The sequence below is a fragment of the Coptis chinensis genome, chromosome 1 (genome assembly GCF_015680905.1).
Source record: "Coptis chinensis isolate HL-2020 chromosome 1, ASM1568090v1, whole genome shotgun sequence".
Lineage (NCBI taxonomy): Eukaryota > Viridiplantae > Streptophyta > Magnoliopsida > Ranunculales > Ranunculaceae > Coptis > Coptis chinensis.
The window spans coordinates 3,788,735-3,860,823 of record NC_141456.1 but is presented as its reverse complement, the minus strand read 5'-3'; the positions used below and the strand labels follow the sequence as shown (position 1 = coordinate 3,860,823).

General features: G+C 36.0%; 2 protein-coding genes, 2 long non-coding RNA genes and 2 pseudogenes across 6 annotated transcripts; 3 read left to right on the top strand and 3 right to left on the bottom strand.

Moving 5' to 3' along the window:
* The first annotated feature begins 5,803 nt into the window (after positions 1-5,803).
* LOC147521423 (putative receptor-like protein kinase At3g47110 pseudogene) lies at positions 5,804-9,439 on the top strand (annotated as a pseudogene). The gene is made up of 2 exons (XR_015198695.1): positions 5,804-8,615; positions 8,805-9,439. The product of XR_015198695.1 is annotated as a putative receptor-like protein kinase At3g47110 pseudogene (transcript).
* Positions 9,440-13,370: 3,931 nt separating this feature from the next.
* Positions 13,371-15,970, bottom strand: LOC147521422 (uncharacterized). 2 transcript variants are annotated; one of them, XR_015193973.1, is made up of 5 exons: positions 15,853-15,970; positions 15,698-15,749; positions 15,435-15,508; positions 14,207-14,259; positions 13,371-13,738 (listed from the first exon to the last, which is right to left on the bottom strand). It is a non-coding gene; the product is annotated as an uncharacterized LOC147521422 (long non-coding RNA). The 2 variants fall into 2 exon arrangements; XR_015193966.1 differs by lacking the exon at positions 14,207-14,259.
* A 6,160-nt stretch (positions 15,971-22,130) lies between these two features.
* Positions 22,131-26,683, top strand: LOC147521421 (serine/threonine-protein kinase 12-like). Its single transcript, XM_086565992.1, has 11 exons — positions 22,131-22,501; positions 23,331-23,423; positions 23,550-23,633; positions 23,718-23,809; positions 23,927-24,047; positions 24,380-24,459; positions 24,766-24,828; positions 25,166-25,260; positions 25,402-25,484; positions 25,754-25,863; positions 26,285-26,683. The coding sequence occupies exons 1-11, from the start codon at positions 22,256-22,258 to the stop codon at positions 26,400-26,402; spliced, it is 1,185 nt and encodes a 394-aa protein (XP_086422118.1). The 5' UTR covers positions 22,131-22,255; the 3' UTR covers positions 26,403-26,683.
* Positions 26,684-31,405: 4,722 nt separating this feature from the next.
* On the top strand, positions 31,406-33,277 carry LOC147521420 (E3 ubiquitin ligase PARAQUAT TOLERANCE 3-like). Its single transcript, XM_086565908.1, has one exon. The coding sequence runs from the start codon at positions 31,900-31,902 to the stop codon at positions 33,115-33,117; it is 1,218 nt and encodes a 405-aa protein (XP_086422034.1). The 5' UTR covers positions 31,406-31,899; the 3' UTR covers positions 33,118-33,277.
* A 768-nt stretch (positions 33,278-34,045) lies between these two features.
* On the bottom strand, positions 34,046-35,348 carry LOC147521419 (uncharacterized). The gene is made up of 3 exons (XR_015193965.1): positions 34,682-35,348; positions 34,243-34,564; positions 34,046-34,139 (listed from the first exon to the last, which is right to left on the bottom strand). It is a non-coding gene; the product is annotated as an uncharacterized LOC147521419 (long non-coding RNA).
* Positions 35,349-57,070: 21,722 nt separating this feature from the next.
* On the bottom strand, positions 57,071-58,404 carry LOC147521418 (small ribosomal subunit protein eS12 pseudogene; annotated as a pseudogene).
* Between the last annotated feature and the right edge of the window lie 13,685 nt (positions 58,405-72,089).

Below are 72,089 nucleotides of genomic sequence, written 5' to 3'. Positions count from 1 at the left end.
ATCGGAGGTGGACTTCATCGAGTCAACATCACCTACTATGTCTGCATCAGTGTAGCCTTCAAGTAAGGGCTTACTTCCACCAAAACACAAGCATGATTTGGAAGTACCCTTGAGATATCTCAATATCCACTTAACACATTCCCAATGCTCCTTATCCAAATTTGACAGAAATCGGCTTACAACACCAACAGCAAAAGTAATATCCGGTCTTGTACACACCATTGCATACATCAAGCTACCCACTATGGATGCATAAAGAATCTTTTTCATCTGACTCTGTTCATGCTCACCCTTTGGACACATCTTTTTGGTCATGTGGAACTGGCCACCAAGCAGACAACTGAGTGGCTTAACCTGATCCATGTTGAATCTCTTCAACACCTTCTCAATGTAGCTTTCTTGAGAAAGCCACAACTTCCCACTCTTTCTATCATGAGTGATCCACATCCTAAATATCTACTTTGCTTGATCCAAATCTTTCATCTCAAAGGACTTACTCAAGTCTTTCTTCAACTTGGATATCTTGTTGATGTTCGGGCCAACTATCAACATATCATCCACACACAACAAGAGCACTATGAAATCCTCGTCTAAAAATTTCTGAACAAATATACAATGATCGAAAGCAGACTTCTTGTATCCTTGTTTTGCCATAAAGGAATCAAACTTTATGTACCACTGTCTCAGTGCCTGCTTCAATCTATACAAGTTCTTTATCAGCTTGCATACTAGGTGCTCCTTGTCTTTGACCTCAAACCCTTTTAGCTGGTCCATGTAGACATCTTCTTCAAGGTCTCCATGAAGAAAAGTTGTCTTAACATCTAGCTGCTCAACCTCTAGGTTCGTACTTGCGGTCAGACCCAATACCACCCTGATAAAAGTCATCTTAACTACATGAGAGAAAATTTTATTAAAGTCAATCTCTTTCCTTTGACCAAATCCCTTCACAACAAGGCGAGCTTTGTGCCTTGGGTGTGGATTATTCTCCTCATGCTTGACTTTGTAGATCCACTTATTCTTGAAATTTTTTCTTCCTTTCGGTTTCTCAACTAACTCATAAGTGTGATTCTTATGCAAAGAATCCATCTCATCATGTATTGCCTTCAACCATTTCTCTTTGTCTGTACCTTCAAGAGCCTCTTAATAGTACATAGGTTCTCCACCATCAGATAGTAAAACATACGTATGAGGTGGATACCTGGTTGAAGCTTGTCTCTCTCTGTCAGACCTCCTTACCCCATCTTCTTGTGGCTCAGGAGGATGCACTTCTGCTTGCTCAGGTGGTGGTTCATGCACTTCATTTGCATCTTCTATATCAATAGGTTCTATCCCATCATGAGCAATATGATCATCATCATGAGCTTCAAACCCATGGTTCTCTGTATTCTCAATGCCTTCTGCACGTTCCATAGTAGGAACTTCTGGCTCTGAATCAACAAGATCATTAGTGAAAGCTTCTAGCTTCTCACCATCCTCAAAGTCTGCTATAGTTTGGTCTTCTAGGAACACAACATCTTGACTTCGGATTACCTTCTTGTTAATCGGATCATAGAGTTTGTAGCCAAACTTCTCATCCCCATAACCAGGAAAAATGCCTTTGCTTGGCTTTTGTCATCAAGTTTGAATCTCTCATCCTTAGGAATATGAACAAATGCCCTACACCCAAATATCCTCAATTATCCATAATCAATATCTCGCCTCGACCATACTCTCTCGGATAATCACTATTCAGGAGGCTTTGATGGTGATAGGTTGATCACATGCACGGTGATACGATTGCTTCTACCCAAGAACTTCTAGGTAACTTAGAGTGAGACATCATGCATCTCATCCTCTCTACAATGGTCTGGTTCATTCTCTTGGCTATACTATTTTGTTGCGGTGTCTTGGGAACGGTCTGCTCATGACAAATCCCATGACTCTTTCAACACTCTTCAAACGGCCCTATGTACTCACCCCCATTATCTGAGTGAATACACTTCAAAGGCTTCCCTGTCTCTCTTTCCACCATGCTATGGAAGATCTTGAACACGCCAAGTACTTCATCCTTGGTATTTATACTATATGCCCATATCTTTCTTGATGCATCATCAATGAGAGTCAAGAAATACAAAGCTCCCCCGTGGGACTTTACTTTCATAGGACCACATAAGTTAGTGTGAACTAGCTCAAGGATATTGTCCTTTCTGCGAGACAAGAATCTTTGGAAAGACACCCTGTGTTACTTTCCTACCAAATAATGAGTACATCTATTTAAATGTGTACCTTGATGTCTGGCAAGGCCTTTTGCTTGGCAAGAACTTCCATGCTTTTTTCGCCCATATGACACAGTCTCTTGTGTCATAGTTCGGAGGAAGCTTCTTCTTCTACCGCATTTACTTTTGCTTTATACAAACTAGACTGTGTCTTGTAAATAGAGAAAGTTTTCTTCCCTTTGGCTGCTATAATGGAACCTCTGCTCAATTTTCATACCCCGTTACCAAACGAGTTTAGAAAGCCATCATCATCTAACTTCCCAGCGGAAATTAGGCTTAGTCGAATATCATGGACATGTCTTACATCCTTGAGTGTCAAGGTGTAGCCGACATTGGTTTCTACATGAATATCACCAATGCCTACAAAATTTGAGACTCCAGTGTTACCCATTTTTACCTTACCAAATTCACCACAGCTGTAGGTAGTGAAGAATCCCCTGTGCGGTATGACGTGATAGGATGCTCTTGTATCTATCACCCACTCTGTATCCTGGCATAAGGTACTAAGACAGCACACACCACAATCTGACACAATTCCCACTAGATCATCATTTACTAGTGCGGTAGTGTCTCTGCCTGTGTTTCTGTTCCTCTTTGCCATGTCTTCATGTACACAGTTATTTTTCTCATCCCTCTTGTTCTCAGACTCATACCTGAAGTGACCCTTGGTGGCACAATAGTAACATTGCCTCTTTGCCTTAAGAGTTCTAGCTTCACCCCTAGATTTGTTTCTGTCATCACCTCTATAATGAGATGGTTTTATGCTTTTACCTCTCCCCCGCTTCTCTGTGACAAGTATCTCTGAGTGAGAAGAGCTGCTTCTTGAACCCCTTCTTGTCTCCTCATTCAACAATGCCCCGGTAGCCATCTCCATGGAAATAACTCTATCCTTAGCGGCTCCATTGAGAGAAACTGCTAAAGTCTCCTAACTGTCGGGTAGAGAGTTTAATAGTAACAAAGCCTCAACTTCGTCACTCATATCAAGCTTCATCAAGTGCAACTGATTGATGGTATTCTGTACTTCATTAAAATGCTCAGACATTGAATAACCTTCTTTGTACTTCGTGTTGACAAATTTCTTAATGAGCAGTACTTTGTTTCCGGCCGACTTCCTCTCATAGAGGTCTTCGAGTTTCTTCCACAAGCCAAAAGCAGTAGTCTCTTGGGATACATGGTGAAAGACACTGTCGTCAATCCACTGTCTAATGTACCCTATTGGCACTACGTCAAGCTTGCTCCACTCGACCAAAGAAATTGCTTCCGGTTTTCTCCTCCATTTTCAATGGGTTGTGCCAAGTCATTGCAATAGAGCAAGTCTTCCATCTTGGCCTTCCAAATAGTGTAGTTTGCTCTATTAAGACTAGTCATATGAGTGTCCACTGAATGGTCCATCTCTACAAGCTATTTCAACTCAAACCTCCTCTCAGGAATTTTATCAAACACCTTCTAGGCTAGGTTTGGATAACAACCTCGATTAATCTAACCTGCTTATGATACCACTTGTTGGGGAATAACGATTCAATCGATCCCCATTTACACACAGATAACTTGTTCTAGGACCAACAACAATCTCGGACAACAATCTAAATATTCACTACAACCAACCTAGCATGCCCAACTCTCTAAACAACTATCAACAACAACAAATAATAATGTAAAGAGAAGAACAAGCATACCATAACACAAAGATGTACCGTGGTTCGCCAATTATGTCTACTTCCCACAAGAGTCGATCATTTTATAAAGTGGAAAGGAAGATTACAATCACTCTTTTTAGTCTCTCACCTTACTAGATCACTCCTCTCTCCCTTACAAACTTTTCGGATGCAAGGGTTTTTCTCAATCTTGATTGCTCTCAAAATTGGTTTTTTACGTGTTAGGTTTTCCAAAACCTTACTTCTGGTTTTTATAGTAACCCACAATTTCCCAGTTACTCCAGCAAAACAGAAAACTACGAAAATAGACATGGGCGCGGGCACGCTCTCGGCAAGGCCAATGTCGAGCGCACGCGCCTTGGGATAGACCAATCTGAGTGCACTCAAACCTTTTCACGCAAATAGAACTTCTTTCTCTCCTCTTCTTCCTCATCCTCATGTGAGGGATAACTCCAACACTATATAGGCGAGCATGACAATCTCTACTAGAACCCTTACTACTGTTCCTATTTAGACAATTTCTTTCGTTAAACCACACTGATAACTAAAATGCCGAGTATGGGATCTTGGAATGGCTGGCGGGGTGTCAAAATGCAAGGAACCAAGCCGCCAAGGAGGTGCATGTATGTAGGTACGGAAGAAAGCAACTGATGACCTGTTTCTAGATGGACTACGGAGAAATGGCTTCGTTTCAATTTTTCTAGAAGATCCTGAAAGCATATTATACGAGATGTAATCCGCTCATAGATTCTAGCTGGTGGACTTGAGTGCCAATTCACATTTTTTATGTGCCATAATATTAGATTAATGTGGTCAATTGTTTGTGGCAAGTCAGATTTGGCGATTCGTAATGGACTAACGGGAGACTTGAAACACCATAATCAGCTTAATTATTGTAAACAGGTGCCTCAAGCGTTTTCTGTCTAAATGGTTAGAGACACCACCCGATTGTGGTCGTCCAAAAAAAAGAAAAGAAAATTTTGGTTGGTAGGTTTATCGTAGTAGGTGATGATATGAGCTTATGCTGAAGTCTAACAAACAATTAACCGAGGAACAAGTAATAAAACACACGTTCTCCAAAAATAAACTTGGGATTTTAAGGAAGCAACATAATAAATTGACGTTTTCGATGATGCATCACATGGAACCGACCATTGCACTTCTTATTAACCTTGAAAAATCTCTCTTAATCAAACGTCGATCTACAGTACAACACCCTACGTGTATATAGCTTTCACAAGCTTACCAATTCCTAAAGCAGCAGACGCCAGCACCTATTAGAAACTACTAATATGTATGTACGAGGTGCATGGAGTGATTTTTGCTCCCAGCGTCCGAGAGCTCCAAGCCCTATTACAAAACACACGTGTCAATGTACGCGTTTACCCTCGGGAGTAATTGAAAAAGAAAAACAGTAACAGAAACTCTCCGTCTCCCTCTTTGTCTCACAGACATAGGTTTAATAGTGAGCGGTTTTTCTTCATCTTGCTCGTTTCATTTGGAATATTATAAATTTACATAGTTTTGCCTTTGTTTAAATCTATTCAATGAATATTTCATACAAATTAAAGTCGAGAAACAAAAGGTGAACTGGACACGATTAACAGTCTTACTTGCGTCATGGAGCAAAAAATCACTCCCTTTTATGTCAATTCAAAAGTTTTGTGTCAAAAGTCTTACTTTTAATAGACTTTTAATAGATTTCTGTTTTTCAAATAGGAGCTTTAATAAGAGCTTTAATATTAAAATATAGACGGTCCTGAGTCACTAACCACTTGTATTATCTTGGTTTCTTATTGGAAAAAAAAGTCTCCCGAGTCACTTTCTTGCACAGAAATGAACATGGTCTTCATCCCTATTATTTCAATTCAAAGGTCTTTGCGTCAAGATTTAACTCACTATAAAGGAATGATGAGTGGTTGCCTTCTGCCATCACAACACATTCTAAAGTTTGTCCATGGTTCGTTCATGGAGGTTTTTTCACATTATCCAACATTTCCTGGTCAGGCTTCCTTCAAACGCTCACGTTGGTTCTGTTATGTATTGGTGACACTTCTAATCAACTTACTGAAATCAGGCTCAGTCACTCTTTCTTCAAGAAACGAATCTGATCGTCTTGCATTACTTGCATTCAAGTCTCAGCTAGTCGATCCAATGGGAGCGCTAAGTTCATGGAACGACTCACTCCACCACTGTGAATGGCAGGGAATCACATGCGGCCGTCGACACCGTGATAGAGTCACCATCTTGGACCTAGAAGCACAAAAACTTGACGGTATTCTCTCTCCCTTTATAGGAAACCTCACCTTCCTTAGAAGACTAAACCTTACTGAAAACCACTTCCATGGTAAAATACCACAGGAAGTTGGTCGTTTATTTCGGCTACAAATCCTTTTTCTCAATAACAACTCTTTCAATGGTGTAATTCCAACCAATCTCACTCGTTGTTTCAACTTGAGAGTGATCAATCTCATTGACAACGAGCTTACCGGGAACATTCTTGCTGAGCTTTCTCATCTAAGAAAGCTTCAGATAATAGGAATGGGGGATAATTATATAACTGGAAACATCCCACCATCCCTTGGGAACCTATCATCTCTTACTCAACTTAGCCTTACAAGTAGTAATTTACAGGGAAGCATTCCAGAAAACCTATGCCAAATTTCGCACTTACAATACTTCATTGTTTTTGAAAACCAACTCACAGGTGAGGTTCCTTCTTGCCTTTACAACAACTCAAATTTGAAATATTTCTCAGTTACCGAAAATAATCTAGAGGGACACCTTCCTCCAAACATTGGCCTCACCCTTCCAAACATCCAGTTCCTTGCGCTGGCAGCAAACAAGTTTCGAGGCATTATCCCAGTTTCGTTATCCAATGCTACAAAACTTGAAGTTTTTGCTTTGACTACGAACCATTTCACTGGTTCAGTGCCAACAGATTTAGGAAGGTTGTCTGGTCTTCAAAGCGTAACACTCGGCGAAAATCAACTAGGAACTAGAGATGGGGATGATTTGATATTCATAACTTCCCTAACCAATTGTAGCAAATTAAAGGTTCTGGATTTTCCGCGTAATCTTTTGGTAGGTCAAATCCCATATTCTATATCTAATCTGTCCACAACAATCAACTGGTTAAATTTTGGAAGAAATAACATCTATGGAAGCATTCCAATAGGAATTGAGAATTTAGTAAACCTCCAAACATTGAGTCTTTCGGAAAATAAACTCACTGGCAACATCCCTGCAACTGTAGGAAACCTCAACAGACTAATCTACCTATATATGGAACAAAATATGTTATCCGGACAAGTTCCAATAGCACTCGGAAATCTGACTCAACTTACACGACTTGATTTATCAGTTAACAATCTCACTGGAAGCATTCCACCTACTCTTGAAATTGCCAAAACTTGCAACATCTAGCTCTTTCTCAAAATAACCTCTTCGGTACGATACCCAAAGAAGTCATTGGCCTTTCTTCCCTTGCGATTGTTCTTAACTTGAGTGAGAATGCACTCACTGGTTCATTGCCACCACAAGTAGGTAATTTAACAAATCTTCAAGAGTTGTCAGTTGCTGGAAACAAATTGTCAGGTCACATTCCGGAATCGCTTGGTCATTGTTTGAACCTTAAATCCCTTTACTTGAGCAATAACAACTTTGAAGGAGATATACCCAAGTCGTGGAGTGCTTTAAGAGGTCTAGAAAAATTTGATCTTTCTTGGAACAACTTGTCAGGTGAGATTCCAGAATACTTAGAGAAGTTTCCTCTTTCAAACTTGAATTTGTCCTTCAACCAGCTTGAGGGACGAGTTCCAACTAAAGGGATCTTTGCGAGCGCTAATGCAACTGCGATTTCACTTGGTGGAAACAAGAACTTGTGCGGCGGAATAGTAGAATTGAGCTCCCTCCATGCAGCCAAAAGGCATCAAAAGAAAAAAGAAAACTTCGTTTCCTGTTGAAGTGATTGTCCCTATCATTGTTGGGAGCATATGTCTTCTTCTATTATCATGTTCTTTTTTTCTTGTACGTTGGCGAAGAACAAAGGCGAAAAAGGAATCATCTTCAAAAGCAACATCGTTTGAGAAGCTATATAAAAGGATATCTTATGGAGAGCTCCTTAAAGCCACGAATGGATTCTCTGTGGACAATCTGATTGGTGTTGGGAGTTATGGCTCTGTGTTTAAAGGCGTTATCCAATATATGAACAAAACTGTTGCTATAAAGGTCCTAAATCTTCAACGAGAAGGAGCTTCAAAGAGTTTCCTAACCGAATCCAAAGCTTTGAGAAATCTCCGCCATCGAAATCTTCTCAAAATCATAACAGCTTGCTCAAGTGTGGACTTTCAAGGGAATGATTTCAGAGCTCTAGTTTTTGAGTACATGCCTAACGGGAGTTTAGAGGAATGGATACATCCAAAGATTGATGAGCACCAGCTTCAGCCAAGATATTTAAGTTTCAAACAGAGACTTAATATAGTGATTGATGTTGCATCTGCACTTGATTATCTTCACCACTATTCTAAACCAGTGATTGTCCATTGTGATATAAAGCCAAGCAATGTTCTTCTCGATGATGATATGACTGCTCATGTAGCTGATTTTGGAATAGCAAAGATGTTTTCTATTGCTGGTGATGATTCTTCTGAAAGGCAAATCAGCTCATTTGCAGTCAAAGGATCAATTGGTTATGTTGCTCCAGGTAATTGTGAATTCATTATTCATGGATCAGGACCAACATTAATATAATTAAGTAATTTACTATTTGGTGAAAGTGTATGGTTTCCTATTCTTGCGTATACAAATATCACTTCTAACTTCTTATGTAGCAAACAAGCACTTGTTCATTATATCCTTGTATATTTTAATAAATTGATGGTTGAAAATGCAGAGTACGGAGTAGGTAGTGAGGTCTCGTTGCAAGGAGATGTGTACAGTTACGGCATCTTACTGTTAGAGATGTTTACTGGGAAGAAACCAACAGATGACATGTTTCTCAATGGACTTAGCCTGCACAATTACGTTGACAAGAATTTACCGAATCAGGTTATGGAAATTGTAGACCCACTACTGCTTGTACAAGAAAAGGATGCAGTACTCAACATTGCTGGCGAGAGCAATAGACAAGATAGATTACACAAATGTTTAAGCTTAGCATTAGTTCTTGGAGTTGCATGTGCCACTCATTCACCTGTAGAACGCTTGAAGATGAACGAAGTCCTCGTTCAGTTAAATCGAATTAGGGAGCACCATGAAGGTGTTAGGAGTCTTTGATGGACAGCAGTGCCAAGTTGGCAACTCTCTGTTGGAAGCAAAAAACGGGACTGTTTTTTTGGTTGCCAGTCTTTTCGGAGTCAAATGGACCTAATCAATGCAGTCTTTATGATCTTCTGTTTCTGCCTCTGCCTCAATGATGAACAGCTAGAACGATTTTGTAGGTTTTGCTTTTCCATGATGCATTTCAACTAATACCAAATACCAAGTATTAATAGTTGATTTAATAATTAGATAACACCTTTTATGTCATTACCAGTTTACCGTATTCTGCAATCTGCATAGCGGCCTAGACTGAATATTCTGAGCAACCACTGTAGGCATTCTGCATAGCGGCCTTGACTGAATATTCTGAGCAGCATTCTGCATAGCGGCCTAGACTGAATATTCTGAGCAATGCTACCAAGCTACCAAACCCACTTTCTTATTAGGTCTCCTTTCTTTTTTGGTAATTGCAAACTTGTTAGATAAGTTCGTATCATAAAAATTAAACTATCATTCTACAGCGCCAACTCTCATACTTGGTTAATACTGAGTATACTGAGTATTGATTGGGTATTGTATCGCCAAGTTGAATGTTGGCATGTTGCACACAAGTCATTGGCTCTATGGCTCAATGATAATGCACCCACGCCTCTCTCGTTCTTCTTCATTTTTTCTTCTCGTGCTTGATGTAACTGGTAATTACAAATTAGACTTTGCTTACTCATTCTCCTGTATTGGCCTTTGCTTCCCTGAATAAAAATAGACATTAGATACAACGGTGATCAACCAACTTAATTAACGCCAGTCAAGTATCACTTTACACAAATGCCCAATCCATAATTACATAAACAGACAAAAGAATATCTGCTGAAATGCATTTTCTTCATGGATTTTACAGCACATTGAACGTTGAGGGACTGCCCACGGATCACTATGATTTGAATGAGAATTTGAGATACATGCAGGTGTGTAGAGTACCAATCAATAGTATTCAGTTAGGTGACCCTTGAGGAAGTCTGGCCTGATACAGAACTTTTACTGCCGATACCATCAAACCAGATTGTCCACCAATTCGCCCATGTGCACCTTGTTGCTGCTGTAATGGCCAGTCTGGGAGTGAAATGGACCCAATCTAGACAGTCTAGATTGCAGTCTTCACGGTTGTCTGTTTCGGCCTTAGTAATAATATGTAGATCGTAGGTTTCCTCAATGCATTTGTACTAGTACCTTAACCAAGTATTCCAAATCGCCTTTTGCAATTAATAATTAGATGATACATACATACTATCGCTGATGACTTTGGTGCCATTACATTACTGTTGGTTTTGTTGCCTCTGTTGTTGGAAACTGGACATCTGTGATGCATTTTGCATAGCGGCCCCACTAGACTGAATATTCTGAGCATTCGTTGCCAAACTACCAAAACCACCTTGTCCCACGAGTGCTTGTTGTTGCTGCTGAACTGCATCATACTACTAGGATTTGTTGCTCCCATGCTAAACACTGGTGGAATAAAGAAACACAATGAGTAAGTCTTAAACAACAAACAGTCTGACTGATACCACTCTATATTAGACACTGGCATCATGGTCTTGGTGATTATTAGACACAAGTGAGGGGACCACAAGATATGTAAAATTGATTATTATTTTTGCCTCTTCTTCTGTGTTATCCGACTAGTTCTTACATTTGGGCTTCGTTAGGATCAGTCCTTTGACATGCCTATCTGTGGGTTTCAACACCCTGCTCAGTAATCAAGTAAGCTATGGAAAACTCACTTCTGGGTAACTATAAAGTTTCATAAACATGCAGTTCCATTGAAAAACAATTTTGATCAATTAGCAAGGTGGCATTGATTGGAGAATGTAGGTCCATGAACTGGTAGCCAAACACACTTTCAACGTCTACTTGCATCATTGTAATTTCTCTTTCTTTTTGAAAGCTAACATAGAACTCAGAATCTTGTAATTAAAGAATTATACAACGGAGAGAGGGAATTGTACATACTCTGATCACTTAAAACTTGGGAAGTGTGATTCCGCAGGGGATGGCCACAGGATAATCCGAACTATTTACCGGAAAAAGTTACCAAGGAAGTCAATCAAATGATTACCAGGGAAAAAAAAAAAAAAAAAAAGGCACATCATGGTAATGTTGCAGTATATACATACATATATAACATCTGTTTCATTTTAAGGATAAGTCACATGCTACACTCCAATTAAAACCAAACTGTCTAAAAAAAAACTTAACAAACAAAAAACATATTTGAGAGAAGTATGTGGGACAAGCATCATGACTTCATAAACCAATGGAGTTTTCCTTTAGCTTTTTGCACTTTCAGTACTCTACAACTGTTCTAAAAATCAGTCTAGGCGGACGCCTAGGCGGTCTCTAGGCGCTAGGCAGTGCCTAACCGACTCGCCTAGGCCCAAGTCGTTTAAAAAATTGGTGGACCAACTAGGCGGGTCTAGGGGTCTCCAGTTATTTTTTTTTTTTTTTTTAATGATTAAATATCGAAAATTAAAAGCCCGTGTAGGCTTAAGATTTGAATGAGTTTAAAAGACTAAAGTTTAATGTAAATTATATGCCGCTATAACAAAGAGTATGTTTTTATATAAAGTCGATATTCTTCAATTATTAGAACACGGTGATAGGAGTAATGCGTTATAATTGCAACAATCAAAGTTTTTATCCCGTTCAACTAACGGGATCGATTTTCATATGCGTATTAATATGGAGTTATGTATGAGTAGATAAATATCCATAGCATTTACTTAATTATTAATATAAAGAACGACAAATAGGTTGATCTAAAATTTGGCAATGAGCATATGACATCAAATTAAACAAATAAGATGCAACCTGGTAATTGATGTGTACCTTTTGTTGCAATAGATTGTTCTTAATACTCAAAACATATGTGGTGAATAATAAGCAATCATTTTAAACATTTGAAAATTGATAGTACGATAGCATGTTGTAGTTTGGGAGCGTTGTTGCACTGGAAATAATATAGCGACAATCACATTGTGACGGCATATCACATGAATTCCAATTGTGAACTCCATGAATTTTTTTGAGATGTTTTGTTTCTTCTTAGTAAGTCTAGTTCTGTGAAAATCATAATTTATAACTTGGCATTTCAAATATATCTCACTTATTATAATTTGTATTATGAAGTTAGATACTCCAAGGATTATAGGAAAAATACTACATTAGTTTTTTGCATTCAAGTAATTATGCAGTAAAACAATATTTTTACGCACCAAAAAATAAGGCAATTGGATATCTGACATAGCCATTGAATAAGCTCTTATTATGAATAATGAACTTGATCGGCTTGTAAACTTCTGCAAATTGAGTTCTCAACTTTATAACCTTCTTCGCAAGATCTGATTTAAGAACAATAACTGAGTACTTCTTTTGAATTCTCGGGGTCATTTCCTAATTTTGGTTCCCTGAGCCACCGTGTAATTGAGGACGTCGACTTCATTTACATTTGAATTCCGAATGTGGTATACCAGAGTTGGATATTAAGGACTATTACTTCATTCTTTCTAATGCACGTAACACTTTTTCAACTTGAGTGCTAATGTCAAAACACAAAATAGACGTGAAGGCATGAAGAAATCAACTACATACTTTTTCAACTTTAGTAAAGGAAAGAAACTACATATTTGAACGACACATTTGAGTTACAATGTACCTTATTAAGAAAAAAAAAATTTAACATGCTCGTGATAGTTGCTACATTGTGCAACATTTTGAGTTCTATTTTATATTACGATGTAGGCAAACACTACACCAAAAAAACCATTTACTAACGGTTATATCCGTTAGCTCGAGGGCGTCACTCTCACTTAGGCCAAATTTAGTAACGGATATAACCGTTACTGATAATAATATTAGTAACGGTTATATCCGTTACTAAAATTCTTTGTAACAGATAGCCAACAGTTAATGGCCCAATTAAATTTGGCATTTCTAACGGATATATCCGTTAGTAATGGATGTGCTATTTACTAACTATTGTTTGTAACGGAAATATCCGTTAGTAATCTATAGCCAATAAACAAAAAAAAATACAAATTAAATTTACTGGGTCAAATTGTTTCTCCCTACGCATCTAATTCTAGCACATACGATTATTCTCTTATAGAGATATCACATTCAACAAACTTGATCAACAAATGAATAACCATAAACAAAACCACCAATCAATTAAACATCATCAATTAAGTATTATTATGAGAACATAGCCACCAATCCAAATCCCAATTTACAAATCAAACTTACAAAGAATTGAATTCACCAAGACACGTGGGCTTCTTGCAAATCCCCTCCCCCCTTTTGAGACAATAGAAAGAGAGTCCTTACTCCACTCTTTGTTGGGGATGCCGTCACATGACGTACAATTTCTGGAGCAAATGCATGCGGACTGCGTGTTTCAATTTGTTGTCGGGTTCCAAGAGCCATATCTTCTTAGGTCCTAGTTGTACCATCTTTTATAAGATGTCCTCATCCAAAATAATTAGTGCCCAATCTTCATGAACTTGACAAACCCTATAAAAAAGAAAAAAAGTAGTAAAAGTAGGAACATATCTATCTAACAAAATAGGGAAGTGTGGGGCCCAAAAGACTCCATCCAAAGGTAGATAATCATTCTCACCAAAATATGACTTGGCATATCCAAGTGTTTGGAGGGTTTGTGCAATTTTGTTAAGTGTAATCAATACCATGGGATCTATCTAAAAATCAGCCAAAAGTCAACAATTGCGGCTGGGCTTATAAACTGTTGGGCCTTTATATTTGACATGGTACTGCACAATTGGCTGGCCCAATTGATGCTATTGGACTTATGAATATTGGGCAATTGGGCTGGCCTTCGGCGCGCCATGTTGTTTCGGCGCGCGTACGCCTTGCGCCGAAGGCACGACGAGTTGTCGGGGTAGTGCCCCAGGCGCGTCGAGGTCTCACGGGCCATAGGCACGGGCATACCCTAGTATATAAATAAAGTTAAACGGGACTAACCAATTCAAAAGGAAACATGAACCAAAAAGTGTTGCCCTGTTTGCAGCAGGAATCTGTAATTAATAAGAACATTTTTATTTTACACAGACAATTTGTTTTTTGCTTGGTAAGTTTTATCTATTGTATATAAGAAAAAAAAAATACAAAAAGATGTTTTACGTATCTGACAATTGAACAAACGTGAAGAATAAAACAATAAACTCAATAATCCATTTGAATTACACTTGCTTCACAATATCACTTGGACCACAAACTATCTCGCATTTTATGTCCCGTTTTCTTATCATTTTCTGCAAGGTTCATAGTTGACTACTAATCGAATTAATAGTAATCCCAGTTTCAATACCATGTAGTAACACTAGCATCCAATCACCATAATACTCTAAAAAGTATTAAAAGCTTGTCCCGCAACAAGACCCCACTCTCATAGTCTACCCATCCTTGATAAAATACTACCTCAAGTCAAACTAATAAAACTATCCAAAACAAAGCATATATATTAGTCCTTTGGAATCCCTCCTCCCTCATCTAATTAGTATCTCCTGGACGTCTTCCTTTTCCTGCCTTCATTTTCCATTTAGCTATTTCAAACTAATAGAATGAAGTGATGGGAGTAATGAAAGAACGAGAGTGGCAGTATGGTAAAATCTAAGGTAAGTTTTAAGTTTAGTCCAGGTGATAAGGTGTCTATTTTTCTTTCTGTTCTTACTGTTGGCTACCCCATTGAGTGACCAGCTCTCCCCTTTGTCTTTGTTCTTCTTGAAAAGGTATATTGAGAGGAATTTTAAATTGGTGGGGTGTGGTAACTCGGGGCACCAGCTCTTGGTTTATGCAAGTAGGAGGTGTATGTACCTCTTACTCTCCCAAGGACACTTGGCACCTTAAAAACACATGCTGATCTAAACCAAAGTTCACACTCTATTAAAGCTTGAGGTTGCCCAAGCTTCTTATATAGCTCATTACATATATAACCACTAATAAATATGACTATCTATTCTAACGTACTAATGATCAGATAATTATATGGTTCTCAATAAAAAAACTAACAAATTGAATATCAATAACTAATGACCAACCCTACTTACTAGTTACTTCTCAAGACCAAACAGTCACAAAGATGAATAATATGAGCAACCAGTAGAAAATACCTTAGGCTTATAGGTAGAATGTCAAAAATGGATGTGAAATTTCTATGTTGTCTAGCAAAGCATATAATTGTGACACATACCTCCTCCAGATACTAGAAACCAGGCAAGACTTCCCTCATGAACCGAACTGCAAATGTAGATGTTGAAGTTCCCACTGATTTGAAAATACATGAATTGAGAGTGATTGTTAACTAAATAACTTACAATTAACACCTTTCAATTCAACTTGTCCTGATTTAACCGAGCTGGCTCAATAAGGAAATAAATTATGAAGGATAAGAAAATATATTGTCAACAAAACTATAATGTGGATGCATTAAAGGTCTAGAGTACTAAGACTTACACAAAGAGACTTTTGTGGCTGAATAGTGTCCATTTGAGCACTCCAAATCAACCTATTCATATATCACAAGTAGTATCACAACTAGCAAATGTATGCTATAGTTGCATATAAACCAAAAGGGTAGCCACTGTCTCAGAATCTAATCACGAGAATACCTTTCAATTCATCACTAGAACGTGCCCAAATGCCGTGTTCATAAATCCATTTCCACAACATCATAGCCTGCCCTGGCCTAAAACCAAGTGATTGCAATTAGGGTGATATGTTTCTCGAAGTTCTAGCCAAAATATCACAATGCAAGTTGTTTCAGTCTAGTGGAAGAAAAGTGATTATTTTTTTTCTTTTTCAGTGTCTTACATGACACGGGAGAGATGATAAAAATGAGTAAAAGTAAAGGAGAGAGAATGTGCTATTATGGAGCATCTCGACCTTCAAATTCTGATCGTCTTTGACACCCAAAGCATTTGCATGAATATGAGGGTTCTTTGAGGTTTCCTCATTCTTTCAAAGCGATTAACGTTAAGCCACTTCGGCTGTTTCCCATTAGAGTGATTCCACTTGAAGATCCCGAAAAACAAGATTGAGATTGTTGTATTCAAACAGTTTGAGGTTGTTTATGAGAATTATACATAAGCCTACCTTTTCAACCATATGCCCCTAAAACTAAAATGATTCTGTTAGTTACTCTTTTCATTTTGCTATAAGCCTACCTTTTCAACCATATGCCCCTAAAATGAAATGATTCTGTTAGTTACTCTTTTCATTTTGCTATAATCAAGGATCAAAATATTAATATCATCTAAAACATGAGGCTTAAACAATATTTACAAGACGATTAATCTTGATGAGATATAGTTATAATTATCAAGATCGGGTAGGTGAAGCTACACAAGAAATCAAAAACTGTAAAATCAATGCAAAGAATGAAAAATTGCTACCGTTGAGGAAGAAATTGAACTAGGTGAAGCCGCATAAGAAACAGCCTCTAAAAACACTCAACTGAAGCCTTAGGTGACATGACCTGTTCCAAAACTTTCCTCCCGGCTTCTTGACACAATTCAAACACAAATCAACAAAAACAAACAATTCTTATTTCAACTAGAGAACGAAGCAGAAACATATGAACAGATACTCATCGAAATCCTTGTTTACAAACCTCTCTAAGAATCGAAAAATGTATTTCATGGGTAGCCAATGCAAGCATAATTAGATCTGCATCCTTTTTTAAAAAAAACAAGGTTAATAATCAACTAGAACAAATAGCATATACAAGACACCTAGATAGAGAAAATAAAAGCGATAAAATACTTACCAACCCATACATACAAAGGTGTATTTGGATAAAACCACGACTATTTCTTTGCAAGCTTAATATATGACATAATTTTGTGCTCTCCCTCACCCACCACGTTGGCATCAGATAATTACCTTGAAAATCCAAAATACTCCCAATCAAATCCACCAAAACATACAACCATATTTGAATTACAAAGGACTTAAGTAATGTATTACAAGTTTTACCTTAATCCCCACCACCCTGGATCATTATTCATTTTCAAACGTATATAATACTAAAGAGCCTGACGACGGCTAAATGGAAGCCATGAACTCAGTTTCAGGTGTGATTACATTTGAATCGAGACTGTCCTCACGCTAAAGCATACAATCTTTGTCCTTCCGATTCAAAAACTTCTCATAACCTCTCCTCTCCCACAGCCTAACATGAATTAACAAACAAAATGAATCCAAAAACCACATTGCAAATAATAGTAACAGACTAATATATTAATAACCAAGCTCACCGCGATCGGGCACCTCTTTAGCGACTTTAAACCTCCTTGCCTGTTGTTGATTCATTTTCACTTTGGTGCAACCCCGTCTTTTAATAACACCAACAACAAATTAATAACTTAAACTTTTAGCTACAAACTAATAATTATGAAAAAATGACTCACCAATTGCCAAGAAAAGTAACTTCCTCATTCGAACAATGGAGAAAATCCTATCATATACTTTACAAACAAACAGCCTTGAACACTTGTTCATAAGTTTTCGGAGCTGCCTATACTAACAAACAAACAACAAAACTCAAATTTCATTTATGTATATATATATGTTACAGTTCTCACACAAAACGTCATTCCCCAAATTTGTTAGCAAACTAAATAAACCTAACTTGATCAGTTCAAGGAGCACAATTAAAACAAAAACTTGGAAATTCGCTACCTAGGGTTTGGGTAGAAGGAGAGAGAAAACAGATCAAGAGAATGAGAAAGAAAGTGCACTGGTTCACTTCCTTCTTCGGACGCGAGGGTTTGATAGAGCATACGAGATTTTCATGGAGGCTTGAAGACTTGAGCGAGATGAGCATCAGGGAGAACTTGTTTTATTTAGTTCCAATCTTTTTCCGTTAGTTCCACATATACCCGTTTGGTCTTTGTGTGAGATGTTTTTTATCCTTTTTTATTTGTTTACTAATGGATGTAATTGTTACCCAATATTAAAACAATACTTTGAAAATAATTGGAAAAATAAAATGAAATATACTAATAGATACAAAATAACCTAACAATTATATCCGTTAGAAAGGTACTAACGGATATATGTGTTACAAATGAAATTTTTGCTGTGCTACAAAATGACCCTTATGGTGTAGTGAAACCTTAGCAAGAGGAGGAAGTGTTTTGTACTACAACATGCTTTGAAGATAATCTTTATATATGATGTATGTGAATTACGAATAATAAATAGCTAGAAGAAGAAGAATAATTGGTGAGATTAGAATTAGAGGTGAAGAAATAAACAGAAGCCCATTCATTCTATGATTAAATATAATATTTTGTTAGTTGTTCCACCAGATTTTTGAACGCGTTATCATCTTCTTCAAGCCTGTCTTTCCCATACGCCGTTTTATGATCAACGGTCTGAAAGATAATCTGCATATCTTGAAAAGCCCAAAGTCTTCTAATTATGTATGTATTTTACGAAAACCCAAACTTTGGCCCATAGTCGTGTCCTTGGTCAGAGTATTATTTATTAAGAATTTTTTGTTCATGTATAAACTTGCGCCCAAAGTCTTTTAATTATGTATGTATTTTACAAATGCCCAAACTGTGGCCCATAATCGTGTCCTTGGTCAGAGTATTATTTATTAAGAACTTTTTGTTTATGTATAAACTTGCACTTACATACTGAATCGTTAAGTTGTGATGGAAGAAGAATCAACGAATTGGAATGATAAAATTCCTATTAACCGAACTATTATTTATATGGTACTATTTATCAACGTATGTGGGGTTTATTGTGAAAACAAATATCGTATCTAGCAAAAAAAAGATACGACTAATTACTAGTTTAACAATGATAATGAGATAAGCACGCCTTCCAGAAAATATTTTTGAGAACACCACCATGCACTTGTTTTCATTCTCAATTATCACCTTTGCATATAGACTTCCATCTATCTAATAAAAAGGAATGGTGTGGGGGCTGTAGGGCCTCTATCCAATGGTTGTCATTGTATTTCACAAGTTGTGACATGACACTTTCAAGTTTATCTAGGTGGTGTACTACATTTCTAAGCTAATAATAGCTAATAATAGCTAATAATAGCGGTTCCACAATATCTCTTCTTCTCTAATTTAGGGTAAAAAAAAGAAAGAATCATTTCCTTCTCTACTCTTTCGTCTTCAACACCAAAGAACCATTCTTTCTATCGCAGATCGCTAGTACGGCTCCCTCCCCATCTATGGGGTTTTGTACATGTGCTAATCTAAAGGCCGGCTATTCTAATGACATTAAATTATCCCCAAAATGTTTGGTATCCTTGGTCACTCCATTTTAAGTTCCCTCTTTTTCATTTTTTTCGTTTGGTTTTTTCTTTTTCTTTTGCAGGAATTAGGTTTATGTGAATGAAGGTGAAGGATGAACACCATGGGGTCCCAAAAGGTGTTTTGGGGTTTATAAAGGTATGATTTTTTGAGAAAAAAATTAAAAAATTGATTGCTATTAATTAGCATAGATTTGTAGAACATCCTATTAAAACTTAATGATAAATTCTGTAAACTAATAATTTGGGAGAAAAATGTCAAAAATATATATATTATAATAATATTACTGTAGTGATTTTGCAAGAAATATCAGTATGGAATTTCAATGTTGTCGATCCTCCCTATCCTATTCTTTTAAAAACTAAACACATAACATAGACAAACATCACGGTGTTATGTTGGATGTGTTAATTGGTAGTGTATTTTTCACTTTGTAAATCAGATCCGGTGTCCACTAACTTACATGTTATTGTTTAGTTTTCGTTTGTCTCTTGTAGCTCCGCTTCATGCCAAGAAAACTTCAACTATCGTATCACTTTGTTGTTGTTGTTTTTTTTTGTTTGTTTGGGCCATATATTAATCATCTTTGCAACAATTAGTTATTTAACTAATAACAAAACCCTTTGGAATGTGAATTCCCGTAAAAACTTCGACAACTAAGGTAGGTTTGTAATAAATTTGATATTTGATTAGGTACAACTTAGTTCTGACTTACAGGTGGTCATCTTTCCGTTTTCATGGTTTGCTTATTACTTATAGTGTTTTTTTTTTTTTTTTTTTTTTCCGATAATATTATTACTTCTAGTTTTGATGCCTTGAAATAGGAATGAATATAATCACTCTAAGGATCCATCGAAAACAAAGAAGCACACGCTCCATTTATAATATGATAGACTGAACCTTTAAGCTTCGGCCACCTTCTTCTTCATTTCTGCTATTAGTTTAAGTATACCAGTTTTTCTTGGTATGGTCTATCAAGTCTCATATGCAACTAATTGGTTATATTGCTTTCAGATTTTGAAAATGGTCATACATTTTAATGTTATCAATCAATATTTAGACGATGCATCTCAAAGCCGATCTTTTATATATAACAACTGTGATTGTTTTCCTGTTTTATGGGTTATGTAATTCGGAAGAATGTTTCATGGTTATTTATTTTGAAATTTGAATTGAACTCTGTTTTTACTTGGTTCATTGTATAGTCAATTTGGATTCGAGTAACATTCTTATTGTAGTATTTCTTTTTTGGCTCCTGTAATTTTGTTAAAGCTTTCATATAACCATCTTAGAATGAATGGTGCAAACAATGCAAATTAGCCCTTGAAGCCACTATAAGGAATGCTAAAGTCTAACTCCACTGGACCACCCTCTAATCAATGGTAAGTCATTGACATATTATTTTTATTTGGCAATGTTTGGTATATCTATGTACTGATAATTTTGATTTATTAGTCTAACTAATTGGTTTCAGATTAGTGACGGATTTCAATGGAGAAAATATAGCTTAAAGAAAATCCATGCATCGAGCTAATTATCCAAGCACCATGACGACTCACCAACGACATTAGCTTCCTTATGTCTAAATTCTGAAATATTCATCTTATTTTTTTTTTCCGATATGTACAACTTCAATTGAAATTTTAAAGCTTAATTTTCTTGATCCTTTGTTGCGAATTTGAGTTAGATATTCTTTTTGTAATATTGTGTTTGCAAGTTTTTGTATGGATCAGAATTCTTAGAATGTTTGAAAACAGTTGAGGCTTTTCCAAGTACTTATTGCTCATTTCTTTCTTTATGTCTTTATAAAATTCCAGCTTTAGGGTTGTTTATAGAATGTTCATGGGCATGTAGAGGTAGTAGGTAGGGTGCCGAAAGCATGGCGAGTTGGTTCAGTGCCGTACGCCACGGGCATATCCTAGTATTTTAACATCTCTACACTATATGATAGCCGGGTATTTAGGAACCCCTCTCCACTATCGAGTAGGCAATTTGTAATCTCCATAGTTGCTCAATTTCGAAACACCTCCCTCACAAAAATTAGAACAAACCCCCTATTTATTAATAATTTAGAAAAGCCTCCCTAATATCACTTAAATTATATAATTATTTTCAATTTCCCTCGCTAATATTAGAACAAGCTCTCTTTTATAAATAATTTAGAAAAACTTTTCTAATGTCACTTAAATAATATAATTATTTCCTATTAAAAAAAATAGATGAGCCTTTCCTACATAATTACAATTACCAATTACAATTAGAATCCAAAAAAATCATGTTAATTATCGAACTTGAGGGACGGGTTTTAAGACTTTAAGACTTTAGAAAAAAAAAAAAAAAAACCAATACGCACCGTGGTTTGCATACTTGTTGTTTAGAATGATTGCCAAGATTGACTGCTCGAAGACAGGACATATTCAGTTTTTGAGTGAGTTCCACTATACAAGGGGCCCAGTTCAGTTTTTGCTGGAGGCCCGGTCACCTACATTAGTCCTAGATAGTCCTAGATAGTGGCCGGATTAGTATTTTAGTAGACCAGATTGACAAATGTTTTTGGACTTAATTTGTGCAACGTGAAAATGAGATCTTTTGGGTCGTTAATAACAAACGAACTACTCCCTTGAATCAACCGCCAAATTTCATTTTTATACTAAAGAAGAAATCTAAGGCATATATAGATAACTTGAAGTGGAAGATTGGTGCCTAGCTAGCTTTAGGCTTCAGTGAGATGGAAAGAGAGTATTCAGCTGATGACTTTGAAATGCAAATGATAGGAAGTTTTCTAAGCTGTGCATCAAGAGGTGATAAAGTGGGACTCAATCAAATGTTAAGAGAAGGCACTTCTCCTAATGTTCAAGATTATGATAAAAGGACAGCTTTGCATTTAGCTGCAAGTGAAGGTCATGCTTCCATTGTTGAGTTGTTGTTGCACTACCATGCTGATGTCAACCTTCAGGATCGTTGGCAACGTACTGTAAGTCCATCTCTATTTTCTGGTTTTCAGTAATCACAAGTTTAAACGTTTAAGTTAGATGGTATGTATTGATTAATTAATGATTAGGGTCTTGCTTCATATCAATACAAATAGTTCATCGAAAGTGACAAGTGGAGATTTAGGATGGACAAGGGAGATGCCAGTGAATCAGTGATAATTCTTCTTGATACTGCTGTTCTATTATTGTTCAATGATCTCTCTTAGATTTCATCCTGTCTGGGTAGTGAGTTTTGATTAATAACTTGGGGTCGCTTCACATAAGTACAGATTTAGAGATAGTATATGTGGTAAATAAATGAGTAAATCTGAAATATTGATCAGCTTGTTAACGCAATCGATAGACGTGGCAAATCATACCCACATTATTTTGCTGCTATATCTATTGCCGACAATGCGCCAAAAATGTAATCTTGGATCTCTCAATCAAGCACACCTCTGGTAATTATGCAGTGTATTGCATCCAACCCATTTGGCATTATGAGCAACTGAGCATAATCATTCCAGGCAAGAAAAGAATCTGTCTTACGTTGGCCTGATCGAGTGCTTGAAATTTGAAAGAAAAGAAAAAGAATTTCCATTTGCTGGTTCTTGATGAACATATTTGTGCTTGTTAAGTACTTATTATTTATGAGTTTTTAAATAGTATCTTGGATTTTGAATAACTCTTATCGTTGTAGTTTTTAGTTTACTAATTTAATTTCTACTTTGTTATGATATTCTAGTACTAGCTTCTACCTTAAACACATATTTCCCATACTTGCAGCATAAGTGATGTGTACACAATTTTGTTGGTTTTGGTTATTAAAAGCCTTTAACAGATGCGAGACTCTATGGGCATAGAGATATATGCAGGATTCTAGAAGTAAATGGAGGCAAGGATTTTTTGAATGATCATTCAATGGTAATACTTTCTAGCTGAAACCTCTATTTCTACATGGGCCGAACAAGTAACTTGGTATATTCTGAAATGTGTGTGCGATCAAGGTTGCTTGGGGAGCTTACGTTTTCTGATCAATTGTTTATGCAGACCTTCCCACATGAACATAGAGTAAATGAAGTAAACATTGATCTTTCAGAGTTGAATTTAAAGCACTCGTCGATCATTGACCAGGTACGGCGCAATTGAGATTTGTTCATACTTTTGATCTTTCAGTGTGTCAGGAGAAAATAATCTTTCCTAATTTCCATGTTTCAGGGACTATTTGGGGAATCTGAAAAAATTAAGTGGCGTGGTACATGGGTTGTTCAAACAAGAATCAAAAGATACATCTATAAACCAGTAGAATTGTATGTTACAGTGTTTGAGTTTTTCACTTTGTTGTCGTAAACTTGTAAGTAAAGATTGCAAAAGGAGATTACTAGATGTTTGACAAATCCTTTTCTTGTTCTGAACCATGCAATCAGGAAATTGTCTGCTAAAGATAATACTCTTTTAAGGGAGTTACGACATCCCAATATTGTGCAGTTTCTTGGTTCGGTTGTTCAAGGAGAAGAAATGATCCTCGTTACAGAATATTTATCAAAAGTAAGTCCTTTGAAAACTTGTAGCTTTATAATCTCCTTCAAGTTTTCATTACGGTGACATAGCAATGAGCCTTGAGTGGATTTTTTTGTGTGCTTGCGCACACATGTAGTGCCCACTCTACAAGTCAGAGATCTTTGCCTCAACTCTATTCAAACCAAATATTATCATATCTCACATTGTTGTGGCTCGTTGAGTAAACAGGCTATTCATGTTGCACATTTCAAACCAAGAGTGCTATATCCTATCATGTCGTTTTACTCCATATTGATTTTGCTACATATGAACTTGTTGTTTGCTCTTGATTTTGACTCCGCAATTTGTTGTGCTTATAGGGAAGTTTACACGATATCCTGAAAAGAAAAATTCGGTTTGACCTGGCAACATCTCTGCGCTATGCACTTGATATTGCTAGGTAATGTATCTTTATTAGTTTCAGTTTGTCTATTGAATTGGTTGTTACTTAATGAATAATTTGTTATAATGGTTGACCAAGTTTTAGCCAGCCTTAGTAAGCTCCCAATCATGTTGATAAGTCTTGATTATTCCTTAGCTGTGTGCCTGTGTGCTTCGATGCATCAGTAGTGCCAAAGAATGCGCATAACTTCGATCTGCTCTTACATTTAGTGATTATTCGTGCCTTCACAGTTCTGTGATTGTGATTAATTTTCCTTTTGAGTTTTATGATTTCTGATACTGACATAAAAAACAAAATTTGCAGGGGAATGAACTATCTTCACGAGCACAAACCTAATCCCCTTGTTCATAATAATTTGAGTCCTAGGTGAGGGTGTTCTTCTCGACTTAATCTTTTCAACATTAGATTTATTTTATCTCACACTTTTCACTTTATAAGATGAAAACTGTTACAATAAATCTTTTTTAAGTCATGTATTTGCAACCATAAAACTACTATGTCCTTGTCATTTAAGTCCAAGAATTTGATTGCGAAGCCCAGGTATTTGACTGTAGTGGATGAAAGGTGTTCTCTGCATGGAATTTATATGCTCACTGACTGTAAATTGTACATTGATTTTAATAATTATCAGTCATTAGCAACTGACAGTATATCAATGTGCTTATTCTCAGTTTAACTAATGCTCTGCTATCTTTTTATTTAGGAACCTATTGCAAGATGAAGGTGGACATTTGAAGATTGGTGAGTATTGGGTTCACATGTTGTACTTAACGTATACACCCGAAAGTATGGAAGATCGTAAGTATTACAGTTTAAAAATCTAGAATGTATGCTGCTATGAAATTGCAACTTAAAACATTTGATTACTATATGCTGCTATGAAATTGCAACTTAAAACATTTGATTACTATACTAATTTCAAATCTTCTTGTATGACAGGTCAACTAAATGATGGTATCAGTTACACCTCTTTGCATGATATCAAGAAAGACATCAATTTATTTGCCTTCATATTTTATCAGGTAAAAATGTTCAAATGACTTATCGGGTTTGTTAATCTTATTGTTAGAGTGCATGTTTTGATGTAAATGCAATACTAGTCATTCTCAATATATATAACTGTTAATTCGATGACTCAATCCACTTCAACTTTCTATCAAGGCCTAATTTAACAACTAGACAGATTTCGTTCCCTTCATTTTATATTTTCGGTTATCCTCATTACATTGCTGGTGTTCTTAGTAAACATAATTTTGGGATCTCAGACTAACTTTTAATTACATGAATTCAGATGTTAGAAGGAGGGCATCTACTCCATGACACGGACCCTGAATTAGCTTATCAAAATTCTATTAATATTGAACCCAAGTTCAAGCTAAGCTGCCCTATGAGAATCCAAGAGTAAGCCATCCAATTTTTCTATTCTGCTTTTCTTCTTCCCTTACTTTTTTATCTGCAAATTCACATGCTAAAAATTATTAAATGTTAAGGTTTTTCATGGCATACTTAGAATTTCAATATATCTTTTTTCGAATTTTGGCAAGTATATAATCTTTACTTCGTATATTCTCGTTCGAGTCTTATTTCAGCTCAAGGTATTATTCAGTATTTGGCATGTTTAACACCTACATGTTTCGGCCATAAGTAGTTCAAAATCATAAGAAACCACCATTAGTTTCAGCGTGCTTTCATCCTGAACTTTCGTCGAAACACACTCTTCCAAACAATTTTGTTATAAATCATTAGTTTATAGATATAACAGCTAGCCTGGATTTTGCGTTACTATTGGGTTCATCCTGAACTTTTGTCAAAACTTATGCAGGTTAATAAGGAATTGTTGGAACGTGGATCCTTCAAAAAGGCCAACATTTACTGCTGTAATTCAAACCCTCGAGGAAGTTTGTAATAAAATGGGAAGGAGTGGTTGCTCTCTTTGCTAGGCACATTTTACATGTCATATATAACGCTTCCAGTGATAGATTTACTCTCCATCGGGCTTGAAGGAACAGACTCGGACTAACGCTCAAGTAATAGATATAAAAGAGAGGAAACTTGTCTGAATTCAACCATATAAGGTGTTGATTGTTGTACATGGTAGTATTTTTAAACATGACAAGACTTGAGTACTCAGCAGGATCAAGTTAACATTTTAAGGGTAACACAAACTTTTAAAATTGTTGATATGTTGGGAGTATTTTTGTTAAATATCTTTAGTTTCATATGTTAAAGTGAGTTAAATATTCTATCTAACGTCGACCTGGCAAGGTTTTAGAGTTGTGTTTTATCAGGTTACTGTATTTCATGGAACTGGCGAACTGCCATGATTTCCCAAAAATCCTTTTCATCTAGGCAAAAGTGCAAAACATGACTGTTTTACAGCTTCGACTTGTCAAGTTGTCCTATATTGAAACTTCAGAAATGACTTGCTAGAGATAAAATGCCGTTCAATCTAAAGGACATAAAACCCGTCTTTTCTTTAGAACAGAAAAGCCACCCAAACTTATCAAGCATTCAAGCCCAAGTAGGCACTGCATGATATGTTATGGAAATCCCAATGAAACATCATGTGGTCTACTCTATGACAATACATATGCCTACTCCCGCATATAGGTGAAGTTCCCTTCTAATAACATATGATCGAATATACACTTTCAAAAGAATCTGAGACGTCATGAAAAGTAAAATTAGAGTTGATTGATCACAATTTACAAGCACAATAAAATTCAATCTTTCGGCATTCAGAGCATGTTTTCATTTGATTAGAACGTTTAAAACAGAGGAACGGTTCTCCTTTAAGTCTGCACAATTTTCCTCTTTGAACACCAAAAAGGGAAGAGGGACTGACAAAGCAGACCCCATAAAACTTGTTTCTATACCTAGTAAACTCCTGCAAAAAGAAGCTAAATAAACAAGAGAAAACCGTAAATCCAGACACTTAATCTCGAAAAATGCAAGCTCTGATGATGGCACTGCCATGACCAACTAAATTATTTTCTTTACAAGAACAAAAGTAAATGCATGAAGATGTGATTAAGCAGCATTCTCCTTGGCAATCTTCTCAGCCTTGGCATTCACTTCATCAATTCCTCCAACCATGTAAAAAGATTGCTCAGGAAGGTCATCATACTTTCCATCCAAAACACCCTGTCCAAACAAAGTGCCAAAGAAGACCATAAATCACAATGAAAATATCAAACATTAACCACAAAGATACATAGCAGAAAGGACGGCAACAAGGTCCTGAATCTTGAAACAAGACACATTTAGCCCGCGTGCATTTTAATTTGGTATGAAACCAACATTTTACCAGAGGAGCAAGCAACGGTATAACAAAACTACTCTTACAATTCCATGGTCAAATCAGAAAAAAATTAATGATTATACGCTGTAGAAAAGACTTGAGCGCACATCATTCTGGAACAATTATTTTTTTAACAGATAACTGCAACAACAATGTACTAAACAGTATACCACTGAACTAGCTAGAAAGACATATGCATGTTTTCCCATACACCGGAATCATAATAAGTTACATGTAACCCTTCTGGTAAAATCCAAGTACAGCTGCATTCGTCGAGAACAAGTCCTTAACAACGTGACTATCTATAAGGGAAAAATATCTAACGTGAAACAAATATATATATATATAGCTCCCGTAATATTTGTTCACCAAGTATGCAACTTCCACACAATTCTCCATATGGGAACTACAGGATTTAAAACGTTGAATTGCAATCAAAATCTGCTTCATGCTGAGCTATCTTATAATTTAGGATTTTAACTGTGATCCATCACTAAACAAGTATTGTCCTAAAATGTCCTTTTTTCTCCAGTAAGGATAACAGGAAGGAAGATTCGTGTTACCTGGAAACTGGCAATGCTCTCTTTCAATTCCACATATTTCCCAGGGGCACCCGTGAACACTTCAGCAACGTGGAAAGGCTGGCTTAGAAACCGTTGAATTTTACGGGCACGAGCAACAGTTAACTTGTCATCCTCACTGAGCTCATCCATTCCCAAAATAGCAATAATATCTTGAAGATTCTTGTAATTTTGAAGAACCTTCTGTACGCCACGAGCAGTGTTGTAATGGTCCTCTCCCAAAATATGAGGAGAGAGCATACGAGAGGTAGAATCAAGGGGATCCACAGCGGGATAAATACCAAGCTCAGAAATCTGGTCATATCAAGGCATACAGAGTGTTATCAACAGTATACAGTGTAAGGAATTTATATTTTCTTTCCTTCCCCTAACTATGGTCATTATAGGAAATCCAATATTTTCTAGCATTTTAACATTTTTCTCAGGTGCACTATGCTAGAGACGGGAATATCTATAATTCTAGGACTTCACAAGTTAATACTTTGTATATTGTCAAGATGGAAAAAAATGAGTGGGTTGCATCTTTACTTTTCAAATATAGTTATACAAGAATTCGATGAATGCCTTTACTTGTATAATTTTCATCAAGGTTGAAAAAATTTGAGCAGTAAGAAAATATCACATATATTCTACCTGTATTTCATAGCCCTTCTCAAAGGAGCTGATAAATGTATGTGCGTCGTTGTTTTAGCAGCTTCCTCAATCTGATCGCCTCGTGGCAGATCGTCCCAGACATAATGTTATCTCTAATGCTCAAACTAAGTAAAGCAGGCTCCTGTGTGACCAGTCCTATTTGGCTTCTTAACCATTCTAGTTTAAGACTCTTAATATTCTCACCATCCAACAGGACTTCTCCTGAAAGCAGGCCAAAATGCATTCAATATCAAGTCTGACAGATGATATAGATGAAACATAACTAAAAATTAGTAATAATAAAAATTAAATAAATAAAATATTAAATCGATAAAAAAAAAACATGCCAACAGTGTATGAGAAAATGTTCATCCAAATATACCTAATATAGGATCATAAAACCTCTCCATGAGAGAAATTATACTACTTTTTCCTAAACCATTGTGACCAACAAGTGGCACAATTTTTTTAGCAGACATAGTCAAGTAAAACCCATTTAAGATGGGAATTTCAGGACGAGAGAGGTATAAAAACTCAAGTGTAGATGAGAACATTAAAAGCAACAGGCCAGCGAGACTTCCAACTTACTCGACATATCTTTTAATATTATTTGCACAAGACATCTTCTAACCACTCATTCTCAACTAGATCTTGCACACATTTATAGACAAAAAAAAAAGGACACCTAAAATGGAAAATAAAAGGTCAGATCATATGAAATGTTTATAAGAAAATAAGGAAAATTTCACAGCTACTCCATCAAGATATAATAACAATGTACTAAAGAGTCACTCATGCAAATGAATAATTTTCTTTTACTCATAAGAATTTCTAAATGCTTGAGGAGAGATTTTATATTATATTTTTCTTGTTATTTTTAACTTTGTCATTATTTTTTTTCGACTTTTAATTTTCTTGATAACACAGAGACAAACATGCAACCAACTTGAAGTATATGAATGACTAATTCTAGTAAATATGGTCTTGACATTCAAGAGGTAGAAGTTAAGATTGAGAAAGAATCGACTTGTGTTTTACGTGTTACCCTTTTCCCCTATGTGAGAAAACTTATTCACGCTCATGTTATTAAACATGAGTGGCTGAGAATCCTATGCACCGATACACCCTGGGCACCATAACTTTTCTATTGGTATATAATAGAAGACTTTGTTTTGAATGAAAAGACTCTACTAGTACTGAAGCTATTCTATGAGACGAAGTTTTAAAGTAATACACTGCTAACATTTGTCTATAAAATGCAGAGAGCTCAGAGCTAAAGTTGGAGTGTGGAACAAAGTGTGGAACCACCATATTCATCACAAATATGCTTTTACTACCCAGAAGTATAAAAATCAGATAGAACATGCAAATCTTGCTGCTAAAAGCATAAGTGTCATTGTGTCGAAATAGCATTGAGCTGAGATGTCCTTGTTGCCAGCAAGATATGGAGCCTCTTATGGGAATGTAAATTTGCTAATAAAATATGGGATGGCTATTGAAATGGTTCAAGAATCTGGCAATACTTCACCAATTTCAACGAGGCTATATATCCTGAACTAAACAATCGAGTCTATTCACTTAACAACTATGAAAAACAATTGTCTTCCATTCAATGGTGTATTTATGGAAACATAAGAATTCAATTATTTTTTTCAAGAAGAAATTAAATGTTCAATTGAATTTTGCCATAGAATGATTTAATCTCGCTAATGAGTAGAGTTTTTTCCTAGTTAAGGGCATTCCTACAACTTGCTTATACACCGAGTTATAAGTCAAAGCTTGAGCGGTATTAGGACAACTAGTAGAGCATCTATACTCACAAATACTATCGGTGACCTCCAATCCAATGATAGGTTAAGTTTAAACTTTGACAGCGTATTGAGAAAAATTATTGAATTATTGGTTAAGGTATATATCAGTTTAAGATTATAATGTAATTTCATATTGGTTATCCAAACAAAAATTAAAGAGATAGTAAACTCGTTCAAGCATCTTAAACATTCAAAGAAGATGATCCTTGTGATATAACCTATTACAAATCCATACTTAAAACAACAGAAACCACCAACAGGCATTTCGAATGCGGTTTCTCTACATCAGTGCAAAGCACATTAAATAAGCTTGATCCATAATAATTACAAATCAACTCACTCAACATATCCTCTATTCTACTATATTCATTATTTTGGTGTGTATACACTCATTTGTTAAAGCTTTTCCAAATATTCATTATTTTTATTTAACTATGCATCAATTAGTCGCATTCTAAATAGTTAAAGTTTCGAATAATTAATCAAATTAATACTGAGTAGCCACACCAGTTAAAAAAAAAAAAAAAATGAAATCAACTAACCTCAAGAAACACTAAATCTCTGAATACTCCATAGTTCTTCCAACCATCCAATAGTTCTACCATCTAAAGAGAAACACTAAATCACTGAATACTCCATAGTTCTTCCAACCATCCAATAGTTCTACCATCTAAAGAAGAAGAGGAAGAAGAAATTTCTGCATTACTTTACCACACGCGAATCGAAGAGAAAATTCCCACTATAACTTTGTTATTCTCCTTGAATGATTTTTAAGTCATCCTGCGTTAATAAAGGGCAAGATTTTGGAAGTGGGACGTGGGATATCTAATTCCTTTTTTTTCGCTAATAATAATCCAGACACCTAAACAACCGGTTGTAAGTTGGATTGCACCCCAGCTGTATTTAATTTGGATTCTTAACGAACATTGTATTTCCCAAAACCCAACCCAACTTATGGCTTTGGTCGCACGCAACTCAGAGAGCACCGACCTTCTAAATTGTTTCTTAATCGGACTCGGACTTGTAAATTGTATTTCCAAATTGGTTCGAACTTGTCAACTATATATATACCTTTCACTCACTTGTAAATCGGTAGTTGTTGCAAAGAAAGATGGAAATTTATTATAAATTTAAAAGTGCGTTAGACTTCAACGCACTGAAAATCGATGGGCAGTTTATATCAGTTTCGAATGTGAAGAAGACTATATTCGAAACCAAGAAATACGGCAACGGGTCCGACGTAGACTTTGTCCTCTCTAACGCTCAAACTAATGAAGAGTATATCGAAGAAGAAACGATTATACCAAATAATACTTCTATTTTAGTTCGTAGAATTCCTTCGCAGCCACGGTTGCGTTTTGTTGCTAACAACCAGTTAGTAGTGCCTAAAGTTGTTGAGAAAACTATTGTTGAGTGTCAACAGCCTAGTTTACCTCAGGTGGCAGAAGGGGATGACTTTGGGGATGATGTGTATACTGTCCCTGAAGTTGTGGCAGTTCCATGCAGCTATGTGGTGCAAGATACCCTTGCTTTGGAGAAAGCCGACGAGGATAGGAAGATTAAGGCAATGATCGAGTCATCTGCCTTGGAATGGCAAACGCAGCCTCAAGGCGGCTTTGGAAGGGGTATGGCAGGGAGAAGGAATGGGGGGCGAGGATTTGGGCAATGTATGGGAGGGCGAACCAATGGAGGACGGGGAATTGGGCAATGTGGTGGGTATGAGAGGAAGACTCCTCCTGAAGGTTATGTCTGTCACAGATGTAACACTTCTGGACACTTTATTCAGCATTGCCCTACTAATGGGGATCCTAATTATGATAGGAGAGTGGTGAAAAAGCCAACTGGCATTCCTAAGTCAATGTTAATCGAGACCACAGATGGCTCGTATGCCTTGGGAGGTGGTGCAGTTGCTGTGTTTAAGCCGAATGAGACTGCTTTTGACAGAGAAGTGGAAGGAATATCTTCTTCTAGTCGGTCCTCAGGGTGTGTACTTCCACCGGAGCTCCATTGTCCATTGTGCAGAGAAGTAATGAAAGATGCTATGCTGGCAAGCAAATGCTGTTTCAATAGCTTTTGTGATAAATGTATCAGGAACCACATAATCTCAAAAGCAGCGTGTGTTTGTGGGGCGACGAATGTACTTGCAGATGATCTTTTGCCCAATAAGACCGTTAGGGATACCATCAACCGCATTTTGGAGTCAGATAGCAGTAGTAGCGGAAGTGCTGGAAGTGTTATACAGGTTCAAGATCCTCGTTGCGATCAGCCAAAAGCTGTTTCACCTTCTCTTTCTGTTGCCCCAAGGGTGGAGGACCACCACCGTCTCTGAAGAAAGATACTCCTGAGAGGAAGCAGGCTGGTTATATGACTCCTTACGCCATTGCAATGCCTTACGCTCAAAATCCTTTTTGGGGCCAAAGATTTCCCTATGCCTGCTGTCCCACCTCAGAGAAATCCACCACGAAATGCCGGCTTCAAGAGAAAGAGATGTTGAGATAGAGTGAATATGATTTTCTGGTCATAATATAAAGTCATGTATTATTTGTAAAATAATTTAATGTAATTGTTACTTTATAAACTTGTGCCCATTTTTTTGGCTTGACTCTGTATATCGCAATTGCTAAACAGCTTTCAGTAAAAGTCGTAGGTCGACATAAAACGTGCCAAAATACTGTGTTCTGTGAGATTGTGGTCCTATAGAGACTAAAATTCTGTAGTCATACTCATGAAGAATGCATTGTAATGATAAGGACCCATTGTAGTTAAACCCATGCTACATTTTAAGAAATTGTATAGTTTCAATGCTTCAGAAACTTTTAAAATACGTTCTTGCATGCAACAAAACCACAAAAAACAAGAAGCTGAAAAAATAAACCCCAGGGTTGAAGATTCAGGGAAAAAGCGATTTGTTATACAATTTGATCAACTAAACAGAAAATAACGATTTTAGCAGTACAACAACACTAATGAGAACAAACCCATCTAACAATCAGAAGGAAACAACCCTTTCCATAGTGTGACAGTAAAATGGGTCATCTTTAATCTTCATTAGCATCTACCTCTATGACATCATACTAAGAATTATCCGTAGTGTCCTCGATTCACTTTCACTCAATACATACTTTCCCGCTCGACGGTTGGCCCTCCGTGGTTTCAAAGATTACATCAGTTATTAGCTTTGGCTTTAAACATGTTTGACCTCTATTCCTTCTAGCTGCTGCAGTTTTATTGTTTTAGCGATTTGTGAGGTTTCTTATCTCCTATTCTCCTTTTGGACTGGCTACAAATTCATTGTCTTCACCTGCTTTCTCTACCATTGTCTCTTCTGGATGGTCTCTTCAGTTTTCATGGCTGTGGAAAGTAAGAATAACACAAAGCCAGATATAAGTTTAATATATAGCTCACAATTAGCAGGAGAACATTAAGAAAGCTGACGATGTTAAGATGACAATACCTGCCGACTAATCTGGAAAAGTATCAAGAGGACAACATTCCCCAAGTTAACAACACACCAAGTCTAATGTTAAACACGTTAATATTGATAACCATCATTGAATAAGTTGTTGCTTGGCTGAGTATTAAACCTGTTTCAATTGTAGAGCTAATTAACATAATTTGCTCCAATTTCAGTAACAGAAATGGCTGATCTTCATTGAAATGTACTTTGTTGGATTCTGCGTTGGTTTTTTTTTAAGCCCTTCATACCACTTTCGTTCTTCACCTCGCCTTTTAACTGCTCACTTACAACTCTCCTTCTGCATCGGCCTTAGCTTGATCTGGAGAATTACAAAACAATCAGACAACAAACTTTAGGTTTGGGTGTTTGGGGAATTTAGAAATTTCAACCGCAAGTACTTTGGAGATCCTTCTTTTCAATTGCTCAAAATATTTACCCAGTCTATCCTTATTGGCAATTAGCTCCTGAACCTTCTCCACTGTCAATGTGCTAAGTGCCAATCACAATAGATGCTCATGATCACTTTAATAACCTCCTCTGCCAAGTGCCAATCACAATAGATACTCATGATCACTTTAATAACCTCCTCTGTTCCTAGCGTCCAGCCTACCACTAAGTTGTCTTCAGTTTCCTTTCCATCTTCAGTTACCCTGGTAAGTACCACTTCAACATTCTTAATATTTCTAGGGAATGGTGTGAAGCCTTTCTAGTGCAACTCTTGTGATAGATCTTTTCTCTTATTGTTGCCGACTATAATTTCTCCTTTCATCTTTCAAGGGTGAAGCCAATTTTGTTATGAAGCTTCACCAGCTTCAGTAGAAACTTTTCCAACAGATATTTCTACAGAGTTAACTGATGTAATAATCACTTATGTTTAGCTTACAAATGAAGTAATAAGCGTAAAATTTAAGGCACACACCTATCTTTTATCATAAAACTCTAGCCTCAAAGAATCCATTGTATAGTAATGGGATGCTACAACTAAATACTCACTCTGCTATGGATGGTCAAACCCTAGCTTTCCTATCGAACAAATGCATGTTGCTGGTGCGGATTGAGGTTGTAACTTGTAAGCTTAAATCTCTTTGACCCTCTTGCCCAACTTATCATCCTCCATGAAAATTTCCAAGCGTACAACTCAGTCTTGATGCATAATAAACCCCTTCATCAATTTACAGTAGAGTGAGAACTACAACCGTGAATTTTTGTGTGTAATTTACCGTAATTAAGGGTTCCTCAATTTTATCACTCCCGTCATCGGGGATTCCAAAACACTTTTCAATCTTCATCCATCTACGGATGGGTAGCTCAGTAATCTGAAGTGTTCTATCGTCGAGGTGTTCTATGATACCACTTAATAGTATAGGTCATCCAACCTTTTCTGTTGTTGTTTTTCTCAATGGCTTCGCACTTCCGTATATCCTCTATACCATGAATCCATGGCTTTCATAAACGCAAATATATATGAGAGTTGTTGGTTCTATCACATAAAGAATGTAAGGAAGCTTAATTTTTAATGAAGGAGCAACACATTGTTGTTTGGAATGAGAACTCCATTCACATTCGAGGGAAAGGATGATGAGCATGATGACAAGGAAATAACGCTTTGTCACGGTTTTAGTAAGGTGGCTCATGTAACCGTTGATTTTTTTTGTTTGTTGATCCTGTCGCTTCCTACAGCGTGCTTCTTCCATTTATATACCACACCATGCAAAAAAACGAACGCACCGTTCTTTACCTGTACCGTACTTTAACTAGACGAAGGAAAGTATTATACTATTTTTTTTAAATCTCTGCTCTTTTTCATACCACATCTTTTTAGATGTCCTTTTCATTTTATTCCTGTGCTACTTAAGGGCTTTGGTCAATTTTTATTTCTTTCTTCCTTTGTTATTATCTTTTCTCCTTTCACTTTTTGGTTCCTTGGCATTCATTCTTATTTTGTGTCTCCTTACATATGTACGCTAGATCGCTTGGAATTGCACACGGTCGTAAAAGTCAAGGAGTCCCTTTGGGTGTGTCTAGATCGATTGGAAGCGCACACGGCCATAAAAGTCTAGGAGTGCCTTTGAGTATGTTTTTCCCCCTAGATTTGTTGTGTGTTCATACGACTTTGTTTCTAAGCGTGTTTTGCGGTTGTCATTACATTTTCCTATTTGGTGCATCGTCAAGTTCTGTCGGGAGACTATGCGTAGCAAAATTCGATCTCAGCTGCCCAAAGAAGTTGAGAAGAATAACATTGTTATCAAACCCTTCTAAATGTAATGACTTTTTTTTGCTTCGGCTCTGTTTTGGCTTTTACCAACCATGGCTTTTCTTGATACACTTTAATTCATACGTACCGTCTTTACATTTATGACATTTCGTTTGACCCTGGTGCCACCGGGGATTCTTTTCTTCTTGGTTGGTGGTTACTACAAATCGGTTTCTTCTGCTCTTTTTTTTTTAGAATTTGGTCCTTCGGATGGTGGCACCACATTTCCATGTTTGTTGTTACCACATTTCTAACTTTGTCGACAAATTCGTCTCCATTACATTTCGATGGTGCTGATAGTTTAGGATGACTTTGGTTTCTTTCTCCTCACCTTTTTATTTAACTTCTTTACTTTTTGGTCAGTTGTGGTTAGATTTAATTCTTACTTTTGTGACTTCTCAGAAAAATATGTAGGACCCGACTGAAAGGCACAAGGTTCTTGAAATCGAGGTATCACGTAGACTGTGCAATTTTAGACCCTTGCTTTGTTATTAGTTCGAACAAATAAATTATTTTAATGCGTTTTTGAGGTTGTCTTTGCATTTTCACTGTGTAGGGGGGTGTGGAGATCTACCGGGCGACAGTACGTAACCAAATTCGAAGTCGAATTGTCAAAGAAGTTGAGGTATGTGTGTAATTCTTATATCCGCATTGTCAAGTGTTGTTCGATGCTAGCATATCTAATCCCCATTACTAACTCAACCAATAAACTGCCTGCTTTCTTTTTTTACCGATAGTCTGGCACACAAGTTCGTCAATCAAGGGCGTGGGCACAGCTCCGCACTGAAGTTGTTAACGAAATGAAGGTGCGTTTATATTTTTGAGCATGATATATTTTGCTTTTTGCTTATTCCCCGCACATGTATTTATTTAGTTTTCTTTTTCCCACCGTAAACTGGACAAGCGCAACACCCAATGGTGGGGGAGAACTTGCTGCCTTAAACTATTAATTCGCCCATTATGCATGTGGCTTCCTCCCCGGCTTTTAAACAGACAAAAAAACATTTGATCATTGTGTCATTGTTAATTCAATGTCTTATTACGACCATAGCATCTCTTATTTCGATCATAGCGTGCCGTTTTAACTATGCTTATTTCGATTGATTACTGTTCAAAGCCCGGTGCAAACTCCAACGAAACGCCACGAGTGCAGCACCAATGCCAATTTGCTCCAAGATTTGCTCCTCCTCTGCTTTCTCTCCGCACCATCGCACAACGTGCTTGGAGGGAAAGAGAGTGCCTTTCATTTTCATCCACATCTCAGGGAATGCAACTACCACCTAAAGATATTCGCATCCATTTGAGCCCAACTGTGACACCTAACCGAAAGACACTAGCACGCCGTGTCGGAAGCGACAGGGCCAGGGACAAAATGGCCCGCCTTCCTAGCTCAACTATAATTAAGTGCGGCTGTGTGCCACCATCAACTCATCGGCCCCATTGCTACGCACCTGTCGTTGAGGGTTCCCCATCATCGCAAAATGGAAATAAAAAAAATGGGAATGACATCGTTTATGATTTGGCTCCGCAACCATGGCATTACACAATCACGTATTTGGTTGGGTCATCATCTAAAAGGGATTGCACACGAGAGAATGAAGTTCTTTTCCGAGAAAAAATTAAGGATGTTGGCACCTTTGATCCACCCCTGTGTGTTAGTCAAAGAAGATCATCCTCCTTAAAAAATTTCAAGTACGTAGTTTCTCTTCCGTTCGGATTGCCCCTCAGAGCTTTATGCTACTTTGGAGAAAACTTATGCACTAAATACTTTTTTCATGTACGATTTACCCGTCCCCGATGCGATGAAAAACGAAAAGAGCCAATTGTACCGCTGGAGATGCATTTGGGGTTGAAATGTGGAATTCATTTGATTCGGACTGCCTAAGCGAAGGCGCTGCAACAAATCTCCTAGCGAAACCATTGACTAATTTGCTAGAAGGACGCCATTTTCTAGGACGGATGGATGTGTGTTGTCCACATTGTTCAGCTCTTCACTGGATGGCTGAGAAATTGACACATTCATAAAAAAAAACACTAAATTTGGGGAAAGTCAGGCTGCCCTTGCTATCGCCATTGCCACCTGCTTTCCACTCACAATACGAAGGAAATGATGGACGCGCAGTGTCATTCCATGAGCACATTCGTGCATATAATGCATGTAATGCTTTTACAAGCCTTGGTGTGGATCCGGACCAATGCATATTGAGTGGACGTGGTCCACAATCATTTGTCATCCATGGAGAACTCTACCACAGAGTCGGGTCACTCCTTCCACCTCTAGGCAGGGATCCCGTCTATTCACAACTTTACTTCTATGATGGAAATGAGGCTTTGAATTACCGTCTTCGTAAGAACCCTCAGCTATCAAAGGACGTTTTGAGCATCATTCAGGACACTCTTATCCAAAACAACAACTTTTACAGGTTGTATATGAATGTGCTTTGATCTAACCTCAAAGAATAATAATTAACATGAAATCGGAAATTGGATGTAAATGCATTGAACTAACCTCAAAGAAATAGTTAACATGAAATCGGAGATTGAATATGTATCTGTCTTTGAGTTTTTCAAAGATAATGACAATAAAAAACATAGACATAAACTTGGATTAGGAAAATATTATTATACTTATTTTGAAGTTCTGATTAGATATCCATTTTGATAACCAAACTTTATCAGATATGCGTCACCATTGATTCAGTGCTATACTAATCCTTATTTAACTTAGTTTAAGCCTAACATGTTGCAGATTCGAGAAGCTATTATTATTATTTTTTATTTGTGGGACGATTTGTCTCCAACCTATGTTAGTCTCTAAATAGGTCACAAACATTTTTCCTGTTCCCATTTTAGATTACAATCCTTATTGACATGCATGTGAATCACTCCATTGTTTTCAAAAGAAATAACTCCAAAAACTCATACTCTAATCCTTTCTTCTTCTATACCTTATTATTATTACTATTACTATCAAGGAAAGATAAAATCTACGAAAGATTCTCCTCTAAATATGTTGAACAGTTGAAGTTGTGTTTGGACCAATTGAATAACACCAATATTAATAGGGCTCAAAGACTTTCTAGCACTTATTGTCATTACTAATTTTCATACCTTGATTGATTATTTTGTAAATGCATGGACACGCATGTACAATTTTCTACAATTTGTTTTCATTAGGCTGATGATTATAATTAATCTGCAATGTGAACTAATTAAGGATATGGGACATTGATACGCACTTTTAGTTGTCACCGTATTATATGTATCTAAGAAGGAGGAGCAACACTAGAATCAGGTATGACTTTTTCTTTGTAATTAACCTTTTTCGAACTTTGAACTCCTACATATAGTATTGTATTGTTTATCTTATGTTCTAGACCCTCTGTGGGCGTGAGTTGGATTCCAAGGGGTCATAAGTTGGAAGCACCTCGCCTAGATTCCCTTTTAAGCTCTCTCAGCTCAAGGTGTCCATATCAAATTTTACTCACAAAAAATCAGGAGAAAATTAAAAGCTGGCCCAGAGAACTTACTTCTCGATATACCGATGAAGATGACGGGAATATTAGTTAGACTGTTAGAGTCGAAAAGATTCACAAGATTTACCAAAGCTATCTTTTGGGTTTACTCATCTCCGAAACACCAAAATCATTTATGTTTCATTGGTCTAAGATCTCTCTGCAATTCTTAGATCACTCCCCTTAAACCATAAAATAAGAAACTTAATATCTCCGCGAACTCTCACAGTATCAAAAATTCATTTAACGTTTTTCTAAGTTTCAAATATGTCGACTGATATGCAAAAAATCAAAGATGAAGCTGAGGTATGTCATTATTTTTCACTTTCCACCTAAAACCCTTAACTCAATACAAAATCCTTGATTTTATTAAGCATTGGTGTAATTGTGTATGGGTTGCTATTAAATTCAAGCATATGCATATATTTTTGTTCGAAAAATCGACTTATATGCAAATATTACCTGTGCAAGCAACATTTAGAGAACATGGATGGTAGCAATCATTTTTAGTAGTTTAGACTTTTGAGACACTTTATACTTTTGATACACGTAAGCAACATAAACATTTTCTTTTTTTTCATGAAAGAAACTAGAAGAGCTAAACTTTATTAATTAACGACAAAAATGAGGATTATAGTTATGTAACTTCCTGATATCTTAAGCTTTTACTGTAGAGTCGATGGATCAACTATAGTTTTACTCAATGCTTATATAATTTGTGAAATGAAAATATTTGTTATATGGTCACACTTTGAAATGAATGCGAAGTTAGGGGACTTCAGCCTTGCTAAATTATGTGATCGTGGAGGTGATTCTCAAACTTCTTGCCATGGCAGGTACTCTCGGTTATATTACAAAATAGCTTGCTAGAACTGGAAAAACAAGTAGGGTGTGTATCCATTTGGAGCATTTCTCACTACCGTTCTAAATCAAGTATGTGTCTTCTTCTTTCTCTCTAAAATATATATTTTGAAATTAAACCAACATGTTTAATCAGGGTATACACATTCTCCAACTTCATTAACGTGTCTTTTTAGCATTGGAATTGATTGAACTTTTATGGAATTGAACTTTTAGGATTTATTTGGGTTTTTAAAAATGAATGGAAAATGGAACATTTAGATCTGATTTTTATCCCGTTAAAGTTTCTCTCCCCCTCTCTTGGAACGATCAATCAGTTTTCTTTATCAGTGACAGTGATTCATTCTACAAATGCAACGGTCAAGCGTGAAACAACCAAGATCTAAATTGTTATCTGCATCCTTTCACTAACAATGCAGATCTAAAGCCATACACAAGAACCAATGTAAGTATGTTCTACTGAAGTTTGTGACCATATCTAGCAAGTTCAACATTACATCAAGGTTTAAATGTGCTTCTTAGAAAATCAAATTTCATATATTTTTGGATAACTGTTATAGCTAAGATATTTGTTTGCTATCACACCTATTACATTTTTTTCCTTTTCAAATAAAATGTTTGCATTAACTGATTTCTGCAAACTGTTTGCAGTAGGGTGTTTTTTTTTTTTTTGGAATATATATCTGGGGTTCTTTGCCATGGCGTGGATGAAGATCGGTTGATTGGAAGCATTAACATCAAAATTTCACTTTTGCACGTGTTTATATATGTATTTAGCTAACTTGCGGCGTATATGTTTGATTCATTATTATGGGATAAGAAACGGGATGGTCTCAAGGAATTTTTGAATGTTGCAGGGCATATGGAGGTCATCATGCCATATCTAAGAGATGGAAGGACGCCTCAGGCCCCAACTCAACATTCAAACTACATAAATATCATTAGCAGTTGATAGGGTTCATTCCCACTTGCATTCTACGTCTCCAGAAATTTCTAAAAGTTCTCCTATGGTAAGATACCAAGCTTCTAATACTATTGAATGTCTTCCTATTTATTTCAGTTTTGTTGTTGTGGAATAAATCCAAGTGACTAACAGTAAGACGATTTGGATGGAGCATCTTCACCTATTAAAAGGAATCAATCTACACCTCAAAAACAACGCCACAAGCTTTGTTGCCCTTAGAGATGAGAAAACCAGATCATTAGACTTCGAATATAATTGATAGAGCGCAAAATGCATGCTTGAATTTATCATCAAAAGAAGTGTTGAAGTTTCTCCACCATGCTCATACCATAACAAACACAAGATAGTGCGGGTAAGCTTAAATTATGTGTGATTAACTTTATAGACACCAAAATGAATTGAAACAGGATTTTTATAAAAATATGAAATTATCAATTGCCATTTCTATTGATCACATGTATTCTTCTTATTTGGAGAAGAAAATGATTAGTGTATTATGGTCGTTTAACATCGCGGTATATGGATGAAGGAGATAATGACGATAGATAGGTTTTGGGTTTGTTTTTCAGTCGAGGGGAATAGAAACCGAGTCTTGGGGATGACTAACCTATATTCCTCCTCTTTCACTCATTTCAAGTTATATCCTAGCTCTAAACATGAACACTGAAAGTAGTGAAAACTAAGACCCAGTGGTGTGACACTTTTTTATGATTAATGTCTCATTGTTGCAGAATAATGACTAGCTCAAATTTTTGACACCCTTACAAGTTATGATAACCTTCATTTTTTATATAGTCCAAAATTAGCTTTTTATATATTGGCATAGGGGGTGCAACGCATAGACAACGACATTATCTGCACAATGTTTGATTTTGTTCTCTTTTCTTCTGTTAAAGGGATTGGAGCGAGCTTTAGCGCAAGCTATGTTATTTAAACTATTGAAATCAGTACTTATGGATAGTGATTCTTTTTTAATGCATGAGGTTTTGAAAGGAATACATCGAGGCAACGTGAGCATGTACACATAAGACAATATCAAGTGATAACGTCGGGAGTAAGCAACGTTGAGGTGAATGGTAATTCTTACACTTTTGTTAATCAGGGATTTGGGTAAAGTCTCTCAAAGGAACCAGCTCTATATATAATACAATTGTGTGACTAATTGAACTTGGAGGCAACCTATTATGTCACACCCCGAATTTCGACAGAATTCGGAAAAACATTATTTGTCCCCGACTCTTCGATCTCCGAGGTGTGACGCACTCTCCACTTCCAAAAACCCATAAACGGTTTTAAAATATGCGGATAATTAAAACCAATAAAATTTTTAACTTAAACAACAATCATCTTCATTATAAAACAATTTACAAATGAAAATGCAAATAACCTTATCTCAACCGAAAATCTATATCACCTCAAAGGAAAACAAGGCCTATCTTGAAATGCGCGACTTCACTTAAAACCACAAAGAAGAACCAACCTTCTTCAACACTAAACTGTCAAAACTTATCAACTATGTTCATTGGATGAACACCCCGATAAAGCAAACATGCAAATCGGGTCAAGATTATAAACAATCTTTGGTGTGAGTAGCTCTAAAATATAACATATAATTATACATATATATACAATAATCCCTACTGGTAAGTTAGTTCCTCCACCGAGGCCTTTAACTTTCAACGACTAATATAACATCCTTAAGAATACTAATTAAGGCGGTGGTTCCTCCAATCGAGCGCTTTAACTTCACACTAACCACACAACAAACTATACTCATAATAAATAAATAAGGCATGTAGTTCCTCCATCGAGCGCTTTAGGTTCAACTAAACAAATAACCAACCAAACATATTATATACATTCATCTATTTAAAGATACATCATTAACCAAGATATTACCATAATTAGATTATTTCGGACTTTCTTTAGGTGTCCCTAAAATCACGTCGTTATCTATGTCTTTACCTAGTTTCCATTACCACCACAATCGCGAAACCCAAACTAACATGTACATCCACATGCCTCCTTTACATAATGAGCCACTCCGCGGCGTAACCACCTGGCGGGATGCCGCGACACCGTAAATCTCACACGGAAGCCAAATCTATGTAAGACCGCCACTATATTATAAGATAAAATATTAAGCGATCATCGTTCTATTTTGCGACGGAATAAATCAAACCACTATTAAATTTACGCCGGAGGGCGCCCGAAGGCCATTCAAATTTTAATCAAACGCCGTATGGTCGCCCGCGCCATTCAAATTTTAACTCGAACGCCGTAGGAAGGCCAATCCATGAGTTGTGGTAGTCGGGGTTCTAGGATTTTTCGTTATGTAATTTATTAGGGTGTCATACATTAATGACTCATAAACATTCCACTATATCCGCGTCTTGGTCATTCATTTTATCAGACTAAGCCATAATATCTAAACATCTCAATTATATCTCATAGTCACTTTCATTCTTTCACGTCTTGCCAATATATTATTCAGACTACACCACACTCAGTGTAGGTAAAATATTCACCAAGTCTATATCTAAAGATCTCACATATAAAATAATGGAGTGTATATACATTTCTCCAAGATATTGCAGATCAATATATTATAACGTATTATATCATGTCATGTCACAATCTTTGGCGTATCGAGATACATTATTTATTATAACGATATTAGGAATATAATGTCTCATAACATCTCAATATCGTCCACGCGTGTCAAAAATACACAACATCATTTCATCAAATCTTTTTGGAGCGGTGACTAACCAATTATTGAGGGTTTCCGTACCATTTTATTTTATGCCATTCATACAATATACAACATAAAGCGTAAGATGATTAGGCGGTCGAAAAGTCTACAATCAAAGCCCAATATTTATATCTTTTACACACTACTCACGTCCAAATCTTAATTAGATAATGGACCAACGAGTTATCAATATCAACAATATTTTCTTACTATATATATCCATATGATCAAATGTGAAAAACCTGGAAAAGTCGGCCGGTCAAAGTCAACCATCAATGGTCAACGGTCAACACGTCATGGTCAAGGTCAAAATCCACATGTCCTGGTCAAAAGTCAAAGTCCACATGTCCTTGTCAAAGTCAAACTGTCTCTGGTCAAAGTCAACAGGTCCTGGTCAAAGTCAAACTGTCCTGGTCAAAGTCAACCGTCCATGGTCAAAGGTCAAAGTCACCCGTCAAAGTCGGCGGTCGATGGTCAAAGTCAAACTGGTCGTTTTAGGTGTTCGACGGGTTCGTTTCATCATAGCCGTGGTTCGTGGTAATGGAAAAGAGTCTTGACTCGTGGGCCACCGTGGCCGCGTCATAGTCCGGACTAACCCAGCCCAAAAACCTTAGAACCGGGAAGTCTAAACGTTGGAAAACCCCAAATAGATCTATTTTTTAAGTCAGATGGGCCCCAAAGAATATTAGAAACCCCCAAAAACTTATAATTGAACCCGCCCAAAACATAATTTGGAGAAGGCCCAAACAAAACTTAATTAAACTGATCCAAAAATACAAATGGGTTCGGCCCAAAAACTAAACTGAAAATGGCCCAACACATTAATGAAACTGGCCCAAGAAAACTAGTTAGTTTTTGGCCCAACCAACTTAATCTAAAAATGGCCCAAACCTTAAGACAAAACCGGGCCCAAGCCTCAAGCCCAAGCCCCAGGCCCAGCCGGCCAACAGTTCACCTTCTTCCCCAATTCTCCTCCTCCTCCACCAAATCCGGCCACCCAAAACCTTCACACACCACCCCAAACAAACACATCGAAAATGGTGTGGGTGAAAAACCCCACAACTTTAATTAACCAAGACACTCCAAATTTCCAGTTCGAAATCAGCCCCAAAATTTCGGATCCGACCGCCATTAATGGCTTCTCTCCGAGCTTTGACAGCCCACACCTCACTACACCACCCAAACATCAACCCAACAACCCACAACAACAACCCACAACAAAAAACACAGTTCAACACCGAAAATTTCAAGTAAAAACGCACACCCTCAGTGTCACAGTAATGGCATTAACGCCATTGACGCCTATCTCCACCGTTCAACCACCAAAACCAACCACTAACCCCCATCACAACACATCACCACAAAACAAAACCAAAAAAAAAAGAGTTCAAAACATAAACTGGACATTTTCTTGCGACGCCATTAATGCTTGTCGAAGCTTCGACAGCACCCGACCAAGCTTCCACTAACGCCAATCTTCAAACTAACAACAAACCACACTAACAGTCCACCCATAAAGGTTTACTGGCGAGTTTCTCAGCGCCGCCATTAAAACCTCCAGAGTTTGAACAGTTTATCCAAAACCACAGTTTAACAGTTTAACAGTTTAACCAAAATATAAAACAGAAACCTATACATCGATATACAAAAACTATAACTTTCGGTGAAATAGCAAAATAATTTACTCACCTGTATTTAACAAATTTCCTACAATTTCTCCGAAGTCCGATTCGTCATTTCCACCCTCCAAAGAAACCAAACTATCTCTCTTCCATTTTTAATATATTATTTTTTCTGCGAACCCTATTTTCAGAAAAGTGTTTATATCTTGGGTCCAAAACCCAGTTCTCAACATGATCGGGCCGCCCAAAACCGGGCCCACGTGATCCCGAGTCGGTCAGGCGAATTTTGAAAATAATTAATTAAATTAATTAATAAATAATTAAATATGTCTTTTAAAAATACGGGCGTTACATATTAGTTGTATGTTAAGCACCACCTTAATTGATATTCTGTATTTAGGAATATGTGGTAAATACCAGTTAGGTTACGATTTCTCTTTAGACATGTAAGAGAGATATGTAAGTTATAGTTATGGATCCATGCGAAGGCATCACTCCAGTTAAAAACCGTTTCTCTTGCCAATGGGGGATTTTTTTTTCAGATTGTACAACGATGACTTCTTCAGGAACAAGCATGGTAGCACTTTTTGCTTTTCTGGAGTTTGATCTTCTGTTCAATAAAATGTGTTTTTGGTAAAAGGAGTGAGAACAACTCTTAATAGATGTGCAGTTAGCCTACTCTTCACATCGGTAAATAACTCTTTGTCAACTCTTTCAACAACTCCATATCTCTCCAGTGACTGGAAGTTCATTTTTAGGATCTAAGCATGCATTATAATTGTCACATCATTGTAAATGTTATTGCAGTAAGTGTACATAAAATTTCTTTTCTTAATGTTAATTTGTATATAAACATAAAAATACTTTTTCAAGATTTATGATTACTTGGTATATTTGAATTCTTTCTCATCGTTCTTAGGTACCACAAAAAAAAAAAAAATGTTAAAATTCTATAACATATGGCCTAAACTGTTATATCTAGCATAGTGCACACCTTCTAGGCATCAAATTGAATCAGTCTTAGAAAGACATCAATATATCCTACAATATATATATATATATATATATATATATATATATATATATATATATATATATATATATATACGGTTTTGTCTAGGGTGCCACTCTAAGAGTGCCACCCTTATCTCACTCTCCTCTTGAGCCGTCGGATCCGACCTCTAGATCTGAAAATTTCTGGAGTGAAGAAGAAGAAGACCGAGATGAAGAAGAAAACAAATTTCGCGTTTTTTTGTTTTTATGATTTTGAAATATTTTGAAAATTTGAAATTTCGTAATTTTTGAGTAAATTAGATCATCAGATCTTGAGGAGAGATCGGACGATTCAAGAGGAGTGTGAGATAAGAGTGTCAATATTAGAGTGGCACTCTAGACAAACCGATATATATCACGAAATTTACTCAAGATCTGATGATCTAATTTACTCAAAAATCACGAAATTTCAAATTTTCAAAATATTTCAAAATCATAAAACAAAAACGCGAAATTTGTTTTCTTCTTCATCTCGGTCTTTCTTCTTCTTCACTCGAGAAAATTTTCAGATCTAGAGGTCGGATCCGGCTGACTCAAGAGGAGAGTGAGATAAGGGTGGCACTCTTAGAGTGGCACCCTAGACAAAATCAGATATATATATATATATATATATATATATATATATATATATATATATATATATATATATATATATATATATATATTGTAGGATATATTGATGTCTTTCTAAGACTGATTCAATTTGATGCCTAGAAGGTGTGCACTATGCTAGATATAACAGTTTAGGCCATATGTTATAGAATTTTAACATTTTTGTTTTTTTTTGTGGTACCTAAGAACGATGAGAAGAATTCAAATATACCAAGTAATCATAAATACTGAAAAAAAGTATTTTTATGTTTATATACAAATTAACATTAAGAAAAGAAATTTTATGTACACTTACTGCAATAACATTTACAATGATGTGACAATTATAATGCATGCTTAGATCCTAAAAATGAACTTCCAAATCCTTTGGAGAGATATGGAGTTGTTGAAAGAGTTGACAAAGAGTTATTTACCGATGTGAAGAGTAGGCTAACTGCACATCTATTAAGAGTTGTTCTCACTCCTTTTACCAAAAACACATTTTATTGAACAGAAGATCAAACTCCAGAAAACACGCTGTAGGAAGCGACAAGATCAACAAACAAAAAAAATCAACGGTTACATGAGCCACCTTACTAAAACTGTGACAAGCGTTATTTCCTTGTCATCATGCTCATCATCCTTTCCTGAATGTGAATGGAGTTCTCATTCCAAACAACAATGTGTTGCTCCTTCATTAAAAATTAAGCTTCCTTACATTCTTTATGTGATAGAACCAACAACTCTCATATATATTTGCGTTTATGAAAGCCATGGATTCATGGTATAGAGGATATACGGAAGTGCGAAGCCATTGAGAAAACAACAACAGGAAAAGGTTGGATGACCTATACTATTAAGTGGTATCATAGAACACCTCGACGATAGAACACTTGGACATCGAGCTACCCATCCGTAGATGGGTGAAGATTGAAAAGTGTTTTGGAATCCCTGATGACAGGGAGTGATAAAATTGAGGAACCCTTAATTACGGTAAATTACACACAAAAATTCACGGTTGTAGTTCTGTTCAATAAAATGTGTTTTCTGGAGTTTGATCTTCTGTTCAATAAAATGTGTTTTTGGTAAAAGGAGTGAGAACAACTCTTAATAGATGTGCAGTTAGCCTACTCTTCACATCGGTAAATAACTCTTTGTCAACTCTTTCAACAACTCCATATCTCTCCAATGACTGGAAGTTCATTTTTAGGATCTAAGCATGCATTATAATTGTCACATCATTGTAAATGTTATTGCAGTAAGTGTACATAAAATTTCTTTTCTTAATGTTAATTGTATATAAACATAAAAATACTTTTTTTCAGTATTTCTGATTACTTGGTATATTTGAATTCTTCTCATCGTTCTTAGGTACCACAAAAAAAACAAAAATGTTAAAATTCTATAACATATGGCCTAAAGTGTTATCTCTAGCATAGTGCACACCTTCTAGGCATCAAATTGAATCATCTTAGAAAGACATCAATATATATATATATATATATATATATATATATATATATATATATATATATATATATATATATATATATATATATATATATATATATATATATTTGTCTAGGGTGCCACTCTTATAGTGACACCTTATCTTATCTCACACTTGTTACGGTCTCCGGACTGTTTCATCGGATCACCGGATCTAGTTCGAAATAAAAAATTGTGAAATTTCAAAATTTGAACTAATTCAAAAAACTGAAAAGCGAAAAACGCGAAATTCTCACTAAAACCCAATTCCATCGCTCAGAGAGAGTTCTCTTGGCGCCATTAGCGACCACCGAGCTCTCTTTGACAAGCACTCAACCAACGACCAAACCCCACCGAAATCGGTCGGTTTTAATCTAAAAAAACCCAACGCTTATGGTATAGCCAAAACTTCGATTCCCCACTCTTCACAAATCGCGATTTGACTCCATTCTGCCTTTCAAAGCTTTCAAGATGCAGAGCGTATCCATGCATTATGGGCATCGTATATATTCGTGATAACGGTGGACTTGCTTTATGGACTACTTATAGATGGAGAAAACTTCGTAACACTGAAAACAGAGTCAGACTTCTTCAACAACGTCTTCGTAAACTTGTTGAAGCTGAAGAGCTTTCTTCTTCTTCTTCTTCAGCCACAATTGATAAACCCAAGGAATAGTTATTAGGTAATGTGTTTGAAGAAAATGTTAACCCCTCATTATATTTAGTTTTGTTTTTGGAATGTGGTTATGATTGTTTTTGGTGTTTTTTAGGTTGCCCGGCGAGGAAATGTGGAATTGGATCAGAATGGATAAATGGGTAGGAGTTATTTTTTGGCTTTTGAATTGATATTTTGGGAGTATTGATAAATTGATTAGGGTTTAGGGTTTTTGGTGAATGAAGGGTATTTTGGTTATTGTGATGAGTTTTCTTCAGTAATGTGTTACGGTTTAAGATGTAGGTAGTAAGTGTGATACATTTGGTAGTTCACAAATGAATTCACATGTTTTATGGAATTCAGAAAATGCGCAAATGATAGTGTTTGTGATTTTTTGTAGAAGTTATATAATGTCTTTGAATGAATGCAGTTTCGAATAAGAATAAAAATTATTGCATTATGAACCATAGTTTTAGTATAGTTATTGAGGCCGTGACACAATAACTTCATATTTGATCCCTATGGTTTTACTTGTACTGTTTCCTGCCTATGTGTTTCCATTCTTAAGCAGTCATACACATAGGTATTTAAGATTGTTTGGCTATGTATGACAAGATGAGGCCTTCTTGTCGAGTAAGCCGTCAGCCTCTAGCAAGGTATATGATCATTTATATAGTTCATATCATATATTCTACTACATTTTAGGGTTAGTGCATATTCATGACTCGAGTCTTTGGTACCAAGTCCTTTAGAATTGCTCACTAAAATTAGACTTTTATCGAAACAAAACCACTCAAATATGCATTGTGTTAGTAAAAAGTGAGATATGGGATTTTTATAAAAGTGTAAATGAAAAACTGTTGCCACTTAGAAGTATGTTGTGGGCTATGAAACTTTTTATGACTTTATATTTCTAGTGTTCTTACCTTCCATTTTTCTAGGGCCGTGAATTAACTAAAACATTTCTTGAAGCTTTTAAGTCGACATATTAAATCTTTGTGGTGTTGTACTTTTCTTTGTCTTTGTCATGTTTTAGTTCCACTAAGATTTCGTTTTATTATAATTATCTTGCACTTATCCTTTAGTGACTTTATAAAGATTGAAATTCGATTCAGTAAATCTTTCAACTTTTGGAGCTTGATCATCAAATTGAAAAGAAAAGAAACACTATGAGTTTTTGGAGGGCCGCAATTGTATTCTTAAAAGGTAGTTTCTCGTTGTGGCCTTGCTATCTTATCAATTAATCTAGGTAGAAAAACACATTACATTGGGTTGGGAGCACGTGATATGGTGATCATTGAAGAATTTGGTGGAAACTGTGACTTTGATGTGGATGATGCAGTCAAAAGTTAGAGAAGATGGGTGTTGTTGCTCGGGTAAGCTTTTCATATATATTATTTTCATATCACTTTTCAGAGGACGACTCGTTTGATATTCTCTAACTTAGATAAAATTGTTTTCCACTTTTGAATATATATATAAAGGTCCAGAAATGTCTAGTTTTTGCATTCATCTTTTGCCAGTGTTAAAAATTGTCAAACGAGTTGAATTTTTGTAGAGATGTTCTTTATAGTTAGCAGATCATATGCACAAAAGATTAGGGTTTAAATCATTTTGTAGGTGAAGTTGTGGGTGTTTTAGATTTGGTACTTATTTAAGGTCCTTATTTAAGGTCCTTTTAGGAGCGGGTTTTGTATATATATATATATATATATATATATATATATATATATATATATATATATAAAACAGTCTGAGAATGAATTAAATTACATTGGTAAAGTAGAGTAATTAAGTTAGAGTTACTACTTTTCTTGATCTTCTGTTAAAAAATATAAATATGCTAATCAGCTTAAGGGGGTGTTTGGATCCTATTTATTTATTGCCAAAAAGTATTTATTAGTGAAAAAATATTTTTTGAAAAAATAAATGTGTTTGGTTTCTATTTTTAAAAAAAATAGTTTTTCATCCAAAAAACACTTTTTGGTCCCAAAAACTTGTTTTATGATAATTAGGTAAAACTTGTTTTTTAAGTTAAAAAACTATTTTTCTTTGTTGGAAACACTTTTGGTGCTAAAGGCAAATGAACTCCCCGGATGTTTTAGACTTTAGTGATTTATGCCACGATATGCCAAAATATATCGAGAAACATAGTGTGAAATCTGATTTGATAAAATAGCTTTTAAGAAAAGTCACAACCAAACATGTTTATTGAAAAACTGTTTTTAGAATAAATACTTTTTCATAAAAGTGTTTTTTAAGAAAAAATAATTTTTTGAAAAAATGAGAACCAAACACCCACTAATGCTACCATGGAACTTTTAAAAAAAAAAAAAAGAAAGCTTGACATCCAAATTTGATCGTAATCTTGCATAGCATGCCATACTTTTTCTACAGGCCATATGACAAATGAATGCTCAAAGTGTATGATGAGTTTAGTTTGGGTATATACAAATGTTCATAATAATTATTAAAGTAATATCAATGGTAGATTACAAACTAAAGGCTTGCATGCCCTTGCTAATGTCTACTGCTAATTTGTTGGTCTCTTGCAATTGACGCTCCGATCTTGATTTTCTTTTTCTTTTTCTGGGCTTAGTTGCCAATGATGGTTCAAAGTTGTTTGCAATATGCACTTCACTTGTTTGATCTTGATCGATGCATCTACAAAAATAGGAGTCCAAATGTAATTCTATTTAAGAAAAAAGAGCATGATAGCAAACAAAAGAAAGAAAAGCATTTCAAAATATCATATGCAATTAGAGGAGTCCGCCTAAATATGGATGCATAAAACAACCTCATTCATGTCATTGGCCATATACCAACTCTATAAAACTTTGCATCAACTTAAAGCATGTGGTGACTGGAAAAATAATAAAAATGATCACATTATGCCGCTAGCAACAAACAATAGCTATACAAAACAGCCATACCGAAGGAAGAGGACACATGCCCAGCCCAAGACGGAAATTGACATTGAACTTGTTTGCCTCATAGGGAAGTAAATCTATGGCAAGAGATTTATTTTGTGGATGGAGGGAGTAATCAAACATCAACATATGATGATTAAGCTATAAAGTGAGAGATCCTTAATCGAGAACTTATAAAAAAGAAACAAAATGAAAGAATACTAACACGAAACAAAAATAATACATGAACTGCCAACAAAGTTTTGAGGGTTGCAGATCTTGGTCGATTATGCTTGTATGTCAATACATGAAAAATAGTCGAGCCCTTAAAATTAGCCTACAAAATGCATGTATAATATATTCAAATAGGCAAAATATTCAAATAATACTGAAATCCCCAACCTTTTTTCCCTTTTGAATTGGTGATACATGATGATAAGGACAACTTGATATTATACATGATGATCTATCAAGTCGCCCTCAAACAAAATTTAAGGAATCAATTACAAAACGACATGTTGAAGGGCTTATAAAGTGCTTAAAGTTTCACCATATCACACATTCTTTTTTAAAGTTTTCAACACATGATAGACCACGTGTTGCTAACTTGTTGGACACATGTAAGAAAAAAGGATAACAAAACATTGTTCTAGCAGTTTTAATCACCAACTAGTAACAAACCTGTTACATATGCCATTAATTAGCGCATTAGTGACCTCTATATTGAAGCAATAGCTATTGTGAGTGAAATTTTTCAAATTCAATGCATATGCTAAGTGTACGATAAATAGTTTTAAGCTCAATTAAGTTGTAATTAACTTACATTGGCAAGCTTCTACATCATTAAACTAATTTCACAAACGCCATAGCATGCCCACGTAATTGATCAGCCTATTTAATCCATGACTGTGGAGTCCCGGCCCTTATGGTAGATTGGTCTAGATGCCCTGACCTAATAGGCTTATGTTTCTTAGCACTTAGTGCAAAAATAAATACAATAGCCCTACTATCATAACACACATTAGCAGCACTTTATTACCATGTGAACTGCTTTAACAATATAGGATTGATAACCTAAGACTCTACTATTTCGGATAGTATTTATGGTTCTACCTTTTCCTTAGTAACCTGGCTTTCATGGTTTTGATGTGATTATAGGTGCTTTTTTTATTGTCATGTTGAGCTAGAACAACCCCTAGTGTTGTTTCATTGATAGAAACATAAAGGAGCAAAGGCCTTCCTGCACAGGTGTTGATACGGCAGGTGCGTTCATGAGGTACATCTTCGAGTTTTCGCCGGTCCTCTTGACAACGACACTTTCATATAAATGGCATGAAAATGAGCTAACTCACACATACAAATTGATAGACAACTCTCTATGATGGATGTTCATATAGTTATAGTACCAATAATCTATGAATCACCTAGACCTAAAACATGCTTGATATCTAGACATGCCCCCTTTGAATGATGGAACACAGTTGCATACAAAATAGTTCATTCATAGACTAAATGTTATTACCATATTCTCTTTTTGATAACTAAGATACGCAAATAACTTTATAACACACGAAAGTAACGCAATAGTATGTGTATATGACTATGATGGTTCTGACATTATCTAAATAAATAATAATAACCTGACAAAGAGGCATCGATTAAAAAGAAAAAACACAATATAGGATTAGTACTAAACCTAAGGACATCAAATTAAATTGATGATGTTGAAATCAGACGTTGTATGTAATTTTAGTTTCAAACTTCAAAAAATCACACTAAGATGCAAAACAAAGCAATAAGGTCGTGCGCAAGTGATAGTTTGATGGAAATTGGTAGTCTGAAACTAACCTTCTTCCTTCTTTCATCTTCAACCTAATATTTTGAATACCAAATAACGAAAAGTCCTCGATTAGAATACCAAATTATAGTCCCAACTCCTTGCAGGAAAAAAAAACCAACCATGATAATTCAAATAACTCCCTAAAAGTAAATAACACTTACAAAAACCTTTGAATATATAATTTTTTTAAGATGACCCAACTCAACTTCTATGGATCCAATTCTTTCACAACTACTGCTAAATAACTTGAAATACTTGAATTTCTCAACATACAAACTTAATATGAATTCAAACAAATAATAATAAATAACCAAAATCTGTTTTAGTGATAAATAATGATATGAACTTTACAGTGCATGGTGCATACTAATGGTATGAACTTTTCAATGATAAATTTGAATTCATAAACATTATTTCAAAAACAAAAGGAAAACCTGAAAAATAGACAAAAACTCTAGATATAAAAACTGCAACCACAACCTAACATCCAATTATATGTGTCTGATCAAATTTTATCTAAGTTTATAAACTTGGAGGGAGAGGGAGAGAATATATGGTACTGAATAACCCAAACAATGGTTTCACGTACTAAAAATGATGCAAAAAACTCTCTTTGAACTAAATTTATAAAGAATCATTTGAATCACATAAAAACATAACCAATGAATCCCAAATTAAAAAACCATTGTGCTATGATTTAGATGGGTATTGCGAATACCCACCATTCTAGCAATGTCGTCCTCGCATCATATGAAACGAAAGAACAACATGATAACAAAAATGAACTTGTATATGCACAAAACATTATAGTGGCATACTAAAACTATAAGATATGATTACTTGTTTACAGAATGACAGCTGAAATAATCTTCCAAAATAGCAAGTTTTTGCATAATAAGAACATACCATAAACCGAAACATGCAAGAGTTTAGTTTCATCAAATAAAGATCCTTCTTGAGAGAATTCATTCTTATAAGACGGTAAAAAAAAAAAAAAAAAAAAAAAAAAAAAATGCCACCAATAATCATTTTTATAGGTGGAACATAAGAAATAGAGAAAAATGAAGAGGAATTGATACCAACTTTGTTGCTAATCAATAATCAGACCACGACCTTATGTTCGAAATCATAATAAAATATATATTTTTTCTGAGAATTTTATATTTATATTCCCTATCCCTATCTGGACCCATATCCTAGATTTTCAAAAAAAGTCAGATCGCATTACCTTAACCCGTGTCATTGTATCGAAGATCGATACCTATATCCATGCATCATAGGTACCAATGTGTTCTTATTGACTTTCCTCGAAGTTCATAACAATAGAAAGACCATATGCATGTCCTACCATTTGCATTCACCAAAAGTTGCTATTGTTGGCACATTTCATTAAGAGAATTTTTTCGAAGCACGCACATACTCCTACATAGCATATCACCAAGTAGCAGCAAACTACAAAAGTATATTAGAATGGGGCAGAACTTGCAAATAATCCCTTCAATTTCTAATATGATAAACTTTGAATCTATAAGTAAATTGAACTTAGTGGCAAGAAGAAATGAAAGTAAAACTGACTTAGTTGAACTATTAAGTACATAGTATATAGCCAAATTGACAGGTCAGTAGTACTTGTATATAACAAATATTAGTTAATAATTGAGATGACTTCATAAATCGCCTCTTTTCTCCTAATAGTCCATTTCCAGAGTGTAGTCTGATATAATCAGACAGCTCAGTGAACTACTTTCAGCAGCTTCCTATTGTTCTAAACAACGACCAAGTCAAAGAATGCCACGCAAACCACATATAAATTCATATCCGATATTATAGACTGGATTTTTGCACTCTTATATTGAATAATCAAAACCATGTTAACATAATATTTTTTTCAAAAATTGTTCTCATTTGTATTAACAAAAACTGTTTATAATGAAGCAATAACTCTTTTGGAATTAGCTTAATAAATGTCTTGCATATATCAAAATTTCAAAACATGACTCCATGAAGTTGTTTTTCCTTTTTTAGGCTAAAATGCATACCCACTGGTAATTTCACTACCAACTCAATAATGATACTCAAAAAGAAACTGTACACAACCACAAATAATGTAATTTTCCTTAATTCACATACTTTATATGCTCCTCCCTTGCCCTAGGAGGTAGTAAAAGTGGGGGGGTTTTTTCGGAGGAAATAGCATACCATAAATACTTCGAAACAGTTGCAATCGGTTCAAACATTTCTGTCTCAACTCTAAATATTCCTATTAAAATTACCTATGAAAAATCCCGTTTCTACCGAAACAAAGAACTTTAACCCATTCAATGGGATTTGACATACTCCTGGACAATGTTAAGACCCTCGGATTCTTCTGCTTCACAACAACACACGAGCAACCGACCACTTTCCTTGCCTTTCCCTCAGAATCAATCTTGCATAACCCTGCCCATTCGCCAAGAGCTTTTGCGCTTCGAACTACAATAAAACTGGCATTGTTGTCAGCACAGAGTGCTCTGACCAACTTAACATAGTCGGGTTGGTTGCAGTCCTCTGCAACTACACAGAGCTGAGCAGCATGTTTCTCAATCACCTTGGCACCTTCATGGATCCCTCGAGCAAATTTATATTTTCTTTCATTCCCCTAAATATGGTCATTATAGGAAATCCAATATTTTAGGATATATGCTAAATATTGGTTTCTATCTTGCACAAGATTGTGCAATATCCTCTGCTTTGATGGACGGCTGAAATAAAGGAAATCCTAATTGGTAGAATCGGTCCTCTCTCCACCTATAAGTAAAAGCTTTTGTTCATCACAAAAACTTGACTTCACAAAATTCAACACATTAAGATTTGTAGGCAAGGAGAGAGAAACATATCTATTCTATGACGATTAAAGCATTCAATCAATAACAACATCAGACAGCAGGATCGACAAGCTCTCTGCATCAGGATGTTTGAAGGTAACATTTAAATTGTTTTTTGATTAATCCTACATGTGATTATTATGTAGTTCACGATCTTAGGATTCATGTTAAGAAATATCTAACATGTGGTATCGGGAGCTTTGTTTTAGAACACTTGATAGTCCATTAGTTAGGATTACTTTGGATCGCTATAATCGGTTTTGCAGCAATTTATTGATCCAACTATTATGGTATGCATAAATGGTTTATGTTTAGTTTATTCCGCAATTTTAATTAATGCACGACCGTTTGATCGTGAGAAATTTTATCGTTCGACTTCACGTTATGTTTTGTTACTTACTGTTATCACGTTTTTAATAGCACATGCACATTAAAGTCTTCCGTTTATTTACTTCGGGCCTAACAAAATATGTTCTTTAACAGTAAGTACTGGTCACATTATCACATGATCAATTTACATAATAATCACATGTTCTGTTCGTACCTATTAATTGAGGAAGGAGATGACATGACGTCATCACCCATTCAGATGGGCTTTAAGGTTTATTTACTTTGGGCCTAACGTTTTATACAAGTTACTGGTCACATTATCATTTTTTTTTTCTCTCTGTTTGTGCATACAATAAAATTTCTCGGGGTTTTTTTTTATTTATTTTCAGTACGATTAGGTTTCACCACAGTGACCCTAACTATTAAACACTGGATTTTGGCCCTAATAGTACCATCATGATGTTTAAACTACATATTGTTCAAACGCATGAAGTTTTTAATCGCCCACAGGCGGATTATATTCATACGTCCAAACAATAATTAAGGAGTGTTTTGTTCGCACGTAGACCAAAGATATCCACAGATCTTAATTAGGAGAAACATCACTCAATTTTTTATCACTTTGAATATGACGATCTTAGATGGTATAATGTGTAGAAATTATGGTGACTACCCATAGGAGCACCTAAATTTTATGTCGTATATATTCATACACGTGTTGTTTTAATTAAAAGCCTTATTGTATCTCTATTTGCAGTTATCATACCTACCAATCTAAATTCGCATGCTACCTCTGTCACTAAGCTCAATGGACCCAACTTCTTAGAATGGAAAGAGCAAGTTGAGTTCACATTGGGGGTACTTGAACTGGATATGGCTCTTCTTAATGATAAGCCACCTCCACTTACTGCCGAAAGTACCGCTGAGGAAAAGACTCTCCTTAATACTTGGGAGAGGTCTGACAGACTAAGCATTATGTTTTTGCAAATGACTATTGCTACCAACATCAAAACATCTCTTCCTAAATCTGAGAATGCTAAGGACTACATGCAGTCCATTCAAGATAGGTTTAAGACTGCAGACAAATCCCTTGCTGGGAAACTAATGGTAGATCTTACAACCATGAAGTTTGATGGCACTCGCTCAATGCATGAGCATTTCATTGGGATGACCAAACTTGCAGCAAAACTAAAGAATTTGGGACTATCAGTGGATGAGGCTTTTCTCGTTCAATTTATCCTGAATAGTTTACCTCCTCGGTACGGGCCTTTCCAAATTCATTACAACACTATTACGAACAAGTGGACAATGAATGAATTGGCTAACAAACTAGTTCAAGAGGAGGCCAGGCTGAATCAACAAGGTATTAAAGTAGCTCATCTTGTTCACGGAGCTAGACACAAAGTTGGGAGAAATCATAATTCAGGCCATAAAAGGGCACCACCCGGATCTAATAAGGCTAGTCAAAACCCCAAGAAGACAAAGAAGGAAGGCGTATGCAAATTTTGCAAGAAACACGGACACTTTCAAGCGATCGCACTAAACGCATAAAGAATGGTTGAAAAGAAAGGTAACCCCATGGGTTTCATAAGTTATTTCGAATCAAATCTTACTTATGCTTCTTCTGATACTTGGTAGATTGACACCGGTGCTAATGTTCATGTTTCCAACTCAATACAGGGATTCCTTACGATCCAAACCACAAACCCAAGCGAGAACTTCCTCTTCATGGAAAATAAAGACAAAGCTCCAGTTGGAGCTATTGGAACCTTTCGTCTTGTTTTAGATAGCAGTTATCAGTTAGACTTATGTCAAACTCTTTATGTTCCGCCTATTTCCCGTAATTTGGTTTCAGTAAGTGCACTTGATAAAGTTGGTTATTCGTTTGAAGTAGGAAATGGTATTTTCAGCTTATTCAAAAATTCTAGTCGAATTGGTTCTGGAATTTTGATTGAAGGTCTATACAAGTTTCATCTTGATAATCAAATTGTTGAAACCCATCTTACCTTCATTCTAAGGAAACAAAACGAGAGTCATCTTCAAATGACTCTTATTTCTTATGGCATAAAAGACTAGGTCACATATCCAGTGAAAGAATCAAACAATTAGTAAAAGCTAGATGGTGTCCTTCCGGAGCTAAATTTTACTAATATTAAAGTATGTGTGGATTGTATTAAAGGAAAAACAACAAAACACACAAAGAAAGGAGCCACAAGAAGTACCCAGCTTCTTGAAATAATTCATACAGATATTTGCGAACCTTTTGACGTTCCAACCTTTGGGAGAGAAAAGTATTTCATTACCTTTATTGATGATTATTCACGTTACTGTTATCTATACTTGTTGCATGACAAATCTCAGTTTGTAGATGTTGTACAAGTGTTCATTACTGAAGTCGAACGGCAACTAGACAGAAAAGTGAAAATCATAAGGTCTGATAAAGGTGGTGAGTTTTATGGAAGGTATGATGAAACAGGACAACATCCTGGACCTTTTGCAAAACTAGTCCAAAAGCTTGGAATTATTGCCTAATACACAACGCCCTAGTTCCCCATGGCGAGAATGGTGTAGGTGAAAAGCTTAAACCGGTACATATATGGAAATGATTAGATCCATGATGAGTCATGCTAACTTACCTATATCCTTGTGGATGGATGCTCTACATACGCAATTTGTTTTATATCTTGAGCAGGGTTCCCGATAAGGTAGTTCCAAAAACACCTTTTGAACTATGGAAAGGATGGAAACCTAGTTTAAGACATCTCCAAGTATGGGGTTGTCCAGCTGAGGCTAGAATCTACAATCCACATGAAAAGAAATTGGACTTTAAAATGATTAGTGGTTACTTTATAGGTTACCCAGAAAAGTCCAAAGGATTTAGGTTCTACTATCCTAACCATAGTACGAGAATTGTTGAAACCAATAATGCCAAATTCTTTGAGAATGGCGAAATTAGTGGGAGTAATAAAACTCAAGATGTGATCATTCAGGAAATAAGGGTACCTATTTTTTTTCCCTATATTTCGAAAGATATTGGAAACCCTCCCGTTGTTGAACCTTTTCACAATGAGAAAAACCCAATAAATGATCAACAACTCCATAATGATATTATCGCCAACCAACACATGGATGAAGCACCAGAGGAACCAGCATTAAAAAGGTCTCAAAGAGAAAAGAGATCCGTTATTTCCAATGATTACATGCTTTACCAAGTTGAATCTGAAGAATGGACAATTAAAGACCCGGTTTCTTATTCACAAGCCATTAAGTATGTTAATTCTAGTAAATGTATTGATGCCATGAAAGATTAACTGAAATCTATGGATGAAAATAAAGTATGGAAAGTTATTCAATTGCCTCTAGGACACAAACCAGTTGGCAGCAAATGGGTCTTGAAGACCAAACGCGACTGTAAAGGCAATATTGAACGATATAAAGCTAGACTTGTTGCCAAAGATTTCAATCAGAAAGAAGGCATTGATTATACTTAGACATTTTCCCCTGTGTCCAAGAAGGATTCTCTTAGAATCATCATGGCATTAGTAGCTCACTATGACCTCGAGTTACATCAAATGGATGTGAAAACCGCCTTTCTTAATGGAAATTTAGACGAAGAAGTCTACATGAGTCAACCTGAAGGCTTCAAAATGGAAGGTCAGGAAGACATGGTCTGCAAACTTAAGAAATCAATATATGGATTGAAACAAGCTTCGAGGCAGTGGTATCTAAAGTTTCATGAAATCATTACGCAATTCGATTTCAAAGAAAACATAGTTGACCCTTGCATATATCTCAAGATCAGTGGGAGTAAGTTTATATTTTTGGTTCTGTATGTTGATGACATATTACTGGCTAGTAGTGGTCTATTACATGCTACAAAGGATTATCTCTTTGAGAACTTTGAAATGAAAGATATGGGTGATGCTTCTTATGTGATAGGAATAGAAATATTCCGTGATAGGTCACTTGGTATTTTGGGATTGTCTCAGAAAGCATATATTGACAAAGTTCTAGAGCAATTTGGCATGATGACATGTTCCTCTAGCCCTGTTCCACTGCATAAAGGAGACAAACTTGATCTTGGCGGTGTCCACGTAACCCTTTGGAGCGTAAAGAAATGGAAAAAAATATCCTTATGCTTCTCTTGTAGGGAGTTTGATGTATGCACAGGTCTGTACAAGACCTGACATTAGTCATGTTGTTGGCATGCTGGGTAGATTTCAGAGTAACCCAGGAATTGCTCATTGGAAAGCTGCAAAGAAAGTGCTGAGATACCTCAAGGGAACAAGAAATTATATGCTCACATACAAAAATCAAATCACCTCTGGTGATTGGTTATTCAGATTCAGATTTTCTTTGGATGTCCCCGACACTAGACTTTGCACTCTTGGCAATGTGTATCTCTTATGTGGAGGTGCAATATCATGGAAAAGCCAAAAATCTGAGTTGCTTTACACATCCACCATGATAGCTGAATCGTGGCATGTTATGAGGCTACAATTCAGAGGGGACATGGTTGCGCAATTTTGTCTCTCAATTCGACGCTTTTGAGTTTCATCTCTAAGCCATTAACACTCTATTGTGACAATGAAGTCGCAACCTTTTTCTCCAAGCATGACGGGGATATCTAAGGGAGCCAAACACATGGACCTTAAATATCTATCACTGAAGCAAGATGTCAAATTAAAGAAAATTGTCATTGAGTCTATAATGCACAGATTACATGGTCGCAGACATATTCATGAAAGGACTACCTCCAAAGACATTTCAGGGGACATCTTTGAAAGCATGGGTCTTGAAGATAGTTCTTAATTAACATTTTTCTGCTTTTATTTTCGTACTTGTATTTGACATTTATTGAGCTCTTAAAGCAATTCTACATCTGCTATTTCTGTTTTCCATTGTGCACACATTTACGTTTGGATGAATGATAAATGAAATAGTCTTTAAACAAAGACATTATGAGACCATTACGTAAAATCTCCTATTACGGTCTAACTATGAAAGTTGTAATCGGCGTAATACATGGAAGTAAGCATGTTACAAAATAATATAATGTGTGCATGCCATGACTCCCATTGACAACTGAATTAGCCACGACACTTATGATAACCAACTAAAGAAGTGTTTAGCATATAAATGCGCCTTATGATTCCTAAAGTAAAATCATTGATGAATCTTTATCGACCAAGTGGGAGATCTGTAAAGGAATTTATATTTTCTTTCATTCCCTAAATATGGTCATTATAGGAAATCCAATATTTTAGGATATATGCTAAATATTGGTTTCTATCTTGCGAGATTGTGCAATATCCTCTGCCTTGATGGACGGCTGAAATAAAGGAAATCCTAATTGGTAGAATCGGTCCTCTCTCCACCTATAAGTAAAAGCTTTTGTTCATCACAAAAACTTGACTTCACAAAATTCAACACATTAAGATTTGTAGGCAAGGAGAGAGAAACAGATCTATTCTCTGGCGATTAAAGCATTCATTCAATAACAACATCAGACAGCAGGATCGACAAGCTCTCTGCATCAGGATGTATGGAGGTAACATTTAAATTGTTTTTTGATTAATCCTACATGTGATTATTATGTAGTTCACGATCTTAGGATTCATGTTAAGAAATATCTAACATACAGATGATAAATCATTCACCCCAATCGATCCAGACAAATAATAAAATGATACCTGTCGGAACAACACAGTTGTTGCATCAAGATGGGCAAAAGTGGTTGCAATTTTGGATCGGTCAAGTCATCAGCAGGCACATAAATTGCTTGGACAAAGGTAATAGAGCCTTTCTTTGTAGTTGTAATACGCTCTTGAAGACCTCCAAGATCTGTAGCCAAAGTTGGTTGATAACCGACGGCAGATAGGATACGACCTAGCAAAGCAGACACCTCAGAATTGGCCTGCAATAGACAAATCATCAGATTACTATGTTACATGTTGTAACGTGAGAAAGTTCTTGAAGGAGCATCTTCCCTGGGTGAAGCGGAAAATATTGTCAATGAAAAGCAGCACATCTTGGCCTTCAGCATCTCTGAAGTGCTTAGCCACAGTTAGCCCAGTAAGACCAACATGACACGAGCACCAGGGGGCTCATTCATTTTACCATACACAAGAGCACACTTGCTTTCACTCTGAGATAAGCAGAATCGCATTATCAAAATACATGCAAACCAATGAGAATATAGAGAACAACATAAACATTCAAATGTTACACATTAACCAAAAAAAAGGAGAACCTGCTTATCACCAAGCTTAATGACACCACTCTCAATCATTTCTCAGATAGATCGTTGCCTTCTCGATGCGGCTCTCCAACACCAGCAAAAAGACAAGAGAAACCACCTAGCAAAGGAAAAGAAACAATCAGTAAGATAATAATAATAATGACCACATAACATTTCCCGACGAGTAATATGTATCAACAAACCATGAGCTTTAGCGACATTGTTGATCGGCTCCATAATAAGCATAGTCTTTCCGACACCGGCACCACCGAACAACCCAATCTTTTCCTCCTCTGCGGTATGGTTCAAGTAGGTCCACAACCTGTACAATGCAGCAATAATACCGTTTAGTTGAGACATGATATGAGGTCAAAACAATGTCTCAAACTCTTGTAACATTAAGTGAAAGCGGAACCTGCGAGCTACTTTTATTAAGTAAATTGATTAACCGATAATAAACAATATTCTGAAGCACATGAAGCTCTTCATACCTTAATACCAGTTACAAGGATTTTCTTACTCGGTAGCTTTTGCTCAACAAAGGTTGGGGCCTCCACGATGGATGGGTAAGTAATGATGGGTTTCGGTGAAAAGGGAAATAACATGTCAAAACAATGAACAAACCAAAACATATGTATCAAGACAAAACTATGATAAGTAAATGAGCATTTTCAAAAATTCTTACCGATATCTCCCCTGTGGTCAATGGGTTCACCAATGGCGTTAATAATCGACCAAGAGTAGCCCACGCCTCTGGTACCTAATGAAACACCAATAACCCACAAATAAGGAAGGGTAGCGCCATCAATACCACAACCAAAACAGATAAAAATTTTCCCCACATCTTAACCTTGTCCAAATACCATGATTTGCGATGGAAAACTAATCTCAATGTTTGAAACAGTCCCAAATGAATCCATACAACATTTTGCTTACATTACCTCTCATTAGCAACAAATAATTAAAGTCAATAAATGGGCCACACTTACGATTGATGGGAGAATCAATATTAAGAACACTTTGACCTCTAACAATGCCTTTGATTACCATCCATAGCAATAGTCCTAACTGTATTCTCCCCAAATGTTGAGCCACTTCCAAAACCAACCGAATCGAATTATCCAAAACTTCTAAAGCAGTCAAAATAGGTGGCAACCCTTCAGTAAATCTAACATCAACCACAGCACCAATAACTTGACACACATTCCCAATCGCACCCGCACCTGTAAACTCATCCGTTATTTTCCCGCCTTTATTATTATTATTATCATTTGTCGTTGTCACTGGCTCGGCTACAACCACTGCCGCTGAAGCCGAGTATTCTACGTAACGGTTTAATAGAACAGGGGACCATCGCGTTAATCGAGTTGATGGGGATGATTTGGAAAATGAGGATGGAGATGGTTGATAACAAATTAAAACGAAAGCAAACTTTATTACAATGATTTGATATTGTTTCTCTGAATACAATGTTGTATATATACTAGTTTAGAGACAGCTGTAACTAACTACTGACAAGGATCAGTTAGTTATTAATCATAACAGAATTTTAACTAATGAATCTAACTAGAAATTAGTGCTAACTACACTTGTCAATTTATCTTGTCTTCTCTGTTATTACCCTCCCTCAAGCTGAAGGGTGAATCTCGCACTGATAGCTTGTGAATTAACAATTGAAACCTCTGAGTTGATAGACCTTTTGTGAATACATCAGCAATCTGGTCTGCTGTACAAACATACTTGATAAGAAGTAATCCACTTGTAACTAGCTCCCTGACATAATGATAGTCAACTTCTAAATGTTTGGTTCTGGTATGAAAAATGGGATTACTGGATAAAGAAATTGTACTTATATTATCACACCAGAGAAGAGGAGGATGAATCATAGGAACTTGAAGATCCTTTAGAAGAATGCTTATCCAGTAGAGTTCTGCTGCAGTATAGGCTAAGCTTCGATATTCTGACTCAGTGCTGGATCTAGCAACTGTTGGTTGCTTCTTGGCACACCAAGAAATGAGATTAGTACCATAATATATACAGAATCCTGTTGTTGATCTTCTATTAGTTGGGCAGCCAGCCCAATCTGCATCTGAGTAAGCTGTTATTTGATCTGAAGAGCTTTTGGTGAACATAATGCCTTTGGTAATAGTCCCTTTAAGATATCGAAGTACTCTTTTTTTGGAGCCATGTGAGATGAGGTAGGAGTATGCAAGAACCCGACCAAGTTGATTGGTGAGAATGAGATGTCGGTCATGACCAAGTAAGATCTTGTAGAGCTCCAACAGTTGACCTATATTGATGGGATCATTTAGTATTTCACCATCGAGGAGTGAGTTTTCTTGATGTAGAGCAAGGAGTAGAATAGGGCTTGGCATCAGCGCATCTTTGTTTTATCGAGGAAGATCATAAGTGTACTTTGTTTGAGATAGAAACAAACTATGAGAATCTCTTTATCTCCATTCGAGAAAATAATGTAGAGGACCGAGATATTTCATTGCAAATCTGACACTTAACTGTTGAATAATAGAGTTGCAAAAGGTAAAAGAGCTACCAGTAATCAATATATCATCAACATAAACAAAAATATATGTGGTTGCTTGAGAGTCACTTCTGATGAATAATGATGGATCAACTTTTGACAAGGTAAAACCAAGGAACTTGAGAGCAGTGACTAACTCCTCATACCAGGCACGAGGAGCTTGTTTCAACCCATAGAGAGATTTTTGTAATTTACACACATAGTGTAGTCTATCCAAATCAACAAATCCTTGAGGTTGAGCCATATAAACTTCTTCCTTAAGATGACCATGTAGAAAAGCATTGGAGACATCCAATTGCTTTATAGACCAATCTCTTTGAACTGCAACAGATATAATCATTCTTATGGTAGAAGGCTTAGCAACAGGACTGAAGGTTTCAGTGAAGTCTATACCAGATTTTTGATGAAAACTTTTTGCTACTAGTCGAGCCTTGAGTTTATCAATAGTTCTGTCTGCCTTTTGCTTGATTCTGAACACCCATTTATAGCCAACAACATTTTGACCATCAGCAGGAGGAACTAATATCCAAGTTTTATTCTGAAGAAGTGCATTATATTCTGCTGCCATGGCCTCTCTCCACTGTGGATCTTTTACAGCTTGGGAAAATGTAGTTGGAGCTTTTGGCATATTTTGTAAAGTGGTAGACAGAGCAGTGGGCAAAGGATGTTCGGTTGCTTTGTATATTTTAGGTTTATGTATACCACTTTTGCCTCTTGTCTGCATTGTATGATCATTAGTCACTGATGGATAATTGGATGTTGAATTTGAAGTAGGATAAAGTGAAGTAGGATTGGACAAACAAGGATCAGAGGAGGAAATAGAATGAGTAAAAAAGTTATCAGGACAAGAGTTAAAGGACTAAGAATTACAATGATGAGGAATTTTGATAAAAGGATGACATGAAGTAAGAGAAGAGTTAGAGTTTATAGTATGATTAGTAAAAACTGTTTTATAAGGAAAGTCAGTTTCATTAAAAATGACATGTCTGGAAACAAAGACTCTACCTGTATGTGGATCAAGACATCTGTATCCCTTATGTTGTAAACTATAACCAATGAATACACAATGCTTACTTCTCATATCAAGTTTGTGGTTTGAATAAGGCTTTAACCGGAAAAACTTGACTACTGACCATAGCTTTTTAAGATAGAATAATTTGGAAGCTGTTGGAATATCTTTTCCCAAGGACAAATGTTTTGAAGTGATGGTGATGGTAGTCTGTTGATCAAGAAAGTAGCAGTTTGAATAACTTCAAGCCACAAAGATGTGGGAAGATTGGATTGAGACAGAAGTACGTGTTCTTGTCATTCCAAGAAGATGTCGATGTTTTCTCTCAACTACACCATTTTGTTCAGGGGTGTGAGCACAAGAAAATTGATGTTCAATACCAGTTTTGTTGAGAAAAGATTTAAATTGTGTGCTAGAAAACTCACCACCACAATCTGATCGCACACATTTTATCTTTTGATTAAGTTGATGCTCAATATATGATTTGAAATTTACAAAAGTGCTATAAAAATCAGATTTAAGAACAAGAGGAAAAATCCAACAATATCTTGTAAAATCATCCACAATGGTTACAAAATATCTAAATCCACTTACAGAAGAAACTGGTGAAGGACCCCACAAGTCAATATGCAACATATGTAGAGGAGTACAACTCTTGGAGAATGAAATAGAGAAAGGTAGTTTATGAGTCTTCCCTAATTGACAATCATTACAAAAAGAAGTAGATTTGATGCTATGTTGTACAATCAACTTATTTCTACTTAGAACTTGATGTAGGACAGATGAAGAGGGATGTCCTAGTCTTTGATGCCATATGGAGAAGGATGCTTTGTTGCTAAAGAAGACTGAAGGTATGGATGATGAAGTAGATGAGTTGCAGTTAAATGAAAAAGGATAAAGACCCTTCTCACATTTCCCTTGGAAAAGAATCCTCTGGGTTGCATTGTCCTTTACAGTGAAACCATGAGAATGAAAGGTAAGAGATCAATTATTATCAGTAACAAATTTGTGTATAGACAATAGATTGTGAGTCATTTGTGGTACATGCAAGATGTTTTTCATAGTAAAGCTTGAATATGAATTAGTAGGATAAAATATGGATGAACCAGTGTTAAGTATGTTCAAACCTTGGTCATTTCCCACTAGAACTTTGTCCTTTCCTTTGTAAGATGCATGAGATCCAATATTAGAGATATCAGGAGTAATATGATGTGAAGCTCCTGTGTCTGCGTACCAGCTTGGACTTGAAGCATTGAAGTGATGCTGAAAAGTAAAGTTGGCAGTTGGATATCCAGAGTTTTGCTGACTTGAGAATGCTTCAGAAGGAAAGTTTGTGTTCTGATAACTTGATAATGCAGGAAAAGTTGAGGATGATGCAAAGTTAGCAGTAGGAAATCTTGAGTTATAGTTGCTTGAGGAAGCAAAATTTGCATTTGAATATCCTTGATGCTGATTGTTGAAAGAGCCATAAGATGAACCGGCATAGTTGTTAAGATCATGATTGAAACCATAGTGATTCATATCACCATTTCCAGTAGTAGTTTGATCATAACCAAAATTTTGATCATAGCCACTGATATTCTGGTCATATCCATTATTCTGATCAAAGACAGTAGTATTTTTATCAAAGCCACCAGTATTCTGTCCACTCATATTTGGATCATAGTTTCAAGTATTTTGATCATAACCACAGTTAGCATCATCAGAAGTATATGAAAGTGTTGCAGAATCATGAATATTAGCTAACATAGCTAATTTAGCTGGTGGAATCTTTTCTGCATAGGCATAACTCATGCGATGATGATAATCTATGGCCAAATGCCCAGTTTTGCCACATACTTGACAAACTGGCCTATTCCCTTGATTGTGATAGATTCCTTGAGTAGGATTTCCTCTGAAATTGAAGTTTCTATTTGATCCCCTGTAAGAGTTTGCATTGTTAAAGTTCCCTTTGTTATATTGAGAAGAGCTGATATTTGGATTTCCTCTGTAGTTCCCTCTATTCCCTCTGAAAGACCCATAGTTGTTTCTATTAAACTGATAATTGCCTTGATAAGAACTATTATGTGGCATGTAATCTCTTGTTGTAGCAAATGCATGAGAGTTAACATCAGAAGCTTGAGTATTGTGTGCTTCTTCTACTAAAAGTTCTTCACTCAATAGCAAACCATGTAGCTCATCTGAGTTAACTTGTTGTTGCCTTACACGAATAGAAGTAACAAACGATTTGTATTCATTTGTAAGACCCTTGAGCATATGAAATACCAAATATGTATCGTTAACTGGTGAGCCAGCAGCAGCTAACGAATCTGCAATTTGCTTAATGTTTTGCATATATGAAGCAATACTCAAATTTCCTTTCTTCGACTTTGTAACTTTGTCTTGAGTTGCATAACATGAGCAGTGGATATGGTTGCAAAACGTTTCTCTAATGTTGTCCATAACTCATAAGCAGAAGAGATCCCAACAACATAAGGTAACACCTCTATTGACAATGTCGCATTCATCCAAATAAGTAATGTTTGGTCTCTTCTAATCCAATCAATATAATCAGGAATGACTTGATTTGTTAAATTTCCTCTTTGATCAATAAGAAATTGATCAGGACATCTTTCTCTACCAGTCACAAGATTCAAAAGATTGAAGTTTCTAAGTATTGGCTTAAACACAGATTTCCACAAGATATAATTCTCTCTATCTAATTTAATGGAAATAAAGTTGCATATATTATGAAAAGAAAGGTTTTGAAACGAACTCACAACCGGATTCTGAAAAGATGACGGCATCTGAGAAGTTGATGAATCAGCAGGCGCCATTAATGGATTCTGAAGATTGTTGAATTGATTATTGGTTGGAATATTGGCTTGATTATGATTGTTATTGAACTGATTTGTAGGAGAAGGTTGCTTGTGATTGTTGTTTTGTTGAGTAGAAGGTTGAGTAGAAGGTGCTTAAATCTGATTATTTCTCGCCATTAATGAAGAACTTGAAGAATAGTTCTTGATAATTTGTTAGGGTTTGATGATTTACACTAACTTGAATCTAAGAAAACTAAAGAACTTCTTGATTACTTGCTTACATCAAGAATTGAATTGATTGATGAAGGATTGAGCAGCGGAATGATTGAATTGAAAATTTTGGTAATTTGGGTTTTGAGGATCGATCTGAAATCTCTTTCGAGCATTTAGCTCCAATACCATGATAACAAATTAAAACGAAAGCAAACTTTATTACAATGATTTGATATTGTTTCTCTGAATATAATGTTGTATATATACTAGTTTAGAGGCAGTTTGTAACTAACTCATCGACAAGGGAGTTAGTTATTAATCATAACAGAATTTTAATTAATGAATCTAACTAGAAATTAGTGCTAACTACACTTGTCAATTTATCTTGTCTTCTCTGTTATTAACATATCAAGATTTTAGATAGAGGGAAAAAATTTCAGTCCTCTGCTGACTTTAGCCTTGGGTCTGTTCCAGTTTGCCACAAAGATAAAAATTCTAAAATAATTGGTTTGTCTCTTTGGTCTGCAACATGATAGAGATATTGGAAATTTGTTAGAGTTAAAGTGTTATCCCCTTTTTGAAATCAAGAAATCAAGAATGAAAATGGAGAAAGCTAGACATGCATTGGAGTTAACCCAAGAAGAAACAGAAACAGTGTCTGGACTCAAAGTGAGTCAACATGAACCCGGACACAAACAAAGTTTCTACGAAGAATTTGCTCTAAAAGGATTCTGGGTTGACTGAGTTGACCCTGGTTTAATTGTTTGCACCTTCAAAGTCCCTTCTAGACTCACTGTAAGGCGTGTCCCATCTCTTAGATAAATCTGGCGATTGTACAATTTAGAAGTTGCATGCTAAAGGTTGGAAGTTATTTTGGGTCTAACTGAGTGTCTATGTACTGTTAAGGAAATGTTTAACAATGTAGGTAAGATTCATGGTAGCATACCATATTTGAGCGTGGTTATGGTATGGTGGTGGAAAGGTCCAAGTGAAGTTTTCGGGGAAAGTCGCCAGAACTGGTGGAATAAATTGGTTCAATTCAGATGAAGAAATTTGAGGATTGCGGGCGAGTGTTATTTGCAACAAAGAGCATGGAAGTTGGTACTGTATTTCTGCTTACCAAGGCAATTGCAACTGGTAATATTCTGCTATAGTATTGAAAGCAGAAGTAGAGACGTTACTCATGGAAAATTTGCTTCTACATTAACTCCATCTTTCAGGAAAACTGACCCCCTGGATTATCGTTGATTTCCATATGTTGAATGCATAATGTAGATGGATGCAGAGATGGGTATCACAACTATTACTTGGAAGGAATAACAAGTGGAACAAAGAGTAAAAGG

What these genes read in the sequence shown, in the direction of transcription:
- LOC147521421 (XM_086565992.1), top strand. Translation starts at nt 22,256, where the DNA reads ATGGAAAGAGAGTATTCAGCTGATGACTTTGAAATGCAAATGATAGGA. An exon ending in TTACAGAATATTTATCAAAA is followed by an intron (nt 24,048 to 24,379) that starts GTAAGTCCTTTG and finishes TTGTGCTTATAG; the next exon opens with GGAAGTTTACACGATATCCT. An exon ending in CATAATAATTTGAGTCCTAG is followed by an intron (nt 24,829 to 25,165) that starts GTGAGGGTGTTC and finishes CTTTTTATTTAG; the next exon opens with GAACCTATTGCAAGATGAAG.
- LOC147521420 (XM_086565908.1), top strand. Translation starts at nt 31,900, where the DNA reads ATGGAAATTTATTATAAATTTAAAAGTGCGTTAGACTTCAACGCACTG.